Genomic DNA, 65,706 nt, shown 5'->3' with positions numbered 1-65,706 from the left:
ACAACTCTTCAGACTCTTCATCATCCTCTGACCTTCCGTGTATAGCATGGATAACCTTTACCTGACCGCCCTCTACCCGTCGAGGGTTAACCTCCCGAGGTTTTACGTGCTTCTTCGTGGTGAGATACTCCACCAATTCTCCTCTCGCTATCATGCTTTCTACCTGTCGCTGTAGGGACCTGCAGTCATTGGTGGTATGCCCATAATCTCTATGGTAGGCACAATGTTTGCTTTTGTCCCTCTGCTCCAATGGTTGTTTCATGGGCTGAGAAGTCGTGAACCTCGTCTTATTCTCTTGGAACAGGCGTGCCAAGGTAGTACGGAGAGGGGTAAGCCTGTCCTCTGTCCTTCGCCTTTTTCTCAGACGCTTGGGTGACTTGTGTGGCGGTATGAGGAACCTTCTGCATCCTTGTGCTCGCAGCTTTCTCTCGAGACTTGTTTTCCACTGTGACGAGGGTAGCGTGCTGTGCACGGTGAGCTACGTTTTCCTCCAACCGAATGTAGATTTGTGCCCTAGCGTTCAAAGTCTGCATATCCGGGGGGGAATATTTGACCAAGGATGTGTGAAACTTGGTTCCCTGGATCATTGCCAACTTAAATGTTTCGATTGCCGTGGCAGGATGGCAATCTGCTATCTCCGAGGCCTCCATGTTAAACCTGGATAAAAAATCTTGCAAAGTTTCTCCCTTCCTTTGCCTTATGGTGAAAAGGCTGGCGATACTTTTCTTCTGCTTCTTATTTCCGCAATACTGGGCTAAGAACATAGTGCACAAGGTCTCATAGTCAGGGATAGACTTGTGTGGCCTATTCCTGAACCATTCTAACGTTGCTCCGGTTAAACTGGTAGGAAAAACCTTACACATCCACGGATCGTTATGATCGTCCAGTGCCATCTTTTGTGTATAATGATCGAGATGCCGAGAGGGGTCTCCTGCCCCATCGAACTGGGTGAAGGATGGCATAGTGAACTTCTTCGGCCTCTCCACAAGGTACACCTCGTCAGTAAAGGGGGTCTTGACCAAGGAGTTCTTGTGCTCTCTAGCCATCTCGGCTGGTGTCTGGACTCTCAAGAGCTTCTTTTCGTCGAAGGCATCTTGCACACGTGCGCCATCTGGAACGCCATTGGACCATACCGTAAGCCTATGGCTGGACTCGGCCTGTTCGTCCTGTGTGCGATGCGGGAGATTATCCGAAGCAACCGCCTCGGACCTCGTCCCTTGCTTTTGCTGAACCTCACTAGGTCGAGCCCCGTTGGGTGGTGTCTCGTTGGCTGGAGGCTCGTGAACCGGAGGTAAATTCCGGGTGGGGGGTGGTGCCGCAGCATCGCCTAGTGGTGGTTGTGGCGTTAGCCTGGCCATGGCCGTGTGCAGCGTATGAGTCTGCTGCTGAAGCGCAGCTATCTGGGCGACACTCGTATCGTTTGCTTGCCGGAGTGTCTCAAATTGGTGCAAGAACTCTTCTCGCATCTTTTGCATCAATTCTATCTGTTGATTCATTGCTGACTCTCCGTTTGACATTCCAGACACGACTAAAGGATTTAATTTGAAGAACAAGTGGGAGTATATTTCTATACGCTTCCCACAGACGGCGCCAAAGTGTAGGTGCAAAATTTCGCCCAACCAATAATGATTGAGAAAAATAAAACAACTCACTCAAAAACAATAAAAATAAATAAGAACAGTGTGTAGAGAAGCGTAGAATTGCTTGATCCTTTATTGGAAGTCTTAGCCTCTATTTATATACAAAAGATTGCAAGATTATGGTAGGACTCACGTTGCTTGCCCTCCAATTCTTTCTATATAACCATTCTTTTCTAATAGAGTTTTTTCCATTGTCGAATTTTCCATATATAGAACTTGCCTTGTACAGAACTTCCGATCAGAATTTTCCTTCTACAGTAAATCCTTCAAATGGTAGGACTTGTGCATTCTTGGGCCGAATATATTTTGATCCGGCTGGGTTTGAGTAACAGGCCGGATGTTAAATACTCATAAGCTGGGCTGATGACTTCTTGATTTGGCCTTGATGGAAGTTGGAGGACAAATAACAATGGTCTTGGACTATAAATACCCTCAACTTGGGTTTGAGCATGATGGGCCTTATATGTTCTTGAAATGTAGATATAGATAGTGATAACGTGTGCGCTTTTTATTGGAGGTAGTTTTTTCCCTCCACACCCTTAATACCCATGAACCTTGCTAAACCCTATATTTCTCTGCCAAAATTAAAGCTCTGCCAAAATTAAAGCTGTACACCTTCATCAGTCAAGAAAAGGAGGGATATCACAGTGGAGTACTAGGGCTATATTGTGGTGGCCAGGCCAGCATAATAACTCCACCCAAACAAAAGTAAAGTTGTTACAGTTATTATACTGTTGAAGTTAGGTGGTTACTGATGTATCATCTTCTCATAATGAAATTCTAACCACAAAAACACCACAACACAACACAGCTTTCGCAACAATCTTGTTTAAAGTCAAACAGCCCCACCTGTCCACCTTTTGGGTTCAACAATAACTTCAAGTCAATCACCAGCGCAGACCAAATCCTCTTTTTAATATCACCAATCATTTCTCTCCCACCACCCAATCCATCTTTCACCGTTTTAAAGATGTATTGCACAGTGTCTAGATACTAATAGATGGTATTTAGTACAAATGCGGTGCAATTGGATTTAAGTGCATTAAAATCTCTTTTCAACATCATTATTTTTTAGTTTAAGCACGCTTAAATTATATTTCAACATTTCAAAAACTCGAACACATTGGACACAACACAAAATAATCTCCTATGAACACAGCAACAATAGAAAATTCAGCCTAAAAAAAAAAAAAATTTCCTGACAGATGGAGATGATAACATAATTAATATTTGTGAAAAATACCACTGGCAGTGAAAAATGATAAAGAAAAATGTCTTTCATTGACTGACCAGATTTGGGAGAAGCCCCAAAATAAATAAATAAATAAAGGTTTCAAATTCCAATCTATCTATTGGCAATTTAATCGAATCAGTCTTTGTAATCAGTACAGATTTTTAGCACATGCCCATAAATCGGGTTTTACCTGGAAATCACAAATTTTTTCAAAGAATTTGGAGCCAAATTGATTCCATTACAGGAGGAACTTCTATACAAAACAAAATGTAAAATATGTAGATAAAATTATACAATTAAGTAGATAAAATACAACCCTTTTCTTTTCTGGTAATCAAACAGTTAATGCATGCATGTGCACGCATTGCATATTTTTATAATGATCATCTATGATAAAAATGGATGGTCTTCCTCTGTGTAAGTAATCAACAATAAATAAAAAATAAAAAAAGGTAACACAGCTAGTAGCCATTTCAACTCCACTCCTGATAACTGTAAAGTGTGTTTTGAGTGTCCCCTTTTCATGGCCTGGTAGGTGCACAAATGACTCATAAATATGAAGCACTCATAGACAATTTTTCAGCCACCATAACAGAAACCTTTCACATGCACCAATAAGAGCTCACATGACTGGATCAAAGGAAAAGCGGCATCCCCCAACCTGACAAAATAACAAGCTGAACTTGACCAGCTTGTTGGGAGTTCAAATCCCCTTAAGGCAAGGAATTTACTAGGCATATTGCATGTGTCTAGTTATGGATTATAGGATTTCTTAGAGGTCCGACACCACTGTCATCTTGAAAAAATAATAATTTTAATAATAAATAAATAAATAAAGCTTGATGCATCAAAATGTGCTCTAACCACTCACTTGGAAAGGCATAGCAAAACCAAGGGGGTGTAAGTGGAACACCTACTTGGATCATGGCTCCCACCAGAAAATGATCTCTACTAACCCTACTTGATAATTGAATATGACAGTCCAATGTAACGCATTTGCGAATGGTCAAACAAATTCAAGAACCAAGTGGTAAGTAGTTGAAAGGTCTACCAATCCAATGTATGCAATTATTCAATCTGATGGGACACGTCTTAACATCATCATCACCATCTTCACAATGGACAATTCACTCCAATTTATTCGAAAACTTAATTGCAATCATCATATATTTGAAGCATGAGTGTACACATTGTTTATTTTTACTAACAGAACTGAAATGAAAACTGCCAAAGCATAAATATTTATAAACAAAACATAATAATCACAAACGAACCAAGATATTCAACATAACATCTTCTTGTCAATCTGGTCCTAACTAAATTTTTTAATTCGATCTTGACAGTTGAATTTTTAAAATGTAGAGACGTACGTAATAGTGAGATTTGATCATCATTTTCTTTTTGTGTTAGCTGAAATATCAAAACCAGTTTAAGCACTAACGTTTTTTCACAAAGGTAAACCCATGTTGAAATCCATTGATGGGGAACAGGATGAAAAGAGAGAAACTCTAAAGTCAAACTAAGATTATAGGCATACAACGCATTGATCTTCAATCAATATCCAAGTCCTAGAGGCATTAATAATGACACCTAAGAAGTGCCTCAGCAGAACATATATTTATTGCATTAATTATTCTCTATTGGTTTTTTTCCCTATTCTAGTCACCAATGTCCAACAACGACTCTCAATTAGTGATGAATGAATAAGGACACGTCCCTCTCCTTTCAAAATATTGAAATCCATAATGGACACATTAGTCGGTAATAATACCAATTTGGGGCTTTTAGGGCAACTTCACTTGTGCTTGGCAAATAGATATTTCATAGATGATTATCAATGCTCAGTATTATGACAAACGCAACAAACCCAAGTTGAATCAAGAATCACGACAGAAAATGAAACATGCCACACAAAAAACACAAAAATTTATACGTAATTTGGCAACAACCTATGTATACAGTTATGATCCGACTAAAGTTTTCACTATATGTAAAATAGGATATTACAAGTTTTCAGCCCCTCACTTTCTTTCTGTACGAATTCCAGAATCTCTCTCATATACCACTCCAAACCCTAAACGCCCTTATATATTGGTTACAACAGACTAACTAGGGTCCACAATCCATGAGCTAAAAAAGGGTCAAAAAAATTTCCTCCATCCAACTGATCATCGAGTTATAAGAGAGTCGCAACGCAACCCGACATCAAATTCGTGCCACAATATCACAATAAGAAAGTAGGTTTCTAACTTATGTAGGATGAATTATGGGAGAGGATTCTAAAGATTGGAATTTCCTTATTGAGCAATTGTTTCAGCTTAGACTTTCTTGTTTCTTAACGAGTCAATAAACGTTTTTTATCCCAATCAAATTGTCATCTGACCTACCATGGCTATGGCTAGGAAAGTAGGCTAAGACTAAGAAAATATCAATGAAGTTGCAGAAAATAATGAAAGTGTTTGGTGGTCGTGGACCCTTCAAATGGATGTCTCTCAGGTATGTTAGGTAGAGTGGGGGCGTCGAAGAGTGAGTTAGGTATAATTAGTTAAGTTGAAGGTCTTTGGTCTTTGGCGTGGCCACCGGATTCATGGCCTCTCAATATATGATAGTGTGTAAAGCTTGTGACACGGGTACTGTTGATTCATGGCCTGTCAATTTTATTTTCGGTATGGAGGAGGATGAAGAATGACATTTTCTGGACTCAGATTTGAGTTGACATGTTACATTTTCATTTGTTGATGGGGGCAGCCTAGGTAAAGCCGTGTTTTGGTGCCAACAGTAACTTAATTTGAATTTCTATGGTGATAGAGATTTGGCCAAAAAAAAAAAAATGCAACACACAGTTCTACACAGTGGTTAAACAGTTCCTCTACAAGTTTTTTTTTTTGGTTAAAGAGTTCCCCTTCAAGTGAATAATGTCAATGAATACGTGTTCCTACAACCAACACCCCCCCCCCCCCCCCCCCCCCCACCAGATATCAAACTGAAGACTAGTCTCATTTTCATCTAAAATGGATTTCAACCTGAATGCTAAGTTTGGTGTACAGAAATAGAATGGAATGGAATGTCCATTTCAATCATTCATTTATTTGATATGCAATTTAAAGTATGAATGACCATTCTATTAGAATGAAAATTCATTTCATAATTAAACCTATGAAATGACCATTCCATTCCCAAGTAAAATTTTTAAAAAAATCAACTTCTCAAAAAACCTTCATGTTTAAAGTCCAAAAACCACCTGTGCCTTCTACCACAACCACCTCCGATTTTCACCACTACCACCATTGACTTCCACCACTACCATCACTGACTTTTACCATCGTCCACCGCTTTCCACCACCTTCACCACCGACACCACATTCCTTTGCCACAACCGCCACTGCCTTTCACCACCGTCACCACCTTCCACCACCGCCTTTTACCACAACCACCACCGCCTTTCACCTCCGCCTTTCACCTTCGCCACCGCCATCGCCTTTCACCTCCTTTACCACCACCGCTTTTCACCAGCACCACCACCACCAGCGCCACCGCCTTCCACCACTGCCACCACCTTCTGCCACCACCTTCTACCACCACCAGCGCCACCGCCTTCCGCCACCACAAGCGTCACTACCTTCCGCCACCGTCACCGCCTTCCAACAACGCCACCGCCACTACCTTCCACCACCACAACCGCTACCGTCTTCCACCGCGTACCAACACCACCTCCATTGCCTTCCACCACCACCGTCACCACCTTTCACCACCACAACCGCTACTGCCTTCCACCACGCACCAACACCACCTCCACTGCCTTCTACCACCACCGTCACCACCTTCCACCACTACCACTACCACTACCACCTTCCAACAATACCGCCTCTGCCACCTTCCACCACTGCCGCCTTCCAACACCACTACCGCTTTTCACCTCCACCACCATCATCTACCACTGCCATTGCCACCATTTATTTTTAAAAAATTATAGAAGAATGTAATTTTGTTCATATAATTTATTTGATACCAAGAGTGATAGTTTGGAGAACTCAATTTGAAATTTATTACATTCTAAATTTTAAATTAGTCCAACCAAACACTAGAATGATTCCATTCCTACGCATTTTATATTTACAACTAAACAATAGAATGAGAATGGTCATTCCATTCCATTCTCATTCCATTCCCACTTGCGTTCCATTCCATTCATGCACACCAAACACAGCAGCAGAAGATTCAACCATCAAAATATATAGCATAAAAAAATTCTTCAGCCAATTATTATCAAGAGCACCCCATAATCCACCTATAATCCACCACCGGGAACAAGCAAACAGCCAACCCCGGAAGATTTCACTTGGTATTCGAAGTGCCAGTTTGGGCCAAGTTTACGGCCCATCACAATGGATCAATGTGCAATGAAAAGCCCATCATTTGGTTAGCAAATAGAGAACATTTATATGGGCATTTTGGACAATCTGTCTCATACAATTAGGGTTAGGATTTCTTTATGAGGGCTTGGCCTATTATATATACAAAAAGCAATTGCCTCGACAAGCTCTAACCTAATGGGAAATCACACACCAAGCTTTATGCTCTGTCTCTGTTACATCTCTTCCTCCCTCCCTCCCTCCCTCTAAAAGATCTAACCCTAGTTTTTGTAGTTTTCGTAGTTTTTGATTTGATTTGGTTAAATTGAAAAGCCAATTAGCAGAGCAAGGTCGTCTGATTAGTGACGAAACACTTGCATTGAAGGTTGGCGATATACATAGCGATTCTCCGTGCCTTTCAAACTCAAATTCTATTTTGATTACGGCCTCGAACAAATCGCTACATTTTATTTCTCTCTATTAAAACAACTTTGGGATTATTATCTAGGCCTCTGATAGATTGTTTGAATTCTGATTTCTTTCTTTGCTACTATAAACGTATAAAAGTTGGACATAATTATCAAAAATTAAATTAAAATCCGACAAAAACAAAAACCACAAAACAGAAATAAGTTAGACTGGGAATGGTGTAATTATTATCAGTTGCAGATAAGAGTGTAACGATCAAACTCTTTAATCACACCATTAGCATGCCATTAGACATAGGAGAATGTAAAATAGAGTGAATTAACTCGGGGAATTTAGTTTAATGGTCGTTCGGGAGTCCAGTTTAATGGTACTGTTTGGCCTTGCATTTGAGATTCAAGCACCCTTACGTCGGTAGTGGAAGAAAATTGAAGGGAAGGGAGAGAAGAAATGATTACTGAGACTAGAGTGGAGAAGAGAATGGAAAAAATTGGACAATTTAATTTAATTGATAGGATAAAAAGAAATTTAAGTTATTTTATTATTAAATTCATTATTTATTTTTTTTTGAAATTTATTAAATATTTATAAAGAGTGATGCAAAATTTTTATAATAGGTTTACTTATTTTTTTTATTTTTTTTTTCTATTTTTCACCTATATTTTTTCTTTTCTTATATCATTTCGGAAGAAAATTTATTCCTTCCATTCCATTTTTCTTCTACCCTCTTCTTTTCTTCCAACGAAACATACCATCACGCTCAAGTCACAAAAAAGAGCCTTTCAAAAGAGGTTAAATCCCCAGAGGCACATTTCAAAAGAAAAGGTTGATATTTTAAGCCTAAGTCCGTCGTATTGTTCAAGTCTAAGTCAACAAAAAAAAATAAGATGAATAATATTCAACACTTTAGGACAAGGCAGGTGACCTACTCTTTACCAATAACTTTAGATTGATTTGCATACAAAATATTAAAAATAATAATAATAATAATTAAGCTTTTGAGAGAGAAGCAAATTACAAAAGTTAAAATTAAAGTTCTGTTTATTTGAATGTAAAATATTTTTTTTAAATTGATTTGCATACAAAATATTAAAATAATAATAATAATAATTAAGCTTTTGAGAGAGAAACAAATTGCAAAAGCTAAAATTAAAGTTCTGTTTGTTTGGTTGTAAAATATTTTTTTATTTTATAATAATTTTTTAAAAAATATTTTTTATTCTATGGTGTTTGGTTGTCGTAAATTATTTACGAAAAAAAAATATTAAAATTTAACAAAAATAACTTATTCATCAATTTTCGACAAGTTATTTTACATGCCCCGCCCGATGGACTCCACTTCAATCTCGACATAGACCTTTGCCAAATACCGACAAATTAAAAATAAATATTTTATTTGAAAAAAAAAAATATTTTTCAAAAAGAATATTTTACACCAAAACAAACAGAACTTAAAAATAGAATTTTTGTTTGTTTTTCCTCCTTTTTTTATACCATTTGATAGTTTCTTGTGCGTTGCAGCTAATTGCATGGTGCCATTAAAACTGCCATTGGAACAATTTCTTTATCGATAACACTTCGTGTCAGACGCTGGAAGAAATTACAAATAGTAACAAAATTCTCTCGTCATTAACAACAAACAAAGCACATTAGACCTTACAATCCTTTCATTTTATGATGTTTTGATGACACAAAAATTGAATTCCAAGTTATTGATGACAATTCCATATAATATTCACACAACATTTGTATGTCAAGTGGCTCAGAACAACCATGCAAAGGTGCTCATAAGCCATTAACCTTTGGTATGAACAAAGTGTCGCCATACTACCATAAACAAATCACTCTATCAAAAGAATGCAGGTAACAAAACAACCACTGCAATAATTCATGCTAATAATAAAATATATGAACAGTTTACTGGTCAACCTTCAACCTTTGTCCTAGTGGATGCGTCTCAACTCCCAAACCTAGGTCAAGTTTCGAGACTAGTAGAGAGGGAAGAAAAAAACAAAGGTATGAATAGTTTTACTGACAAGAATCCAAAAAATAAATTCAGTTACCACAAGACAGCACAACTACCAAGTCATAATCACATAATATGGGACAATTGTTCGCGAGTTCTAAATTTTGTTCCTTCACTTGGGTATCATGTAGGAGCACTCTCAGTATGGCGGTGGCGGGTAGATGCCTGCATACTGTGGACCTGATTGTAAAGAGAATTACATTTAGTAATTACAATGTGATGGATCGAAAAATGAAGCATGGATAGAAAAAAAAGTTACCTGAAGGATAGTAGGGTGAGGCCTGTGGCGGTGGTGGATATTGCGCTGGAGGATATGCTGAAGGTGGTGGGTACGGTTGAGGAGGGTAAGCACTTGGCTGAGGTGGAGGGTATGCAGATGTTGGATATGCTGTTGGATTAGGTGGATACGAAGGATAAGGAGATGGTGCCGGGTAGGGTGTGGCTGATTGTGGGTAAGGAGATGCTGATACTGGCGGTGGTGCAGAGTACAGAGAGACTTGGGGTACAGAGTACGCTACATGATGAGAACCTGATGGAGCATGGCTTGAAGCTTTCTGTAACAACCCAACAATACCACCGTTATTTGGATTCAGTTATCAAATGAGAATGCATAAATTCAAGGCCATCTAACTAACCCACAACTGGGTGATGGCTGTTCTATATAATTCACAGATCAACAAAGTGAAAAAAAAAAAAAAAAACAAAAAAAAAAAAAAAAAAGAACAGATAGGGCTTACATTAGCATTTCCGTAATGCAATATGAGACGAACTTCTCCTGCATGCCTGTGAAGGAAGATTGCATAGGATTAAACCACATGCTATATTTTACAATAGTAGGAACTTAATAGGAATTTGTCTCAAGAGTTTCAAGTAATGACTGAAGCCCACTAATCTTCCTCTCAACGTAGCAAAAATGAGGTGTTTCGACACCCCCAACTCTTTCAAAATATATGTATTTGTGTTATCTAGTATGTCTGGTCCATGTGGAATTCTAAAGAGGAAGACTGGATACAGAGTTACAGCCTTAAACTTCAACAATATTTTGTTAAAGTGATTATTCTAAGACCGGGACCCAAGACCACACACTTGTCACTCCAAGCTTTACCACTGCATTAAACAAGATCCTTCTTTTCAAAATATATGTGAACGTATATAATATGAATATGAATCACGCGATCTTTAACCAAGCCATCAACCAACCCTTCCCTCAAGAAAGAAGCCTTAAACCCTTCTTCATTGGGTAAGAGGGGAAAGGCCATTCTTCTTTGTCTTACCAGCAATCTCTTCTAATTTTCTTTCATATTTAATTTTTATCTTATTATAAAAATAAGTTCTTATATGGGGTGGTTCGTCATGAAGAGCAGCAGCAAAAAGTGTTGTACGAATTCATATTGGTTAAGCTCACAAGCTCATGCTCACCCAACAACTCAAAATCTAGTGGTATGGATACAAACTGAAGAAAGTTAACAGTAAGAGTCATCCAATCTACGTTCTTGTGCATAAAATAGAATTCTTCACCCATTCCCCTAATTTTATGCTCAAAACATAACTCTTAGCTTGGAATTTGGAAAATATGATGTGAAATCCTGTAACTGGATGAAACAACCGTAGCAATTAACCAAAAAAACCTCAACCCACCAGGATTATAGTTCCTTACTAGCAATAATTCACCATCGCAGTTGACAACTTGACATTGCAGGCTATAACATAGCATCCCGTGCATTGGTGCAACTACCCATGATGATTTTGCAGGGATTGCTCACAACTCCAGCAAACTTTATGAATGAATTGATAGATTTGGAAGAAATGTCCAAACAACACTTAGACAATATTCTTTTCTTTTTCTTTTTTTCTTTTTTCTTCTTTTATAAGTTTTTATTTGGTTCTGCTGGCAGGACACAAATCCGCAGTATTCTTTTTCATTTTGCCAGCAAAACCTAAAAATTGTCACGAAGCACAATCTGATGTCATAAGCCATCAATCAATGTGTTTGTTACAAAGCATGCCTCTCCCCTTCTTCATGAACCGGAAGAATCATTCTCTCTCTATAGCATATGCAGATAACCCACTTCCTCCAGCCAAAAACTTAACCTATCAAACAGATGGTGTGAGGAGAGAAATTATTTTGCTTAAATTGAACAACGTAAAAGTTCTACCTACTCACATAAAGGAGAGAGGCCAGTGGCTCAATAATAATTTAAAAAGCCAATGGGAATATGGAAGTGTTCCATTTTGAGAACCCGGAGGACAAGGCGGAAACATACAGGGCAAGACCTGTGTGCTGTAGTAACAAATCCGAGTTTCTTTCTATCTTAAAAGATAAAGCTTTCTCAATATTCCATTTCTTGTTAAGAACATAAGATAAAACAAGGACAGACATATTAATGTTACCATCGATACGTATGAAGCAAGTGGAGGTTTGTTGGCATCCATCTTCTTGGATGGTCATCTTAATCTACTCTCCTCACCGCTCCTATTCTTTTAATCCATATGAGTTTGAAAAAGGTGGTTTCATACAGTTGACGACCAAGTAGTTAAAGACAAACTTTTGACCTAAATACTTTTCCAACCAAGGCTAAACCATGCCGGTTTAGCCTAAATTTTTCCCATTAAGAAACTCAAAAATTCAATTGAGTGCAAGTACCGATTTTGCACAATAAGAACTCCAAAAATTTTAATTTTATTGGAATTTGCAAACTCATCAAAGTATACATAATTTTATCCAGAATATCAAAAATTGAAGTGGTGTTTCGGAATATACCTGCCAGTTTTACTCTGCAGTGGCCAAGGGCTGTCGTCGTAGCCTTGAGAGAGAACTTTTTGTAATTGAACCCTAAAATTAGCAAAAACCCCCCAAAGAGATCGCCCAAATATTAGATAAAACCGAGTGAAGAGAATGAAAAAATCAAAAATCAAAAAATCAAAAAAAAAAAAAAAAGTTAAAGAGGTCAAAAAGGTGAAATAATTACTTTCCGCTGCCAATGAAATCGTCGTAAGAGACAGTATTGCTATTCCAAACCACAATATTCAACTCTCGTAGTCCTTCGATCAGCGAAAACACGAATTTCTCTTGAAACGTAGGATTTTTGCCTCCATCTATATTTAAAAATTGAATAGTTGTGTCTAAGAATTAACCAGTACAAAAATTCAACAAACAACACAACAGATCTAAGTATATAGATACACATAAATACATAGAGAGAGAGAGACAAATCGAGAGAGAGAGAGAAGGGGAACCTGTGCAGGTGCGGGTGCGGAACTTGGTGCTACCATATTCAAGACAAACGTAGGGATCTTGCCTTGAGATCCACTCTGTGTCTTTCAATTTGTTACAACCAACCACTGCATCCAAACTTCACCAATCACAAACTGATATATGTATATTCACACAGTGACACACACGAGTTGTGTATAGAGAGAGAAAGAGGAAAAGATGTACCAGTGATTTCGAGAAGTTGGCCCTGAATACCAGTAATCGACATGGAAGGGTAAGCAGACGATGGGATTGAAGATTGTTGATACATGGAATTGAAAGAGACCTTTTACTTGTCGCACTTTGGTTATGTAGTATGGTCATAAACCGCGTAACCCAATACGGTTGGTTTTGATGAACAAGTCGTCTTGAGTACAAAGTCTTCCTCGAAATAAATAAATTCTTATTACAGAGTGTCCCCATGGTTCTCGTGCACTCCATTTTGTCAAAGTTGCGCTCACTAACCATATACGGAGTACATTTCTTATTTTCTGTTTTGTTTTTCTTAAAAAAAAACAAAATAAAAGCAAATATATATAATAAAAGTCCTTTCCCTTTGTTTTCTCATTAAAGCGGCCAATACGTTTTCATCACTTTTTATTTGTTTAAGAACAAAGTTAGATGTATAAATGCTAAAATAATATGTACATGAATTTTGATATAAATTCAATAGAAATTTTTTCGAGAAGATAAAAATTCAACATGAATTTTGATATAAATTCAATAGAAATTTTTTCGAGAGGATAAAAATTCAATAGAATTTTTTTGTCTTCACTGAATTGAACTAATGAATAGTTGAAATTAAGAAAAAAAGAATCAAAGAATTCAAAAAATGATTAAAAATAATGTAATGTGCCAACCATATCAATTTATAGTAAATAAATTTTAATTCTCAAAAATGAAAAGCATGAAACAATATTTTAATTCTCATTGATAACAAAATTTTATCAAAAATTGAATGGGTCGTCAAAAGTTTCTCAAATCGAAATACTAATTTATACTATTTTTTTTTTTTATAATATCAATTTAGTATAGTTTAAATAAGGAGAAAAGTGGTTTAGGAAACTCTAAAGGGGTAGAATAATGATTTTGCTGGATTAGGAAGGAAGAAAGGTAGATTTGTAATATCACTTTTGGATTTAATCAAATGGCAGATGTGTAAAAAAAAAAAATTGTCTCACGGTGAGTAAGATATCACTATTCTATAGTTACTCAAAAAAATAAAAAATAATAATAATAATAATAATCGCAAATTAACTGCTAGGATTTGAAGGTAAGTTTTTAATTGATAAATCCAAAATATAATAGGAAACAAAAAATGTTTAACATATATGTTACTAAAAACTATTTTCTGTTTTGATTTCAAAATTGTGACAACAATATGATTTTAATAAATATCATTTTTACGTATAAAAAATAAAATTATATTTATATTTCTTGCAGAAGCAAAAAAAGAAATTGTTTCACATTAGTAAACGCAGTCATTGTCTAATTTATTTCCACAACTTAAAAATTAGGCTGCGTTTTGCATGTGCAAGAAATAGAAATATAATTTTATTTTTCTGAGAAAAATGGTGTTTATTAAAACCATTTTGTTGTCACAATTCTAAAAGCAAAAACAGAACACCGTTTATTATTGTGTCTTTTGCTTTCATGTTTTGAACTGGACAACAAAATTCTACTTTTCATTTTCCTTTTTTTTTTGTGCTTTTTAAAATTATTTATCATTATTATTATTGGACTAAACAAATTTCTACTTAATACTTTTCCTTCTCTCTTTTTTTCCTAGTACTCCGTGCTCTTTGTTTTTCCTTCTTTATGTACTTTTACACTGGAAAAAATATAAACGTTCACACTTGAACCAAAAAAAAAAACTTGCAAATTTGCAAATCAATCAGCGTCACCGGTGACAACCCAAGTCTTCTCCTTTGTTTTTTTAGACTACAAAATTCTATTTATACCTTCTATTTTTCTTGGTAATTGACCGGTGTACGTGTGACAATAAACCTATTTTTTCCTGGTAATTGCCCAATGCATGTGAAATGATAGACTTAATTTTTCTTGGTAATTGTTCAATGTATATAGAACAAGTATAGTACCCCTATTTTTATCTTGGTAATTTGTGGGACAATAAACCTATTTTTTTTCCTAGCAATTGCCAGTTGCATATGGGATGGTAATCCTATGTTTTTCCAAGTGGACGCGGAATGGGGGAGACTTGCCACTAAAAAAACCTATGATAATCTTATATCGTAAAAAATGCCTTGTTTCTCATTTTTGCTTCCCATAGTGCGTCTTTGACTTTCATATTTTTTCAGGTAAAAAATTGAAGCCAACTTGGCCAAACATGCCACAAATCCTCCTCGTCCATATTAGTAGTAGTTTTCACGGCACTCCTGCCAACCTCGGCAACATTATAGTTCACTTTTTAACGGTTGACGGAGGTACAATAATTTCATCAAACCAATAGATGTTGACCATATTTTTTCTTCAAAAGTTCCATCTCATGGTAAATTTGCCAAAACCCAGAGACTCTGAGGGTAATTTATTCAAAATAGAAGTAAATCCTTTGTTGGTCTGATTTTCACAGTGACAACAAAAAAAAAAAAAAAAAAAGAAAAAAAAAAAAAGGTAATAGCAAGAACCAGTGACCTAACAACAAATGTAAGTATTGATGAACGGAAAGATAAAACATAAACAGATTTAGTTGTATTGATACACAATAATTTTATGAAACGATAGTTCTCACCTCAAGCTGACTTTTGATTTACGGAACCAATAAGCCGAAACGGGACTTGAACGTGTAAAATAAAATTAATGGAACAAATTGTTGCCTGGAAATGGAAAATCTAACTTCTCACAAGCCATGTATGTACAGACATGTTCAATATCAAAGCCATCAATAAATATATCCCTTTGTTCACTCACTTTCATAGTCTTCGTCATCTCCAAATGAAAAAACAGATGCATCGGCGGCCATTGCCTTGAAATCACTGACCTCTCCAACCGGATTAGGGACCTCCCCAATGCCATCCCTTTTCGGCTCACTAGTAGAATGCATTTGCGTAGGGCCAGTGGTTCCCAAACTGATCTGTTCGGTCTTGCGTGTCAGACTTGCAATCTGGTCTGGATTAGATTTGGTTTCAGCAGCGGAGGCAGTTGCTTTGACAGATCCCCCAGCTACAGAAGCTGCTTTAGCTTGCCTGCCTTTTGGAGGCCCCATTTCGTCTGCTTCACTGTCTGAGAACACGTCATCTTTTTCATTGCTTGCTGATTCGTTATTTGAGTTTGCAGCAACTGCACCGCCATCAACCGAAGCAGGAGTGGCAGCTGAACTTTCAGCTGATCTATCTGCAGCAGTTTCAGTTGTAGGCTTTGTTGGAACATCGCTATCATAGTCCACAAGCACAACCTCAACACGAAATCCTGGGGACGGCAGTTTCCTCTGTACACAATTCAGACCAAGAAATAAGCAGAAATATAAACACCAGAACTTGGAAAGCGTATAAAAACATTGATATGGACCAGAGAAGAAAGGCAACTATTCTCTACAGATAAGTAGCTCCTTTTACAGAAACATTTAGAACAGATGTCCTGAGGTCAACAACCAATATTTAACATGCTCATTGCATTAAAGAGTGATGTTTACCTTGTCAAACCCATCAAGGTCATTTGTATTCAAAATTTTTCTGTTCTCGATCATTGTTGTGTTTAACCAACTGAAAAAAAACAAGTACAACAATAAATTACTAATTTTAGTTACAATCTAAAAATAAAAATAAAAAGCTTAAGAGATTTAAGTAGGTTTTTGTGCTGGTATCTGCATTGTCCTTTTTTTTTTTTTTCTCTTTTTCTCTTCGGAAGGGATGGTGGTGGGTTGTTAGTTGACATACCAGTAAAAATCCCCTTGGCGGTCATGAAAATGAATTTTGAAATCCCCAGTCAACTCTGTCAGACCAGGCTCCCCTGGCAGAGCAAAGACCATTATACCTTTCTTTGGTGCACTAAACCAAAAATCTTCAGACTGCACAAATAAATAAAAAGTATATGAAAACTTAACTTCGCAATAGAATACTCTGAAAGTCGAAAGTAATCAATCACTATAGAGGCATCAGTATCCTGGAAGTCAATGTTTAATAGCTACCAGATTATCAAAAGACCTACCGACAGATCTTTGGTTCTTGGATGTTTTTTTGTAGAGAATTGAACTCCTGGAGATTAGGAAAGCATCATCAGTAAATAAAATTCTTAGCATTGAATAAATAATAACAGAATGTAGAAGCAAATGGTGCATAATTATAAAGCTATACAGTGCTGCAAAGATGAAAAGTACCCAAAACTGCAACCTAGATTCAAAACTACCAACTATTGCAAGTAAATTATGGATCTTGTCGCATCATTCTTTGTGAATTAAGCTATTACATAACAGAAAAAAGGCAAAACAAACACGTCACTTTTGATCCAGAAGATCTAGCACAATAAATAATCATAAAAGTAGTTGGTATAAAAACATCAATTAGTTCAAACTTCAATTTGAACAAAAATAGTTAGGGCTGGAAATGGCAACATTTGATTGCCACAACATGGTAAAATTCATGGCAAAGAAGGCCATCAAGTATGAGCATCTATGTCATACACAGGCTGCAGTATCAGCATCACAGAGTGAGCCCATGAGAGAGAGAGAAAGGGACAAGACCGTGATGGAAATGATGTTTAGAGACCCCAAATGAAGTTATGTAGCAAAGGCTCTTTGAATTGTATACGGGAATTTTTAATTTAAAAACCATGTAAACCGTGTAGAAAAGCTACCTCACCCTCAACCTGCCCCTACCATGTTTGAGTCCTTCCCAAGCCCATCCCAATAAGAGCACTACGGGTTGGGGTAAAATGCACTGCATGATTTATTTGTTACATGGCAATCCCTAAAATAACTCTTAAGGTCAATAATTGCACCCAAATTTCAACTCCCAACTGAATGGACTCAGAAATCATTTCTTCAATGGCAATCTCACAAGATTGCTCAAGTAATCACGCCCAATAACACATTTACCTTCTTGAAATTTAAATCCACTGTTGCATCAAGCTTGCATAAATGAATCATATCTTATTGTTCCATTATTCATAACTACCAAAAATACAGGTCCTCCCCTGATTTTTATTGCAAAAATTATAAAATCTTGATCTGTACTCACTAAAAGAGAGAAAAAATATATCCAGGAAAACTCAGTTGGATCATCCTTGCCAGCCACTATGAAGATAGAATAATCCTACAACACTAATCGTGGAACTATGTAGGATCAGGAATTTTTTTTTTTTTTGGGGCAAAAATTATAAAATCTTGATCTATACTCATAAAGAGAGAGAGAAAAAAAAAAAAAAAAAATCAAGGAAAACACAGTTGGATTATCCTTGCCAGCCACTCTGAAAATAGAATAATCCTACAACACTACTCGTGGAACTATGTAGGATCGGGATAAACATATTATCATGAAGATCTATGCATGAAATTCAGAAATCAAATGCAATCTGTAGATGAAATTCAGAAATCAGATGTAAATAAAAACTATCTTAACAAGAAAGAATATTGCAGCTTACCATTATGATCAGAGACAGTAATGGATGGTCTAATCCAATAAGGGCATCTGTGAAGCCGAAATCCCCTCAGCATGCACCTATATAATGTAATTAAACAAGTCAACATAGCCTTAGAACCGAACTTCGGGTTGGCTATATATATGCAATTTGTCATCATTCAGCTTTTTCTAAGACAATATCTTCTGGGGACATTCATGAATAAGATCACAAATTTTTAACAGTTCATGTTCATGAGCTAAGACTAATAACAGGCAAATATGCATTTTTATGCATGTAAATTATTAAGTATACCTGCGTCCAGGTGGGTTTTCTCCATTAAAGTATGTTAAGATACGTTCAAAATATTTGACATATCTCTACAAAAGCAGAAAAAGGAAAAACAGATTATTATAGATAAGTAAGGAGATGAGCAGAAAGGCAACATGTAAAGAATAAATAACTTTAGAGAGATAATATAGGGGAAAAAAAAAACTGACAATCTGACTTGGCAGAACTAGCCCTTTTCCGTCGAAACATCTTTTCTGGTTGTAGTACTCAATGGACTCCTCAGCTGTGGGAAAGAACTGCAGAGAGGCAAATGTAGTAGTGTTGCAGTCACAAAACCGAGCAGCACAATCAAAATAGGTGATCAATTTTCCACTAAACTTGATGTACATCAAATGGCAAACGCAGTAGATTGCAGTCAAAAAAATGGGCAGCACAATAAAAACAGGTGATAATATTTTTTTACCAGACTCATTGCAAAGCTAATGACAAATATAATAAAAATCTTACCTTCAAATATAAAAGAAGACTAGATATCATTAGCCCTGTCCTAGCCATTCCAGCCTTACAATGCACAACCACAACATTCTCAATATCCTCCTTCAACCATGAGTACGCACTTTGACAAAATGAAATTATAAGTTGAGTAGGAGGGCAATTATGGTCATCAAATGGGAAACTAGCAACCTGCACAAAGAGTAATATGTCAACTGTAAGAAGCTGTCACACAACTTCTATACATCTGCCTGGAAGGCAGCCTCAGGATCATCAAGCTGTCTAAATATCCATATATTCAAACTTAATAAGCATAACCTATTACGTGGTGCTCCTTCAGAATGCCGTGAATAACTTCACCAGAGTTTAAGAACAGACTTTACCTCCACAAAAATATACACATCCCAACCAACTTTACAATTCAGGTGTAAAACAAAATATATACTCATCACTATTTTACAATGACTAAAGTTTCTTCTTCCTTCATTTATATATTAGTCAATAACTAACGCTTTCATGGTTGATAAATGATTCTTCAAAATATGTAATACAGAACATACACTTCTAACTTTCACGTAAAACAATACTATAGCTGTAGAGGTACATAAACAAGTTGCAGCTGCACAAACCTCAACGAATCTTAACTTAGATAAATCCAACAAAAGTGGTATATTCAAATGTTGAGAAAATCAGTATCATAGGCAACATATAACTCAAAGCTAGTGAAATTTTATCCATCAGCCATCAATCACAAACAAAAAGGGCATATAAGTTTCGATATTCTCCCCAATCATGACAATCTTTTAAATGCATAAACAAACCATCAGTTCATATCTTAAGTTTGAAATACAGAAAATCTGTAAAATAAAAACAATAACATACCTTTCCTTCAAATAGTGATGCATCATACAGCCTCTCAGAACAAAGGTTGTATACCTTGTATTTGTCCTGCATATAGAAAGTTGATCAAAAGTTAGAAAACAATTTTGATATACAAAAAGCCACAAACGGAAATTTTGACCACCAAATACAGTATATAATAACAATCACAATGTAAATTAGAAGTTAATAACAGACTGTTGTTTCCATTTCTACGGAAAATGGCATTAAAGAATAAGAGAGCAACACTTTTTCAGAGATCGGATTTAAATCCTAACCGGTCCACAAAATTATAATATAGTGAAAACTGATATAATCCGATCAACATCTCAACAAAGCTTATGCCAACTCTTTTTCCTTCCATTTTTTTTTTCCCTGACAATACACTTGTGCCAACTATTTGGGCCCACTTGTCTAAATACAAAAACTGAATCCCTTGTCCACAATCAGTCGAAATCAACATGGACAGGAAAAACCTGCAATGGCCAAATGAACTAAAACCGGCTGAAATAGACCGCAAATGGCCCAGAAGTAAAACAAGTGGTTCACCATTCCAATTCTTGTCCAAAACAAGACAAAATGAAACAAAACAAAATTGACAAATTTGATCACAAATCGAGGTAAAATTGACCATATTTCCATCAGGATTTGATCAATGACTGGGCAATAACAAAGGTGAAATAATATCTATCCCCTTAAGAATCGGCTAGACTGATCATATTCGTATCAAAACATTCTCCCACCGCCAAGATGCAACAACAGCTGCCCCAAAATCATCAGCAAACAAGAACGAGAACAATGTGCCAAGAAAGAAGGGCCAACATAGGGAGCTCCTTTCAATAACATGAACAAACAGCAGCCTTAACCAAAAATAAAAAATCACTTCCTCGTCTTAAAGAGCACAGAACACAGATTGAAATAGGGCAGCAACTCAGGCAGGTTGGGCAGGTTGGAGGTACAACTCAGGCTCAACCCGACATGTGAAATGTTCAACCTAACCCAACCCATCCCTTAATTTTTAAACTCAGTTGAATTTGGGTTCGTAACTCGAGTTGCCCATATGGCCAATCTCCACACTAAAAAACTAACGTGAGACAACCATGCTAGTATCATACTTCAACACAACAGTTGACAAAATATTGAACTCAATGCAAGAAATACAAATATTACAAACTACCTATCAAGAGTAAGCAATACAAATATTATATAAATACACACACACACACGCACATATCTATTACATATTATCAGGTTCCTCAGGTTAGCATATTAAGGACGGTTTTGGGTTGGGCTTCAGGTTACCCAACACATGAACCTCTGCCCAGTCCAAAATGAATTTGGCTTCCTCTTTCCAGCCCAAGCCCGAACCGAACCAAGCAGGAAAATTTTCGGGTTGGAGTCAGGTTAGTCCACCCAAGTTGCAGTCCAAAACTGAAATGCCTAAGAAAGCCCACAAAAATCTCAAGGGATCTAGATTCTAGACTAATAGTTACCGTGTAACAGATTTTAAGCAACCAAGCTTTGACACATTCTTTTTTCTCCTCACATTCATTCCTCTACCACCTCTTCTTTCTATACAGTTCGTTCTAAGACGGTAAGACCTATGTTACCTGGACTCGGGTGCGGGTGTCGGACACGGGTGCGTGTCCAGAGGTCGGATCCAGCCATCTATTAAATTATAGGACACGGGAACACGGAATAAAAGTGTCCAAAAGTTGGACACGGACACTTGGACACTTGTAGGAAAAGAAAAAAATGTACCCTTTTTTATGTTAGACCTCAGTTTTTTAATGAAAAATTGAATAAATATATAAATGTAAAGATAGCAGCGTGGAGCCTTCCAAGCTCTATTTTTTTGTGATGCAGGTTTTCTTTTTTTGCTCTGTTGTTGCACTTGTACCTGTTCTTACAGTTGTGGATGCAACTGCAATGTGCTCCTGTATGGGCCAGTTTTAGTTTTGTTTTTCTGGGCTGCCTTTGGGCTAGGCCTTTCCTTGTACAGTTTCTTTTTTTTAATGAATGGATTTACTGTAAAAAAAAAAAAGGTAATACAACTGTTATAATAATATTACCTTATTTATAAAGTCAAACTGTCAGGTCAAAAAATTTGCTCGAGATTGACCGATAGATATTACTTAAATAAAATAATACAGCTGTCCCAGTACAGTTGTAAATTGTTCATAGCTTAGATAGTGTTTTACAGCTGTAAAACATTATCCTTGTTAAAAGACCAAACTCTCCCATATTTTTACATCCAAATTGACAAGTGGCGTGATCGTGACCGTTGAAGGGTATTAAAAGCATTAGTAAGAATGTGAAAACACGCTCGGCCGTTACAAAATTTTGTGCAAACAAAGCGCGTACACTTCAGTCTTCTCTAACCTTCGAAAGACGCTACTTTTGAAGCAAACCGCCATTGTTGTACCAGTAAGTTTTCTGATCTCATTAATGGCAACCTATTTAACAAATAAAGCATGAAGAAAGTTCGCAATCCTTCACAAGTACCAACCCAAACATCTTTGTTTGAGTTTTCGTCATCTATCAGCCGTGTCCGGTAGACGCCATGAAGGATCCGACTCAGATCCAGTGTCCGTGTCCGTGTCGTGTCGTGTCGACACGGACACTTCGGCCTGAACAGGCGAGTCCAGGTAACACAAGGTAAGACTAGTTACTTTATCCACAAATACACTAGGTTCTCTGTGTTCTGACTGTTGCATAAGCCTTTGCATGCACAATGGAAAATGCAACCATGCCAGGCAATCATATCTACAGAAGGCAGTTTATAAATCTGGAAAAGGCACCAAAAGAGTAATATGTGACAATGTATAGAAAGATCCAGACTCCAGAGGACGGAAAGTACAAAAATTGTTGCTTGGTTTCAAGACCATCAAGAAGTAAAGCTTTAATATAAGTTTATAACAGATATAAGGAGTGAAGCTTTAACATTTGAGAATATAGACATGACCGGAACTCGAGAAAAATTACAGATGAGTTGTTCTGGCCATCCTTCTTCTTGCACCGAGCAGAACTTAAATTACCCGCGATAACATGCATTAAGTGGTCATAGAAATACACTTAAAACAAAACACAAGCAAAAGAAATTTACTTGCAGATAGATGATCTAGTTTATTTTCAGTCAACTATCACGGACGGTAATCCACAACCGTCACCTATAAATAGAAGCAGAAAATCTTTGGCATAGCCTCATCAAGCTCCTAAGAAATAAACTTAAAACAAAAGTAGAAAAATGTTTGACATATCCTCATTAAGCTCATAAGAAACAAAAATGAAAAGGGTAAATTAGACAGGTCTTACTTGTGGTTTGGCCAACTAACACACTCATGTAGATTTTGGCAAAATGGCCAAAGACCTCTCTTGAGGTTTGGCTCACGATTTCAGATTATCCCTCCTATTAATTCGCTGTTGGACTGTTAGGTGAAATTTTCTAAAATACAGGATTTGCCTTCGTTTGGCTGTAAAGACTTAAAAAGCCTAGAAACAATGTGAAGATTATGACATTGATATAGGATGTAGGTAGGTGGACTAATTAACCTTCATATCCATGTCATGTGGATATGAATAATGGTATGTTACGTGTTTAGCGCGCACAGTGTGATTGGATGGAACAAGCCCTAGTTACTGTGCAGCAAAAACTATATTAATCTTTAAACTTAAGTTGAATTTTTGTGTTTTTATTGAAAAAACTATTTAAAACAATTGAGGGTAACAAAGTCATTTCACACAAGCCATCTACGGTTGTTTAGCCAGTTAACTCTGACAGGTTCAATGTATTATTGCCGAACTCATTATGCGTCTGTAGTTAGGGAAAACTAATTGATATCAACGTAATTAACCCAAATGAAAAACACTCACTGCAACTAATTAGATAAAATATCTTTCTTTTTTTTCTTTTGTTTTTGGTGGGAAAATTGCACTCACACCCCCTGAGATTTACCCTAACTACACTCATAAGTGTAGTTTGGCAAAACCTACACTTACAACCCATATCAGACTTGTGTCAGTAATGGCAGTTGACTTTCTACATGAAATTACACTCTTGCCCTTCAAGAATACCATCTTTTTAATCATACAAGATTCAGTTGGAAATTACAAAGTTGCCCCCCTTTTATTCTCAGCCACAACCTCTCACCTACCCCCATCCCCTCTCAGCCGACCCACCATCTTTTTCACTCTCTCTCTCCCTCCCCAGTCCAATGCCCACCCCTCTCTCTCTCTCTCCACCCGACCACTATCACCGCTCCTCTCTCTCTCTCCACCACGGCCACTGTTTCTCTCTCTCACTCAACGGACCACCGCCCACCCTATCTCTCCACTCGAGAAACAATCCTTCCCCATTGACGTCACCGCCATAGCCTCGTTGCTACAAAGTGAAAATTGGATTCCTTGGGAGAATATATGGCGGTGTATGATTGTATGGCAATGCAATATATATGCTGTATGCATAAATATGTATGTATTAATATATAATAGTTTTGTAATATACTAAAATATATATTCAATGTTCATTTTAATCTAATAAATTCATATTTATTTTTTCATATATATGATCTTTAATTATATATTTTTTAATGTGCATGTGCAAATTATATAAGTTGCAAATTTTAGAGAATTAAATGTTTATAAGTAAATTTTATTTTAATATATAATTGAATATTTCATGAAAAACTATGGATTATATAAGTTATATTTGACATATATATTACATTTTTAATTACTAAAATTTACAGCATTTTTTTTTTTTTTTTGATAAGTAACTAATATGCTGTAAATTTTAAAAAACTAAAATTTACAGCATATGTAATTTACATTTTCAATTTTTTAAAATTTTTAGCAGTAATTTGCTAATTTGAAATTTGCATGAATTTGTACGTTTGGAGAGAGTATAGACAACTTATGTACAATGTAAAAAGGTTATATTTGTCCATATATGAAAGTTTTCAAGGGATAAATTAGTCATTTCAAGTGAGAAAGTAAGGTCATAGGTCCTTTCACCAAGTCAAGAGGTAAAATGGGAATTCGCATGGTGTCAGAGTACTTTTCTGACTGACGGAAGATAGTTGGGGGTTGAGTGTAATCAAAGGTCAAACCACAGGGAGTGTGAGTGTGGGTTTCTCCAAATTATACACGGTAGATAGGGCAAGCCTCAGAGGGTGTGAGTGTAATTTACTCACTCTTTTTTCTAAACAATAATCGTGATATATTTCAAAATAAACAAGTGGATAGCCATATCAACATATCCAACATCGAAAGTTCTGATATAAATAGTAAAACAGAAGTGGTAAGAATCATGATTCTAGAATTATAATGCTACTGCCATTCAGAGGAAATATTTATAGGCGTGTGTGTGTATACACACATGTATATGCATATATGAAGAAATGTCGTTACCTTGTGATGGGTTTCAAAAAACTTAATAACTTCTTCCATGTGGTTTCGGTAGAACCCCTGCATCACATATTCAAATTGGTTAAACATTGGTACCATAACTGAACTAGTATGAGTGAAGTTCGGCCGCAGACTGTTCTGAATTGCTTACCTCTACATATCCAAAAAACCCAGAACTCATATCACCAGCAGGAAACCCCATAGCAATTATATTCTCTGTGATGTATGTCATATCTAAATCAAATCCTCCTTCCTAAAAAACAGGGATAGAGTCACAGTTACACATTGATAAATAAATGATCTAAATATATTAATGAAAATATGAACACCCGGTAACACCTACAGTTTCTCTGGTATGCAAGATTGATAAGTTTAGTGATCACACGTGCAATAGGTCATGAGGGTTTTAACGAAATCAATAAAAAATGATATTCGGATCTCGGTTATTTAGTCTTGGAGTTGGATGCACCTGGGGTTTTGGGCAGTCCTCTCCCAGTACCTTTGGAATTTGGGGGTACACCACCACCTACATGATCAGAACGAATGTCTTCCTTTGCTTATCCTGTTAGGACTGATAATTGAGTGAAGGGACCAATGGGAGGATGGAGTCCAAGCGATTATCCTTATGCAAAACTGGGAAGACAATTACATGCATGCAAAGTTTGCGAAGCATATCTAGCAATGCTTAGGAACCAGGTATAGAGTTTGCAGGAATGTGCCAAGGGTTCTGGCGGCATATTTTAACCTAGCTTTTTGGATGTTTTAGGCCCTCAATAACTTATGGGAGTGTTTGCTGCACCCAAAAAGTGCTTCTTGGGACCCCTTGAAAAATTTTAATAAGCTAAAGAGACCCAGCTTTGAGTCATCCCATACCCGTATTTCAGGGAAATCAGAGTTGTGTACTCAGCAATCAAAAACCTCATCAAAAGATTCAATATGGTAGAAATCTATAGCAAAATTTGTATAATTCAAAGTTTATAAAAGTTATACCTTCATATTCAGTAGCATATTCATACTCATAATACAGTGGCATGTTGGCAGCAATTCGAATGTACAACTTGCCACATAATCTTAATTTTAGTTATTTCTAAGTGGTAGCATGATTGAGGAAGCTCATTTGGATTCACATAATGCTTTCTGGGTGGAAGGCCATATTTTGGATGGGCATTTGCTCTCCCTAGAGACCTAGATTGTTTGGGATTGCTATTGATAGGGAATTTCTCTTCCACTGAGAAATTTTAAATGAAGTTTCACAGAGGCCTAGATTGTTTGGGATTGCTATTGATAGGGAACTAGGAAGGCAATGGTGTCAGATCATCTCATGTACTCTAGAACAGGATTGATGTTTGTAGGCTGGTCCATGATAAGAAATTGAAATAGTGGTGAGAATGATCTATTCTTGGATGGCATGTTTATTGCAAAAGGAGAGGGAGAGGGAGAGGGAGAGGGACGGACTGCCACAAAGTCAAGATGGTTGGTTGTATTGTGAAGTCCTTTATGGGGTTTTGTAAATTCAGTTTTGATGGAAAACGTTATGGATATCTGAACAAACCTCCAGGTGGCTTTCTCTGTTTGGATTGCATCATTAGTAAGATTAATATAATATACAACGGTTAAAAGGGACATGTTCTATACTCTGAGAGTTGAAGACGTGTAAAAATAAAGACAAGAAAGAAGGAAGTACTCAGGAGTCAGGCCCAAGGATGCTTCTGGGGTTCAGAGCATACAATTAATTACGTTAGCCCATTAAAATCGACAATAGCACATACTTAAAGGGGACTTCGGAATATAAGGTTAGTGGGCTGTGTGGTCCAAATGCAAAGCATAAATCTATTAAATGTCATCCCTATGAGGACTGCATGGATAAGAGGAATTAAGTTCAAGCCTACGTGTGCATGCATCTACATCTGAGAACTGTTGGAATCTTAAAAAAGAACTGCAATCTGCTTGTTTCTCCTCAAGGGCGCTGATTGCAGTTCATAATCTTTAAGATAAAAGTAACAAATAAGTAAAATAAAATCACAGTAGTAGCACAATAAGTAAATTACCTGGTATCTTCTTTTGTTCTGGGATACAACATGTCGGGCCTTGACCTGCACAGCCTTCACTGCACTCTTAGATGAGTCGACTAATCCTTTTGTTAGTGTTCCAAGAAATCCAGGTTGTGTTGGTGTTGAAGGTCCATCAGCACTTTCATCTGGCCGAGGAGAGTTTGGAGACAAGCGCAATCCAATCCCACTAGTAAAACGAGCAAAGGTTGATTTTCCTGCATTTCCAGATGGTGACTCATCTTGCGTGCCCGCAAATGAGGGGGAAATTTTTAAATTTTTGGCCCATGAGGATATGCCAGAAGCTGATAGCTTAGATGGTGCATCTTTCGCAGAATTATTTTGCCCAAAATCTGTGACAGCAGAAGCTTCTGCATCGTGACTTTTTATAGGCGGTGGAGCTGGTGAATCAGCAGATCCTGAATCCATACTGCCACCCAAGAGGTATCAGCAACAGCCAAATAAGTATTTAACCCAATATATGAGATGTCACTATAGCTTACTTGCAATTACAACTACATCAAATATATATATATATATATATATATATGATTATATGAAATAAAAAACTAGAGAGAGAATGTAAAAAAGTACACACATAAATGTCTATTTTCAACATCAACAACCAAAAACAAAAAAGCCATTGAAAACCAAAATATCGATGCCTCTTGGTTTCTACCACTTGTAGTGAAAAATCATTGGTGAATTCCACAGCTTTCCTTCCACTAAGGAAAAAATTTAAAATAAAAAATTACAAAAACAAAATAGTGCAATGGTGGCAGTTATGCCCAAAATAAAGTATGACATTATGTGAGAAACACTGGAACGTTTCCAAATGCATGTGTTCCCTAGACAGTCCAATAAACAAATTTATCGACAGGGACATGTGTTAAAGAGAATTCCATAAGTTCCTTTAGATGCAAAAAGAATATAAAATGATGGGACAAATTTGAAATCAATATTATGTCACCATGTAGCCACCAACAGAAAGATGATAGTAAAGCTGGTGGAACCTGACCAGTTACCAGTAGAAGATAATTCAATATGAGAGCATTCTAAATAATTGAACCTCTACAAGAGGGTATGAATTACGCAATATCTTAATCTAATAAACTCAGGGTTACAAATAAAATTTCTTGTAAGCAGTTATAACAATTGCCCCTCTCCTCATACAGGGTGAAACACGAAATATGTATACCAGAGAAAGAGCTAACTCGAAAAGCCAACTGATACCAGAGAGAGAGAGACACACTATCCAGTTTTGGTCATGTCTTTGTACGGTCCTGGAAGGGATGGACTGAATACAAACCTAATCTTTTGTCATATTTTCTAGAGAGTAACTGCTCTTGCATTCAAACTGCATTCTTATACTTAGAAACCTGAGTTCTTACCATTGCAGCAATCCTTGATATAAGCAAGAATATGTACCACTTTAACAACCTTCTGTAAAAGTCAACAAAACATGGAGACGTGCAGAAAATATATCGTTTATGTATTATAATGATATAAGTTGGAAGGCAGAATGGAAGAGATATGCGGTTCTATTAGTTCCCCTATCATTTACGACAATGGTTAAATTTATTTTGTAAGTCAAGATCATAATTCATTTTAGCAATTCATGAGTGTATGATTTTTATTCCAACTATTTTCAAAAGTTCAATGTGAATTATACTGAATTTTTTAAATAGCTTTACTTCATTATTGAAGGAATCAATGAACATAATTTATTGAGTTCAAATGTATTTCTTGCCATTTAGTTTGTCTTGCATCTTTCATAACTCTTGTCCAAATTAATCAAAAGAAAGGAGATCCAAGTCAGATGAGGAAATGTTTCGACTCGCACAGTCGGGAAAGGCAAAACATTAATAATTGAGAAAAGGTGAGAACACATATCGCTCACGAAATGAGTAGCATGATGGTTGTACGAACTGAGAGGCACCAAGTAGGGGCCTAACAAGTGAAGCGATCTTTCTAAAGAAATTTCACCAAGATTTTATGTTCATGAATTGGATGGCAACGTAGAGATACCAACAAACTCAATAACATTAAAATTTCAGAAGTTAAAAAATATATATTAATATATTAAGAAAAAATAATAATATAATGGAAGCCATAAGAGAGGATGTAAATCCTTTCAACAAATGCAGCTGCAAGAAGGCTTTTTATAATAGCAACTTTAATGCCAAAAAAACCTAGAGGGCAAACTAACAAAATCTACATGAAAATTTAAGTCTTGAATAGATATAAGAAGTCCAGCTCTATTGTGTCTAGATATGAGTGCAAAGAACGAGATCAGATAAACCTTATCACTAAAACTATGTTTGGTGGGATGGAATTAGTAAGGAATTCCAATTCCAAGGCGCCGTTTACATGCTTCCAAGGAACTGAAATATATTTAATAATGATGCTATTATTCTTTTATACTATATTTGTGATGTTGCAATATTGAAATCATTAAAAATGACACTAACAACTGCACAAATCCGATAATTATAGAATTTCCATCTCAGGTTGGCTGTCAATCAAATCACTTCCAGTGATGATTTTCATAGGTGATTCGCACAAATTACATATTGCACATAAATTAATGTACTAAGCACAACATCGTCAATCCTCGCACGAAACGAATAAAGGGGGAAAAGCCCCAATCCAAAGACAGCGTTTTGGATGAGTGAATTCCATCAATTCATATTTCGATCTGCAGCCCTTACCAGTTCTGGAAGTCATGTGCGATAAAATATGCATATACAAGTGGATATATATATATATATATATATATATATATATATATATATTGTGTGTGTATATGCATTGACACAAATAGTCACAGATAAGGAGAAAAACAGAAGAGTCTGTATTTACCTTATGGAAGCAGAGCACGGAGTAGATGAGTTAGCGGCAGAAATGGCTACGGAGGTAACGGAGGCAGTGTATAGTCGTCGTTTCCTTCCCCTTCTTCTTCTTCTTCTCTCTCTGGGTCTCTGTGTGCGCTAAGCAATCAATAGATAGTAAAATCCCCTGAATTGAAATTAGTGTATTTGCTTAGAAGTCCGGATCTTCCTTTAATTGTTGAATATAACCTATGACATGTTTGTTAATTTCTGATTATGAGCCTGTTACTGTTTTGTAACTTTTTCTTTTTTCTGAAAAAAAAATTAAATTTAAATGATAATTACAAATTGTGAATTTTTAATATTTTAGGAATAATGTTATAATAATTACAAATGGAGAATTCTTTTTATTTTAGGAATAATGTTATATTTTGAGTAATAATGTTATATTTTAGAAATTATCATTTTAAAAAAATAAATTTAAATGATAATTACTTAAAATTAATTCACTCTTATCTTACTTATGTTATGTTTGGTTTGAGAGATGGGTTGAGGAAGGACAGAATAATGGAGGGATAAACCAAGTCATTGCTTGATTTGTAACTCTGAAAATACTAAATAGTTCTCAAAATTTTGAGAACAGAAAAAGATTTTAAGACAATTATAATAGACAGTTCTTTAAAAGACATTTTTATAACTCTTAAAATACTAAATAGTTCTCAGAATTTCGAGAACAGAATAATACTTTAAGACAATTATAATACACATTCCAAGAACAGAAAAATATTTTAAGACAATTATAATGGACAGTTCTCTAAAAGACATTTTTATAACTGAGTTTTCAAAAAACTAAACCAAGTAGAGTTTTTGTTACAAACCAAACAGACCCAAGTAACCAATGTTCTCGTGTTTGATTGGAAGGAAAGGAAAATGGAGGAAAATGGGAAAAGAGGGAGGAAGTGAGGAAAGATGAAGCATCCTCATTACTTTAAGTTTTCTTATCTGCCACAAAATTGGGCGGAGGAGAGGAAAGAAAGAGTGAATAATTACCTAAAAATGTAAAATACTAATTTTGACTTTTCCTTTTGTTGATGCAGAATTCTGCGTAACTCGGATCTGATCTGAGTTCCTGAACAAAAAGAAGAAAAGGTGATCCTACAAGCACTGGTGTGTTACCGGTGGAGTAGGCTCCGACGAACAAGTCAGTATACAAAGTAATCTCTCTGGAGAAATCAATAAATTGAGTTGGGATCTATTGCATACCTTAAAACGTCAATTAGTTGCTTTCTTTATAGGGTTAGGTCAAGATGTATCGTAGACTTACCGTCGTCTTAATCCTTATCATGATCTGTAAGCTTAATCATCATCTTAATCTGTAAGCACAATTCTTATCGTAATCTGTAGAGTCTATCTCAATCTTATGAGATAGTGCGTTAATTTTACAATCTTCCCCTATCCGCGGATATTTAAATTATACATCCATCCGTTGCCCCCCGTTTCGAAAGATTGCTTGTCAAACTACCGGAACGTTAATTCTCAAATATTACATAATAATAGATATTTAGAATTGTAGAGTCGTTTACCCGTATTTCTACAATAAGTTGGTTTGATTATTAAATAGTAGAGCCTTGCCCATTCATATTGCCACTTCACTAACACAGTCGAGGGTCGAGCCTGACTCAAATTTAGCCTGATACAGTCGGGGGTAGAGCCTGACTCAAATTTAGCCTGATACAGTCGGGGGTAGAGCCTGACTCAAATTTAGCCTGACACAGTCGGGGGTAGAGCCTGACTCAAATTTAGCCTGACACAGTCGGGGGTAGAGCCTGACTTAAATTTAGTCTGACACAGTCGGGGGTAGAGCCTGACTCAAATTTAGCTTGACACAGTCGGGGGTAGAGCCTGACTCAAATTTTTTTTTTTTTTTTTTTAATTTTCTTTTAGGACCGTAGATGTCTTTGACGTATTTTTTGAAGTGCCACATTGGCAGCTCGTATTTGTGACAAGCTGCCATGTTGGCAGCCTACCTTTCTGCACATAGGCAACTCATGTGGGCCTGCCAGTGTGGTTGTCTTATTCGAGGATTGACTCCTAATCCTATTCTCTTACTAACATGTCGTATGCGATTCCACCATGTAGAAGTAAATTCCTACGCAAAATAGCCCGTTGGGAGCTAATTGTCCCTCACAAAGCAGATTTCTGTTAGAACTCCACCATAAATCTCTTCCTTATCTGTTTACGTTCTTCCTCTATAAATAGAGATGGTTTGAGTAGAATTCATTCGAATTATTTCCACCTTCCAGAAAACCAAGTAGTACAAGTCGTAGTAATGTTATTTTATACTTGATTTTATTGACATCTTTAGTCGACTCGTCCATTTAATAAGGGAAGTAAATTAAAACGAGTTTCACTCGGCTCATCTTTTTTAATAAGGGAAGTAGATTAATACGAACTTCACCCAGCTCACCTTTTAACAAAGGAAGTAGATTAATACGAGCTTCACCTAGCTCACCCTTTAACAAAGGAAATAGATTACTATGAGTTTCACTCAGCTCACCCTTTAACAAGGAAAGTAGATTACTATGAGCTTCACCCAGCATACCATTTAACAAAGAAAGTAGATTACTATGGGCTTCACCCAACTTACCCTTTAACAAGGGAAGTAGATTAGTACGAGCTTCACCCAGCTCACTCTTTAACAAGGGAAGTAGATTAGTACGAGCTTCACCCAGCTCACCCTTTAACAAGGGAAGTAGATTAGTACGAGCTTCACTCAGCTCACCCTTTAACAAGGAAAGTAAATTAGTACGAGCTTCACTCAGCTCACCCTTTAACAAGGGAAGTAGATTAATACGAGCTTCACCCAGCTCACCCTTTAACAAGAGAAGTAGATTACTATGAGTTTCACCCAGCTCACCCTTTAATAAAGGAAGTAGATTACTATGAGTTTCACCCAGCTCACCCTTTAATAAAGGAAGTAGATTAGTACGAGTTTTATCCAGCTCACCCTTTAACAAGGGAAGTAGATTAGTATGAATGTCACTCAGCTCATCCATTTAACATGAATATCTTAATATATCAAAATGATGATGAATTATTTGAAACAACTGATCCAAGTAAGGAATACTTTATTAAAAGTAAAGTTGATAACAAGGCTATTGAAGACATTTATTTGTATAGAATGAAACAATTATTGAAACTAGAAGTATTAGCAAAAGCAAATAATAAACTCAGATTAAATTGAAATTGTTTACTGATAATATTTCTTCAGATGTTCAACATTCCATAGGTGAGGCAGTAGCTTTCCCTCTAAGTCCTCCAACCAGTATGTTCCTGGTCTCTGACATCGTGTAACTTTGTAAGGCCCTTCCCATTTGGGACCCAATTTCCCCATGGTTGAATACGTGGTTGCTAGAGTAACTTTGCGGAGTACTAAATCTCCTACTGAGAATCTCATAGGCTTAACCCGAGCATTGTAATACTTGGAGACCTTCTATTGATAGGCAGCCATCCTAATATGGGCTTGGTCTATCCTTTCTTCAATCAGGTCCAAGCTTGCTTCCAACTCTCTTTCGTTCTGTTTGGGCTCGCTGGACAGCGAGACGATCTGTTAGCCTGGCTGCTTATGAATTCTTGTACTTCGATTCATTTTCCTCCCTAGTGCTAGGTGCTGGCCTCTTTTTATCCGACCTCTTATCTTCACCATCTTTGTTTTTTCGTGCATTCATAACATCCTCAGCATTTATGTGCTTCCATGCTCTAACCATCAACTCTGCCATGCTCGTAAGGGTTTCTTTGGACAAGGAGAATAGGAACTTAGAGGTATATAGTCCTCCCATTAAAGCTGTGAGGGCAACCTTGTTGTCCACTTATTCTACTTGCAGCATTTCAGTGTTAAAATGAATTATGTAATCACGAAGAAGCTCTCCCTTTTGCTGCTCCACATTCAATAAGTGTATTGCTAGTCTCCTATGCCTCTGCCCAGTGATGAAATGTCCTATAAATTGTTTGTTTAACTCATTAAAGTTTTCAATGGAGCCTGGCTTTAATTTATTGAACCAGAGAAGAGCCCAACCCTTTAGTGTGGTAGGGAAAGCCCTGCACATAATTTCGTCCGGTACGGCTTGCAAATACATAAGAGCTTTGTAGGTCTCCAAATGATCGAGAGGGTCCCGCGTCCCATCGAAGCTCTCAAGAGTTGGCATCTTGAATTTGCTAGGTAGAGGACAACTCATAATAACTAGGCTAAATGCTAGGTTGGTCTTCTGTACTAGATCGTTCACTAAGGCCTGGCCCTTCCCTTTCATCGCTTGCATGACGTCTTCGACCCTAGCTCTCAGATCTTGCATCTATAGATCAAAATGAATGACGTCCTCAGTCTTGTCGCCAACACAACCAAAGGTATCTCCACGGAGCCTGGCCGTATTCCGTTCAGGAGACCGATGGTGATGGCTTCTCTGTTAACCCCCTATTTGACTAAGCTCAGCGTCGTTGTCAATCCTACGGGAGTCATTGTTGGGTACTTCACTGTTCTCCACCTCGTTGGGGGCGGCTAAGCGTTGCAGAATCATCGCATTTTGCTGGACTAATTAGTTCATTCTCTTATTTAAGATTTGAACCTGTTGTTCCAACCTGTGACGCGTTCCTGATCGTTTGGGACGACCGGGGGTTACCTCGTCGAGTCCCCTTGATCAGAAGTCTGCAACGCTTCGTCCTTGCCAGCAGCCAAACCAGATCGCAATCGAACCATGCTTTGTTTAGAGAACTAAAATCGTTTCCTACAGACGGCACCAACTGTTGATGCAGAATTCCGCTCAAACTCGGATCTGATCTGAGTTCCTGAACAAAGAGAAGAAAAGGTGATCCTACAGGCACCGATGTGTTATCGGTGGAGTAGGCTCCGACGAATAAGTCAGTGTACAAAATAATCTCTCTGGAGAAATTAAGAAATTGAGTTGGGATCTATTGCATACCTTAAAATGTTGATTAGCTCCTTTTTATAAAGCTTAGGTCAGGATGTATCGTAGACTTACCATCGTCTTAATCCTTATTGTGATCTGTAAGCTTAATCCTTATCGTAATCTGTAGAGTCTATCTCAATCTTATGAGATAGTGCATTAATCTAACAATTTTCCTCTATCCGCGGATATTTAAATTATACATCCATCACCTTTTATATAATGAGGGTGTACCGTTAAAAAAAACTACAAAAACTCACATTCACTTTCTTCGAACCAAAAAAAAATATTGTATCACCCCTTATTCATCATTTTTGCTATTTCTTTCATTCAACCAAACAAAACAAATGAGAGACTGTAATACCCCTACTTTTCAAAAGGATAGTCTCGGTATTTTGTTTAATTGTTTTCTGTTCATTAATTGTTTTTGGTTCATTAATCGTTTTGAATTATGTTTTAATTGACTTTTTACTTATTTGATTTACTTGACTTATTTGTGTTATTTGAATTAATTAGTTGGTTTATTTGTTTTCTTTGGGTTTAATTAATTTATTTGATTTATTTACATTAATTATGTGCTTAATGGTAATGGTGTTATATTTAATTCTTTATTGTAAATTTAAATTGGTAAGTGTCTTGATTTAATAAGTAGGGTTTTACTTTTAATCAGTTTGTAAGTCGTCGTAGGTTTCTCAGTATGTTGGATGGGCCGGTTAGGATTTCAGTTGGGGCTTGAATTAATTTAGGGTTTAGTAAATCCTATAAATATATGTTAGATGTTTGGTTAGGGTTTGAGAAACATAACAAAACCAAGTTTACGACTGTGGAGACAAAGGAAGAACAGAGAGGGTTCACGTTGGTTTTCGTCGGACCTTTAGAGACGGCGTAAAGATTTTTGGACAAAGATCTCAAAGGCAAGTTCTAACCTTACTCTCTCCCTTATACTCGTGTTCTTTGCATACTCAATAGTTCCAGGATGAATTACATGTTTAAAAATAAAAACGTTATCTGTTTCATGTTTAGAGTTTAACTGAAACTGAATTTGTTTTAAAATTGTAAACTGTTTAACTTTGAACTTTCTTGTTTAATTCTTGGTTTAATCCATATTAGTATCATAATAAGGACTGAATTAAGGGTTGGAATCTTCTGGGATTAAGTTAAACTCTCTGAAAACCTATACTGTGAAGTGTCGGAGGCGTAAACGGCGACTGGAGAGGAAAACACGAAGAAGAGGAGGGAGAGAGCCGGCTCCTATTGGATTGGAGCCGGCTCTCCTTGGACTGGAGGCGGCTCCAATGGTCTAGGAGCCGGCTCCAGGGCCATTGGAGGCGGCTCTAATATTCTGGAGCCGGCTCCAGGTTGTTTGTTCGTGGGTTTTTGGTTCTGTTGGTTGTTTTTTTCCACTTTTCAGTGATTAGGCTTCCTAGTGATTGTTTTAATATGTTTTAGTGGATAATGAATACTGTAATGGATGGTTTAGGAGTGGTCTAGAGTAAACATAAATATGCAAAGATCAGATTAACATAGAATTGGACACAAAGCATTAATCATTAGGATTACATGGAGTTAATTACGAATGTCTTGTAGACTTGCGTGGATTTGAAGTTTCTAACTTCCAGATTATAATGTAAAATTTCTTGTGAGAATTTGTGCACTGCTAATTTCAAATTCTTAGAGTATACATACATACAAGGAATCTGTATTTTTGCTAAAGATTAGTTGATGAGTAAACTTAACATTTAACTCGTCAATTTTGTTGAATAGGAGCTTAACAGTATGATAAATTGTCTATATTTATTATGCATGCCATGGAAATAAATATTATAACATTTGTTTAAGCTCTGTTAATTATGGATACCGGGAATAAACTTATATTTACAGACACAGTCCTGTGGGTGATCAGGTAACGGCTTATTGTTGGATTAATTAAGCATGTTTTTTCTAGTATACTTTAATGTGCTTAGTTTGGAACTGTGGGTTTTGACACTAATACTGTTAATACTTAATCAATGGTTGGATTTATTAAAGCATGATGGTTAATCTATTCTAACATGGTTAGGTTGGAATTGTTGGTTTTGGCATTTATAAATTATTTAAATGCGTGGAATAGAGTAATTAATATTGATATTTATGTTTCCAATGTTAATCAATTTGTTGGGACTATTCAAGAACGGTTGTTAATACGTTCTGATATGCTTGATATGGACTCGTTGATATTGTTATGTACTTGTATATGCTTTATCAACTATTGGACGGATTGGATTGTATGTACCGGTATGGGACGGTGACATACTAGGTTTGGATTAGCTCAAATTGCTAAGTCCTACCTATTTTGGAGTAAGGGCACGGGTTATAAAATACAATCCTCCTTATATATATAAGTCGGTACGGTTGAATACGCTGAGTGACTTACTGGACTTCTTGTGGATGGTTAGAAACGGAGTTTAGATATATTTTTATGTTACCGTGTCATGAGCTTGAGTCTCAGTGTCGACGGTTAGGGTGCGTATATGCAGTTGGATGTGTAGCTGACTGTGAAGGTTGAGGTATACCCTGTTTAGGTTTAAGTACTCATGCCCACTCAGGTGCGTATTGTGTGATGCCTTCTATCCAGGTTGAGACCCCCTTCATGGCCTAGCGAGAGTCCAGTAGTGTGGATATATTTATGTACGGATTATTAGTTATTGTTGAACTATTTAGTATGTACATGCGTATCGAGTCTCTGCTTGGATTGTAGTAGGATAGAACTTGTTTGTGGGCCTAACCCACTCCTATTTTTCAGGTGTACGTCAGTTCCAGGCTTGAGCTTGTTCGTGCTGAACAGAGACGATCTTCCATTCTACCGACGATGTAGGATTTCTTTCCAGATCTTGGATTTGGATTTTATCTTTCATTTTACTTTCATTCAGTGCGAGATTTTTATTAGGGGTCCACTAGAGATGGATTCCCGAGTTGTTCAAATTATGAATATTTGGTTTATCAAATTTAAGTATTTAATTATTTAAGGATTATCTTTTAGTTTCTTTTCAGATTTAAACTTTCATTTCTTAATTCATTTTGTATTCCGTGTTTATTATAAAATATTAATTGTTTGATATTCCCTCGGGTTTGGGCCTGAGCCTGATCAACCCGTATCTCGGATCTGAGGGGTATCACAGAGACTACATTTTTCCTTCTCCGTGATGGCTCGTAAATCCCTTTTCCTTTCTCTTTGGTCCATTTTTTTATCACTCCAACCAATAGTGTGAAAGAGTTTAATTGGGTGGGAATGGAAAAGAAATCGGATCTTGCATGCCTAAAAATTATTCAAAAAGATTCCTTGTCTACATCTCCCTACCTATGTATTAGATTCATGATAAAACTCTGTTTGATTTGAACTTCATTACCAAATAAATACGTGCTTGTATTTCTGTAATCCTAAATTTGTAAATGTCTTTTTCTTTTTCTTTTTTTAAAGAATTAGCTACTGAGTGTTATACATTGTCACCACTGTTCATCAAGTGGATGATAAAAATTCAATCTTGCATACCAAATTACCAATGATTCAAAAAGATTTCTTGTCTAGATGTCCTTGCTTATTATTAGATTCACAATAAAACCCGTTTGATTTGAACTTCATTACTAAATATTTGTTTGTATGTTTGTAATCATAAATCTGTAATTGTATTTTATTTATTTATTTTTTTTAGAATTGGCTATCAAGTGTTATACACTGTCACTATTCATCAAGTGCATGATAAAAAGTAAAAAATAAAAATAAAAGTTGAATTGCATTGGCACTTCTGAGGTTTTGGTTAACGTCATTAAGAGAATGGTTAATAATTTTTTTTTACATTGACACTCCCTAAGGTTTTAAAAAATGTGGATTGACATCCCTTTCAGACCTCTAAAATTATATAAAATTACATTTTAACCTTTTGTCTTGTCAATAACTTCATTTAAATCATGAAATTATAAATTTAACCTCCTAACTAAATTTAGTGGACCAAACTAACTTCTTCATCTCTTATATATATATAGATATAGTTTATCTATAACAATATTTTTACCACCATAACCACTACCACAACATAAAAAATAAAAAAATAAAAATTTATTATATATCACCATAACTATATATCACCATAACCACCAACACCACAGTAGAAACAAAAAAAAAAAAGAAAAAAAAAAAAAAAAAAAAGAAGAAGAAGAAGAAGAAAAAGTTGAAAACAATCATGGTCACTCCATACTTATACATCCTAAGTACCACCAGAACTACCGCCATGCCAAGACGACATCACCACCACCACCATTATAAAAAAAATAAAAATAATTTTTTTGTAACATGCTGATAACCTAAACACCATCATGACCACCGCAATCACACCACAACAACCACCACCAGAGTAAAAAAAAAAAATTAAAAACAGCCATCGCCAGATTCACCACCCCAGATCCACCACAACTAAAAAAAAAAAAAAAAAAAAAAAAACCCGAAGCAGCAATGTCCAACCCAACCACCATAATAGATGAACCAAAATTTTTTTTTTAGAGATTTGGGTAGAGATCGAGACTTAACGATGATGGTAGTTTCATTAATTATCATGTTGATATTTCGTAAATTAATTAAATAAAATAATCAGGTACAGGGATGTCATTATTAAAAAAGTCAATTGATCCACGTTCAAGTGACAGTGACCCAAACTTCATAGTGTATCAATGCTATTTTCCCTCTAAAAAAAAAAGGGGGGGGGCTAAAATAACAAAATTCAAGAGCATGGATGAAAAAAAGAATAAATTTCTTTCTACGACAAGATGGGATTGAGAAGGTTCATGTCTAATCTTTGACACAGAGAGTATACACAACTGTTTCGGATCAGTTATCATCTATATGTGTATATATTTATATTAACACATACATCCACGTCAGACTTTATCATTGATACTCTCTCATATACATCTTTATCAGAGCAAATTTATTAGTACTTATATTTTAAGTCTTTTAACATATATTATGTACAATTAAGTAGTAAGATATTCATAATTAGGTGACGTGGGGCAGCTTAATGGATAAACTGTTTGAGTAATCATAGTCGTACCATCAAATCACAATCATAATCACACTCATAATCCCCCACCATAATAAAAGACAATAAATTTATGGGTACTATTTACACACCCACTTTTTATTTTTTCCTGATCCTTCAATGAAAAAGATTTTTTCTCTTCAAAAAATAAGAGGTTACCAATAAATTTTTTATTTTTTTTTTCAATCCCTGAAGTTGAAAATCAATAGAGAAAAGTCCCTTAATTGATTATCTAATTTGGGTTTGTTGTAATAAAATTTGTGTTCCCATATAATAACTAAAAGTAATCAAATCAGGTAGTAATTTGGTTGATAATCTCTTTAATATGCCAAAATAAAAGTTAATTGGCATTTTAGTGCAGTAAGATATGATTGATGACCAATCTATATAAAACACACCATTAATAGAAACTACAGTAACACACAAATAAGATGATGCCAAAAAAAATATAGATAGAGAATGTTAAATAGTGAATATTTGTGATGGTGTTAACAAATATATACATGTGTGTGTGTGTGTGTGTGTGTGTGTGATGGACAATAAACAGATGTGACAATATATCTGGAAAAAAAAAATTAAAAATAAATGTTTCTGCATCAACTTGCCATGTGAACTCCTTTAAATCCTATCTGGCAAATAAATTGAAAGTAGATAAAATATTTGTTTATGATCGAACGAATGCGAGCTCCTTACAATTCGCATCTCGCCTTTAGTGGTTAAACAAGTTTATGTACACATACTTGAGCAATTCTCCTTCACAATTCTTAAAAGAAAGTGATATATAAAAACTTGAAGGTATTGTACATAAGAATACATTCTTAATTTAAGCTTTTGATCCAATTTGTCTCTGTTTCTGTTTAAGAGAATGTAAATAAATTATTTACAACGAACTACTAGCTTGAAAACAATAAAAGCAATCCATCCAGGGTCGACACAGTGCAGTAAAATCAAGCTTATAATTCACCAAATGGCAAGCGTAGCTTCCTTGCAACCTCCCATGATATTGCGCTGGTAAGCACGAACACTTTTCTTTGGCGCCCCATTGCTTGCTTCTACCAGTACCCCCAGACGAACCAAGCCTGGCTCAAGATTTGTTCACCTTATCGCCGGCACGTTCTTGAGCCCAGTTAGGTATAGCAGGAACTCGCCTCGAGGCTTTCACACTCAATGGGTTGTCCTTGCTCTGCAGGAAGGAAGTTACTATGTTATGTTTTATTCACAAGACAGACTCAAACAAACAATAGAAAAGAAATGGAAATGGGAAAGCAGTCGAGTTCTTTTGCTCATTCCAATGGTCTAACCATGGTATAAGATGACTAAATGAGTTAATAAATCATAAATCAAAATTCTGAAGGCAAAAAACGATCTCATTGTAAATTACCAGTCGGCAAGATCCTTCATCAAGGTCACAGACTGGATACTCATGGGGGCAGCAGCTATAGTGGTCATCACAGCAGGTAGCAGACTCAAGGGGACAGCATCCCCAGCCAAAGCAGTAGCCACCATATTCATAGACACAGCAGCATGTGCTTCCCTCTTGGCAATTGAAGTAATCGTCACAGACAGTGGGGGGCTTTACTGGTGGAGATGGAGGGGATGGACCAGGGTTGGGAGGGTTTTGACCAGTCTTGGTGGGGTATGAGGCTTCCATTGCAATGCCACACTTGCCAGTTTTGGTATTTATGTTGCGCTCCATCCTGATGTACCCACTCTCTCCCCAATTGGGACCCCACGAATTCCTCACAATCCAATAATCCTTACCATCTTCTGTACCATATCCAACAGCAACAACACCGTGGTCTAACTGTTGTGTACAGTGTCCAGTAAATACACCCTGAACAGATAAAGAGGAGTCAATTTCAATAATAAAGAGAAAATGTGTTTCTTAAGAAATTATCCTCTGATTCTCATCAAATAGAGCTAACTCCCCATCAAAAGAGGACATATAAAAAAATAAAATATAAATCAATTATCAGCAACCGGCTTATCTGGCCCTGTGAATAGTTCATGCTTCAACCATATATAGTTTGGGCAATGCCAAAGGTTGAAATCAAGAAGATCCGTTTGATCAATGGGATTCCTCACTATTGGATCAAGTATCATAATGCAAAATAAGAAAGATAATACCAAATAACACTTAAGAAAATACATCACGACTAAACACAAAACTATGAAAAAATAAATAAATAATGAGCCAAAATTTGAAGTAAAACTTTTTAAAAGCTCCCCTTAATAATTTTGGAGCACATTAATCATCACATAAATATATAATTATTAGCATAAAAAGATTAATTTACATAGCAGAAACTATGATAGAATTTTATAATATTAGACTAACTTATAAGATGAAAGAGTTCATGAACCTATCCTTTCTCAGTTTTCAATCAATCAGCATTTAAATATTCAACTTGCAAAAGAAATTTTTTTGGGGGGGATATGGGGGAACTTAGATGAGCATAAAGATTTGTGTAGATATTAGGTGATAGGTTTATACAACTTACTGAAGTTTAGAGAGAGTAGTCAATTGCTTTAAGCTGTTTTTTAAGAAGCAAATTTTTTTCCCCTTCTCAATTACATATAATAGCAAAACAACAAACCATAAGATATGTATATATGTTTATATAACCCCAACATTTCGAATAGCCTAAATTAATAGTATATTGATTTAAAGTAAACCAAAAAGTAATTATAATAAATAGTAGGGTTGCGTTCGGTTTGGACCGGTTTAAGAGTTTTTTTGGAACCAAACCAATTCTAAAGGATTCATAAAATAGTATATTGATTTAAAGTAAACCAAAAAGTAATTATTGAATCAATATGTTTTGAACAATTTTGACATGATTTTCTCTTATAAGACATATAAATGTATAGTGCATTAGTTTTATACCATTTTTGAAACTCAGTCTCTAAATTATGAAAAAGGTGTATAAAAATAACATAGAATTGGGAGTCGTCTCGGGAATCCATGATTTCTGTGATCTTATAAGAATCTCACCGAAGGTTCTCTATTGGGATTTTAACATTAATAGACAATGTCACTTGACCAGGATATGGTAGAAATGAATTGAGATATATATATGTTGTTTCCCAACCAAAAGAAAGAAAAAGACAAAAGGAGTGGGAAATATATGCATAAACTTTATTATTATTATTAAACCTTAGATAGAGCGGAATGGAAATACAAGATTCATATAACCGACTCAATGCAGTTGGGAAAAGACTTTGTTTGTTTGTAAATGTCGTGGCTATTAAAACCAAATTTCAAATCATATCCTATTAAAGAATGAATCAAGAGAAAATAATGTTGACTTACAGATGTGTAGAGTTGGAAATCCCTGCCGCCAGCTTCAATTGCAACAGAGACTGGTTGGCTTGCAACAGCCTTCTGCAAGGATTTCTCATCATTTTCTGGGACATCTTCATAACCATTAATTGTAACAACCCGAGCATTTTTCTGAAGAAAAGAACATGACCAGAAAACATAAGATGCAACATTCATAAATTTGACTAAAACACAAATATTAATTGCTATTTTTCTTTTCTCTTCACAGAGTTTGATATGGCACAAACCCGATTTTGATCACACATGCCATCGGTAGCCTTGTACGGGTAGTCCGCCTCGCTATCAATGCCACCATTGTTGATGATAAATTCAAAGGCATAATCCATAAGGCCTCCATTGCATCCATTGTTATAAGATTTGTCACAATCCACCAGCTCTTGCTCTGACAGAGTGATCATATCTCCAGTTACGATTTTATTTATCCCTTCCACAGAACCAACAGTTGAGAATGCCCAGCAACTCCCTACATTTGAATACTATGCATATAAGAAAGAGGATACGGCAGTATACATAAATTTTAGAATTGAATAGCGACATCAATCAATAGGTGAACATGATTAACTGTATATACGAAATGAATCTACACAAATTCCTAAAAAGGCAAAAATAGATTCCACAAAGTTGCAACCAATGTTTGAAAACCATTCTTCACAATTTTTACGGAATGTTTATGGAAAGTCTCATATGATACAAACCAGGAGTCTAAGAGGCATATATTTCCTGCTAAAAATATATATATATATTTCCACATAAATTCTCACATATCAAAAATGATAAATGATATCCTAACCTTTTTTCCCGAGAAAAAAAAAAAAAAAAATTCATTTTAAACAAATGATCCGTCCAAAAAGGCCCAAATTGGGTCCCGATATGCAGAAAATGTGAAACACACGCCCATATTCCCGGACCCACGTTCACATACAAGTCTCCTCCTCTCATACCCATTAAAGAAAATAATAGTAAAATAAAGTTCAAAAACGTGTGTGTGTGTGTATATCATATTACTCACCGCACTGTCCTTGATCCTTGACCGGAGCGACGGCCCCTTTGGACCTCCAATCAACCGACTCCGGCAAATCATCGCCGGCGCGAAATGCGTAACGATCGCTCCTGGGAGTCGACAACATCTTCTTCCTATCAAATTTCGAACCCACAAACTTAGATCGGTACTCGTCGTTCGTCAGATCAGCAAACTTGTTCAACCCAACTTTGTACGGCCTGTTCTCAGCATTACGTTCGTCGATGAACCTCAGGTTATCCTTGAAGATCTCGAACCGCTTCTCCTTCTCACCGATCGCGTTGTAGTTCTTGCCGTGCCTCACGAGCCAGGACTCGTAGATCGACCTGAGCTCGCGGTCCGTTCGCGGAGGGATGGCCTGGCCGTGCTGTTTGTCGTACTCGATTATATTCATGTCCAGAGCGGAAGAGAGAGCGAAACAGAGGAAGAGGAAAGAAAGGAAAGTGGCCATGGAAGGAGATCTGAAGATCGCCATTGTGTTTGAAACTTCTCAGATTGAAATGGGTCTAGTTTGATTTGATTTGGGAGAGAAGAGAGAGATACGCATGGATATATATAGAGAGAGAAAGAAAAGTAGAGAGAGAAAGAGGAGTCGTCCGAGAAGGATGTGGGTTTGAGATTTGATATAGGATTGTGGGGGTGAGTATAGATTGGTCAACTCCGTTGAAATAGGAGTAGAGTCCCTCTGTCACAAGCAAACTTGTGAGTTGTGGGCCATTTGAAACATTGGATGGACCAACGGCCCAACCTAAATATGGCAAATCGAACCCAACCTTTTTGGTTAACCTACCTATATCCGACTTCTATTTTTTCGATTCTATAAAAATCAACTTCTTCTACCAAGTTTGGTACCCAAAACCTTTTTTTAAAAAAATATTATTTTCCATGCTTATAATTTTCTTATTAAATTTTTTTTTTTTGTTAATTTATAAATTTTATTAAATTAGTATATTTTCAAAGTATAAGAGAATTATTCAAATGTCTTTGCAAATTAAAATAAATGAATATATATATATATATATATGCAAAATTTTGAAAGGTATAATATTGTAAACAAGATTTTTTATATAGGATTGAAACTAAATTAACTAAAATTTTAAAGCCATATGTTTTTATTCATGAATTCAGTGAAATTAAGAAATGAATATAAAATAAAAATAATTAATTTTTTAAAACAGTACATATGAACTAAAGTTCAAAGATATAAATCTCACTAACTACACAAGATGAAGTTGGAAATTTGATAGATTTCCAACTGTGGTGAAAATATTTATAAAAAATAAAAAGTAAAACATTGTTATTGAAATTTGGTAAAACTTGTTAGTATTTAAATAAAGGATTAGGACTTTCTCAATATGGATGATATTATTAATACATTTGCAGGTCCGGAGTTTGAATATATGACATAGTATTAAATGGATTACTTGGTGGAGAAGAAAATCTGAGCTCAAGGACTTATTAGTCAATACATCTTTAAGACTTAAGAGTTAAGAGTTACTTTATTTTATTTATTTTGAATGGGTCACTGCTCACTAGTCTTTTTCCATGTGACGTACATCTTTTTGTAAAGTTTTAAGCAAAGTCATGGATATTGAATATTGATTCTAAAGTTTTAGAAAAGTCATGAATATTGAAATTTGGTTTATTGTTTAAATTTGTACAAATTAATATGCAATAGTCAAGAAATATTTTTCTCCCTCTCTCACACAAACAATACCTAGGAGTGTTAGGTTGGTAACTTTGGCAACGAGGCACAGACAAAAAAATATAAGGTAAGAGAATACTAATATGTTATAAGTATATAATTGAAATAACCAAAAAAAAAAAAAAAAACAAAAGAAAAATCTTGGACACCAATGAGCAGGGGGGCACATGCCCCTCCTGAAATTTTTGTTTTTTCTATTATTATATGCATATTTGTTTTGAAAGTTTAAAAATGTCCCCCTCAAAAATAATAAAATTAATGAAAAAAAAAAAGTTAGAGTGAAAACATGCTATAATTTGCAAGCCCTTAGGGCAACTCCAATGAACTGTCAATTTCAAAATATAGCAAGTGGGTTTAACATGGGTTGTTAAATGGATTGCCGAAATATAGCTTTGCCAAATCTTGTACCAAATATAGCACAAATTATAGCTATTGCTATTGCTTTTGCCAAACTGAAATATATGGGTTTTGAACTTTGATTCTTGTAGATTTTGTAATTTGGTGTTGTGCTTGAGTGTATATATACATATATGCGTCAATGTTGGTAAATATGTGTGTGTGTATGTCTGTGTTTATATATATATATGTCTGTTAATCCAAAAGTTGCCTAAATTTCAAACTCAATTAGATTTGATGATTATTATTTTTTATTTATTTTTAATAAGGCAAATAAACTAAATAAAATACAAACACTCAAAAAAAAAAAAAAAAATGGTTGTTAAAAAATAATGGTAGTTGTGTCAAAAAATAGCATTTTGGATGAAATGTATCATTAGAGTAGAATTGCTAAAATATAGCATTTTGACACTATAGCTCCTCCCAAAATATAAATTTGGTATGCAAAAATGACATTTTGCATTGGAGATGGTCTAAAGGAAAAGACAATGTTTAGTAGTGTGTTACGGGGTATGGCCTAAAGCCTAAAAGTGGATGAAAAACCAATGATTAGTAGTGTGTTTGAGTGGTGATAACTTTGTAGTTGGTACGTGTGCCGGTCAAATTCTGAACAAAAATAGTGAGGCCGTTGTACAGAATCTTCATGCTCTCTCTGCTCGTCCTTGCTCCATTTTTCAATTTCATTTTCTTCAATTGCTCTTTACAGGGTTCAACATCAGAATTAGAATAGGAAGGAGAGAATTAAACGATAGAGATATAAATCAAAATCAATCTTCTATTTTACTGTCAATCTATCATCGACTCACCCCTTAATTTGCATGTTTTTTTTTTTCTTTTCTTTTCTGAATTTATAGGTAAAACACACTCATTTTTGTATAGAATATGAAAACCCTAGTTTTGTTTTGTTCACATGAATCTATCATTTGTTTTAGTAACTGCAATTTAGTATGCGCTGTTCATAACGTTACATGAATCTATCACATGAAGTAGATCAAAAATATTATACTGTTGCTTGATAATTTTGTGATTTTGCTATGATTTTTTGTTTTTATTGTTTGTCTTTTGATGTGAATTTTTTTTTTTTCCTTCTTCTGTGGTGACCCTTCGAGATACAATTCCGGCTCCGCCCCTGCCAACAAGAACGCTGGTGTCGGATTGTAGTCTAACCCGATTTTCAAACGTGTTTATTGTCCACCATATAATTATCACCAAGGCAAATGTGCCACGTTACAAACTTCCAATTGTTTATATATTTTTATATTTGGATATGCAGAAAAGAGATTAGGTATTGCAACATATTGCTGGCTTGGTTGAATTTCGAGAGAGAACTATATATATATATATCTCACAAACATGCACAAAACCATCCTAAAAAAGTCCACTGGTGCGTCCAACAATTCCACCACAGAGAGAGAAACAGAGCAGAAGAAAGAAGGTACAATAATGGCAAGAAGACAAAGTTAGTCTCGTGACTCATGAGCCCATACAAGACACACACATATATATATATATATATATAGTTTTTGGAAAATTAAGCAACGAATATAAATGATAAAATAATTACATAAGGTGAGCCATTTGGCCAAGACAGCCCGAAAGGGAAACAACCCAAAGAGAGAAATAAAGCCCTAGAGTGGCCCAAAGAAGGGAAGCCCAGCCATGAAGCCAAACTAACTACCGTAATTAACGGCTAATTAGCTGTTAAGTGTGGTTGTTAGTGCACGATCAGGTGAGAAACCCTAACAAAGGATGATGGCTAATCATTATCCGAGCATATCAATCCGGTGGTCTTGAAGGAGGGCGACAGTGAACAGGTGACAAATTCCAATCCCTGAGAATTTGCCTTGAAGATTGATTATCTTTCAAAGAACCCCAACTTGAGAAACTGCTCACTAGTCTTTTTCCATGTGACGTACATCTTTTTGTAAAGTTTTAAGCAAAGTCATGGATATTGAATATTGATTCTAAAGTTTTAGAAAAGTCATGAATATTGAAATTTGGTTTATTGTTTAAATTTGTACAAATTAATATGCAATAGTCAAGAAATATTTTTCTCCCTCTCTCACACAAACAATACCTAGGAGTGTTAGGTTGGTAACTTTGGCAACGAGGCACAGACAAAAAAATATAAGGTAAGAATATACTAATATGTTATAAGTATATAATTGAAATAACCAAAAAAAAAAAAAAAGAAAAAAAGAAAAATCTTGGACACCAATGAGCAGGGGGCACATGCCCCTCCTGAAATTTTTGTTTTTTCTATTATTATATGCATATTTGTTTTGAAAGTTTAAAAATGTCTCCCTCAAAAATAATAAAATTAATGAAAAAAAAAAAGTTAGAGTGAAAACATGCTATAATTTGCAAGCCCTTAGAGCAACTCCAATGAACTGTCAATTTCAAAATATAGCAAGTGGGTTTAAATGAGTTGTTAAATGGATTGCCGAAATATAGTTTTGCCAAATCTTGTGCCAAATATAGCACAAGTTATAGCTATTGCTATTGCTTTTGCCAAACTGAAATATATGGGTTTTGAACTTCTGATTCTTGTAGATTTTGTAATTTGGTGTTGTGCTTGAGTATATATATACATATATGTGTCAATGTTGGTAAATATGTGTGTGTATATGTCTGTGTTTATATATATATATGTCTGTTAATTCAAAAGTTGCCTAAATTTCAAAACTCAATTAGATTTGATGATTATTATTTTTTATTTATTTTTAATAAGGCAAATAAACTAAATAAAATACAAACACTCAAAAAAAAAAAAAAAAAATGGTTGTTAAAAAATAATGATAGTTGTGTCAAAAAATAGCATTTTGGATGAAATGTATCATTAGAGTAGAATTGCTAAAATATAGCATTTTGACAGTATAACTCCTCCCAAAATATAAATTTGGTATGCAAAAATGACATTTTGCATCGGAGATGGTCTAAAGTAAAAGACAATGTTTAGTAGTGTGTTACGGGGTATGGCCTAAAGCCTAAAAGTGGATGAAAAACCAATGATTAGTAGTGTGTTTGAGTGGTGATAACTTTGTAGTTGGTATGTGTGCCGGTCAAATTCTGAACAAAAATAGTGAGGCCGTTGTACAGAATCTTCATGCTCTCTCTGCTCGTCCTTGCTCCATTTTTCAATTTCATTTTCTTTAATTGCTCTTTACATAGTTTAACATCAGAATTAGAATAGGAAGGAGAGAATTAAACGATAGAGATATAAATCAAAATCAATCTTCTATTTTACTGTCAATCTATCATCGACTCACCCCTTAATTTGCATGTTTTTCCTTTTTTTTTCTTTTCTGAATTTATAGGTAAAACACACTCATTTTTGTACAGAATATGAAAACCCTAGTTTTGGTTTGTTCACATAAATCTATCATTTGTTTTAGTAACTGCAATTTAGTATGCGCTGTTCATAACGTTACATGAATTTATCACATGAAGTAGATTAAAAATATTATACTGTTGCTTGATAATTTTGTGATTTTGCTATGATTTTTTGTTTTTATTGTTTGTCTTTTGATGTGAATTTTTTTTTTTTCCTTCTTCTATGGTGACCCTTCGAGATACAATTCCGGCTCCGCCCCTGCCAACAAGAACGCTGGTGTCGGATTGTAGTCTAACCCGATTTTCAAACGTGTTTATTGTCCACCATATAATTATCACCAAGGCAAATGTGCCACGTTACAAACTTCCAATTGTTTATATATTTTTATATTTGGATATGCAGAAAAGAGATTAGGTATTGCAACATATTGCTGGCTTGGTTGAATTTCGAGAGAGAACTATATATATATATATATATATATATCTCACAAACATGCACAAAACCATCCTAAAAAAGTCCACTGGTGCGTCCAGCAATTCCACCACACAGAGAGAAACAGAGCAGAAGAAAGAAGGTACAATAATGGCAAGAAGACAAAGTTAGTCTCGTGACTCATGAGCCCATACAAAACACATATATATATATATATATAGTTTTTGGAAAATTAAGCAACGAATATAAATGATAAAATAATTACATAAGGTGAGCCATTTGGCCAAGACAGCCCGAAAGGGAAACAACCCAAAGAGAGAAATAAAGCCCTAGAGTGGCCCAAAGAAGGGAAGCCCAGCCATGAAGCCAAACTAACTACCGTAATTAACGGCTAATTAGCTGTTAAGTGTGGTTGTTAGTGCACGATCAGGTGAGAAACCCTAACAAAGGATGATGGCTAATCATTATCCGAGCATATCAATCCGGTGGTCTTGAAGGAGGGCGACAGTGAATAGGTGACAAATTCCAATCCCTGAGAATTTGCCTTGAAGATTGATTGTCTTTCAAAGAACCCCAACTTGAGCAGAGTTGTGACTGTGGAGTTGATTCTTACAAGTACCACTCTCTGAGTTGACTTTTTCTTTTTGAAGATCGTCTCATTTCTTTCTTCCTAAGTATGGTACACCATGGATGAGAGGCAAACTTTCCGCAATAGGTTCATGGGAGTATTTCATTTTTATACTTGGGTTGTCATCATCTAATAAATTAAATAGAAGGTGCTTGATTAAAAAGAAAAAAGCAAAATCAAAGATAGAAAGTGAATGTATACAAGAGCTGCAACAAATCAATTCGAAATGTTTGAATGTTCACGATTAACTAGAAATTTATCAAGAAAAATAAGTCCTAAATCATTTTTGTTTCAAGTGACAAATAAGTCCTATCAATTTTTAAAATTTTAATAAGATCATTAAGTTATTCTTTTTGATAACATTAGAATACTAAAACTTTACAACCAATATTATTATTTGTCACTTGAAAAAAAAAACTAGAATAATTTTATTTTATTTTGCTAAAATATACTAACTATTTGCCTTTTTAAAAAAATTATAAATTAGAAAAAGAATCCAATTTTAAAAAATTCAAACATGTTTGAAAAGGTAAACAAAAATAAATGTTTTTAAAAATCAATTCTTGGATATAAATTGTCGTTGAAAGAATTCGGTTTTTATTTACAAAGGTATCAACGAAAATTTGAGAGATTTATCATCTACTTGGAACAAATAACAAAACTTTGTGGGAGTTATTGGTCCCTGGAAGAAAAAGGTAGGACTTATTGATAACTTTGTAAGAATTATTAATACCAGAATTCAAGTCTATTTCAAGTTTACCAAAGCTTTAGTTTAGTGGTATTTTTTTCGACTTTTATAGTTGACCGTAAATGATTTAGGTCTTTATGGAAATAAAGTGGGTGTGTGAGTAAAATAAATAAATCTACCTCAAGTTTGGATAATTTTAAGTGGAGCGAATTTAATAAAAAAAAGAGTGCATGATATTTAATTTATATGAAAATTTATAATAATTTAATAGAACATTGCACAACATATAAAAAATATATATCATTATATGGTTCAAAAGAAGGGTCAGATGAAGGAAAAGAAGAAAGAGTTAAGTATAGAAAACTTTCATCTACTAATGCAAAATAATCCCTAAATAGTTTAAAACCTCTATATACTATTGATTTAGTGCAAATAGTCCCTTAGTAGTTTAAAACCTCCATATATTATTGAGTAGAATAAATAACAGTAGTATCGTCATTTCGAATAAATTAATAAGTATAAATACAAGCTAGGTAAAATTATCATTTTATCAAATTTGTGTAGGAATTTGATTGTTTGAACAAGAATAAAGTAAACCTCGTTTGGTCTAATAATGTATGGGATAAACTAAATCAAACAACCCCAAAACCCGATATAATAAAATCCAAACCAAACTATATGCTTATTCATTACTGCTATGGATTGCTCAATATAATGAACGAGCAAACTTGGAAACACAAGTTTAGATTTAAACTCTCAATGTAGGAATTGCGCAACAATTAATGCTAAAACTGGACCTTTTACTTCTATCATTTTCAAAGGAAACAGGAACAGCAATCATCATGGGCTGACCTATATATGTGTTCAATTTTCGTTGCTACATATGCTCTTAATATCTGATCTATTGAAGACTCCTTTTATATTATTAAAGAGACACACCCTAGCTGAAAAATTAATGAGTGAGGGGAGGCTTAAGCTCACGCTCAACAGTGATGGGGAAATTTGAGGGAGAGACTCGTGCAGAGAGGCATGCTCGAATTATGGCTCCTGCACAGCTTGGTATATTTGCAATTGAGATCCTCATTGACATGAGTGTGTAAAGCAAAGTCGATAGTCTAAATTGGTGATTATTTTCTGTTAATTATACCCAAAATACAGTAATTTCAAAGAAGTTGAAGAACATATATATACACCTTAGTTATTGCATTGTGTACATTTGGTTACAGGATCATGTAATGTTCAAAATTCTTAATGTGACCAACAGAAAATGAGAGAAGATCCGGAGACAGGGAAAACAGGACAATTAACAAAGAACCCAGCCAAGAGAAGGCGTAAAAGTGGAAAATTGAAGAATGTGACAGCTTGCTTGCTTCTGTGCGAGCTCGGACAAGAAAGTGTGAAATGAAACAGAGAAATAACATTTAAATTTCTGTGGAGTTGTGGAATTTTATGTTTGCTTGCAAGTCTGCAAGGTTTTTTTTGGCTTGATGGCGAATGATTTGCAAAAAAGAAAAAAGAAAAGAAAAGAAAAGAAAAGCAGTAGTTATGGAGAGAAAGAGGGGGTTATACACATTCTGTTAGGGGCAAAATAGGAACAAAAATGGTAAAATTGGGTTTTTATATTTACTTTTTGTTAAAAATTGGTCGGAGTGACTTATTTACATTTTTTTTTTAATAGAGTAAAGTGCAAAAATCCCCCTCAACTATGTTGGAATTTACAAATAACCTCCTTGAAGTATATTTTGTGCATAAATCTCCATGAACTATCATATTTAGTTGCAAAATATTTCATTAAATGATAACAATACCATTTCTTATTGAATTACACTTAATCCATTTTTCTTATTGAAATAAATTATGAAAAAAAAAATTATACTAATTTGATGACGCATTTTCCATTAGGTAATTTATTAATTTTTCATGAATATATTGTATGAAAAAAAAAGAAGATATTTTTTATAGTATAAAAGTTTTATTATAAATAGTAAAGTTTTAATAATAAATTAATCATTTTAGAAAATGGTAGTTACAAATATATTTATTTTTTTTTTTCATTTTTTTTTTTTGATAAACTGATACTAATAATAAAAATAAGATAAATGGTATAATTTAATATTTAGATAAGAGAAAAGATAATAAAAATAGTTTTGTAAGAAATGATAAATGTAATGAAAAAAAAGACAAATAATCTTTTGTGATGAGTTTGTCCTCAATTGCAATAAATCAATAATTAGACGAGTAATTTGTAATTTAAGGAGTTATTTATAAAAATGTAATAATTTAGGGGTTCCAAAAACAAAACACTAGCTATCAACAATTCAAGCCTTTATAGTATATATACATAGATCTACTCTGTTTGGTAAAACTTTGAAATCAACTTTTAAAATATTGGGACTCGTTAAAAGCCCGTTCAACGGAAGCAACTCGGTGTTGATTTTAAAACCCACTTCTCCAATGTGAATCATTGCGATCATATAATACCATTTTATCCTAATCCCTTTACAAGTTCCGCTTCTCCAATGTGAAGCAACTCTGGTTTGTATAATACAAAACAAGCTGGCCACCAACAACCCCAGCACCACCGGCAGAGGAGTACATATTTGAGAGGCAGAGGAGTACATATTTGAGATTGAATTGTAATCGATGGAGACCATATGATAAAAAAAATATGATTACATGAGATAGTGTGTTGCTGGATGGAGTTGGAATATGTAAAGTGGTTCTTGGAAAAGTCATCCACATTCCGAGAAACATGTAATTGGGATTATTGATTTGACGCATTTGGACAAAGTAACATGCCTACTTTTTCTTTCACCCAAAATTAAATTGGTTTTATCAAATAAAGTTGGAGCTTCAACCTCAAGTGGACCCGAAATTGCTTCAAATCCCAAAGGGTCGGACCACCATAAAAAGAAAGGGCACATGGTTGTCGACCAATTGAAAAAAAAAAGTAGGAACCAGCCAATGGTTGTCATTTTTGTTTGGTTTTGTAAATGCAACGTCATTATTTAAATCTGTTTTTCAGTGGCAGATTTTAAAAATGAAAAATAATAGAATTGACCCATTTTTTAATTAAATTTATCATTTCTTATTAAATTATTTTTATTATCTTTTCTTTTATCTAAGCATTAATTACACCATTTATCTTAATTTTATTATTAATATCAATTTATCATAAAAATTAAAAATAAATAAATAGAGTTGTAACAACTATTTTGGAAAAAAAAAATATAATTAACTTATTATTAAAATTTTAGTATTTATGATAAAATTTATTATACTCAATTTAAATTTTTTTGCGGTACAAAAACTTCTTCTTTTTTCATAGAATATATTCATTAAAATTAATAAATTACTTAAATGTATGAACTTTTTTTAATAAGAAAATGGATTGAGTGTGATTTAATAAGAAATAACATTGTGGTTATTTAATGAAAAATATCTCAAACATATGGGACATTTTGTCACAAAATGTGATAGTTATTATGCATAAAATATATTTCAAAGAAACTATTTGTAAATTTATACATAGTTGAGAAGTTTTTGCACTTTATCTTGTTTTATTTGATGATGAACTATGAGCTTTTTAATATACTTTGTAAACAAAGTTATCTTATTTTGAAATTTTAAATCCTTTTTCTTTTTGTGGTTAATTACCAAACTAAAAGTAAAAATCGCCTATTAGGTAACTACACAATAAGTATAAGTGTATATATATGTTTACTTTGGAAAATTTGTATTACCAGCCTATGCGTTTGATATATATATATATATATAGAGAGAGAGAGAGAGAGAGAGAGGAGGGGGGCAATTGTTCCTGCACTGATTGATTCACTAATTTAACTTTACCCTAATCACACACACACGGTAACACATAAAAGTCACATGCACATGGCAATGCACCTGAACTGTAATTATGGGGTGGATCATTTTTCTACTCAGCATTCAAAAGGTAACCCATATATATATATATATATATATATATAAAAATAAAGGGTATATTTAATTAGTAATTCTGAAAATATAATTTTTTATTTTCAAAAAATTAAAAATTAAAGTTTTCTGATAATTATTATTTTTACAATTATTTAAAAACAGTTGAATTCAGTAGATTGAAAGAGAAATCACGACATGGATTCAGTGGATGGAAAGAAAAATTCATAGATAACAATCACAATCCTACCGAGACTCATCCAATTTTGAAGAGTGGAGCATCAATAAATTTCAATCCTAACCATTTAATTTCATAATTCAAAATTTAAGTAAATAAATGAAAATTATGTGAGACCTCTTAATCGGGTTATATCAATCAACTTCGTCTAATCATTTCAGAAAATTAAAACTCGACCTTGAATCATACATATACTAGGAAACACAAATGCCTTTTCTTTTCTTTATTTTTTCAACAGATTTTTGTAGCCAGAGGAATGCACATATAACTATCTATATATGTGTGTGTGTGTGTATATATATATATCGATTGAATAGTCAAAACTTCGTAAGTGACTAAAAGTGAAGCATAACTAATAATGCAAGGAATCGAGTGACAAACGAGAATTGAATTAAAAAAAATGGCTCCATCCGAAAGGGAAAGTGCAACGTCCCACTAAACCCTGGCGACTAACTATTCAAGCATTATCTTCCAGCTGGTTGCACGTGATTTGTATTGGATACATTCACTCTACCCTATATAGTCTACCCAAAGTCTTCGCATGAGATAAGATATTGAGTGCGACATTTATTGACACTATACCATATTTATATTAGAGTATTTTTATAAGTAAGTGACTGATTGAATTATATATTTTTATTGGAGAAGTATAGAATTTTATTTATTTATTTTTCACACTCTCACTCACACACCCACAATTATATAGTTTACTCAATATTTATTAGTCTAAGTAGTTCCGGTGGTGATTTAGTGAATCAGTGGTAGTGGGTGTTTGAGTGAGAGTGTGAAAAAAAAACAAAAAAAACATTGATATTTTCTGGTCTAAGCACACCCTCAATAATTTCCACTAAATTGTATTGTATATATCATGGGTCCTCTCTCTCTCTCTATATATATATATGATTATATGTCATGTATATGTAGAGAGAGAATTAAAGAGATGGGTTTTCTCTCTAGCTCTGTTGCCTTTTTGCTCTCCATTCTTGTCCTCCACACATGCTTATACTACAATGTAGCTACTGGAGATCCAGGAATTGATCATTCCACTAGGGAGGCACTTGAAATAATCATCGGTGGGGGTGGCATTTATCCTCCTGCTCCTGCTCCTCCTCCTGAATACCAAGACTGCCCCCCTCCTCCTCCACCTCCTGAACCCCTCTGCCCTCCACCTCCACCACCACCACCACCACCACCACCTCCTCCTCCTCCTCCTCCTCCTCCTCCACCACCACCACCACCACCACCACCACCTCCTCCTCCTCCACCACCACCACCACCGCCACCGCCACCTCCGCCGCCGCGGCGGCGGCCACGACCACCGTCAGGTTTCGAGAGCCCGCGACTGGCTTTAGTATACCCAGTAATCCAAAAATTCAAATTGAAAATCAAACACGACCCCAAAGGCATTACAAAAACATGGACAGGCAAAAACATATGCCGCGATTACAAGGGCTTCTTATGCGACACCAGGCCGGACTTCAACCTGAAGGCCCTCTCCGGAGTGAAGTTCAACGGGTTCAATTTCAGCGGCCCTGACCTCACCATAGACGAATTCATTCGCGGGTTACCGGACATAGCTTTCTTCCATGCAAACTCCAACCACTTCACTGGCACAATCCCGAAAGGCATAGCCAAGACTAAATACTTGTTCGAGCTTGACCTGAGCAGCAACAAATTCCTCGGAAAATTTCCGACCGAAGTACTCGGCGCAACCAATCTAACCTTCTTGGACCTCAGGTTCAACTCATTCTCAGGATTGGTTCCACCTGAGGTCTTCATGTTAGACCTGGATGTCCTCTTCATCAACAACAACAACTTCATTCAGAGACTACCCGATGACCTCGGCGCCACGCCGGTGCTTTATCTGACTCTGGCCAACAACAATTTCACCGGACCGATACCGGCAAGCATCGGAAAAGCTTCAAAGACCCTAGTTGAAGTGCTCTTCCTCAACAACCAGCTCTCAGGTTGTTTGCCGTACGAGATTGGGCTTTTGAAAGAGGCCACTGTGTTTGATGTGGGCTCCAATCAGTTGACAGGCCCAATACCGCACTCGTTTCAGTGTTTGTTCAAGATGGAGCAGCTGAACTTGGCCCAAAACAAGTTTTATGGGCCGGTCCCGGAAATGGTGTGCAAGCTGCCCCAACTAGTCAACTTTTCTTTGTCGTACAATTATTTTACACAGGTGGGCCCAGAGTGTAGAGAGTTGATCAAAATGAAGAAGCTTGACGTGAGGATGAACTGCATTCTGGACCTTCCGATGCAAAGATCAAAGGCTGAGTGTGGAGCATTCTTCTCCAAGCCCAAGTCCTGTCCTAATGAGAAGTCACTAAATTTGGTCCCTTGTAGTAAAAATGTAATTAGTCTCGAGTCACTGGAGTCGTTTGATCTTGAATCAACGGCTTCAGCACCTTCACCGCTATCTTATGGCTCTCTTACACCCGATAAGTTCTAATTTTATGAGATCAAAATGTACAACTATGTTACGCTCCCTTTTAATTAAAAATTTAATTATTTCTGAGTCATTGGAGTCGTTTGATCGTCAATCAACGGCTCTGATTAGTTGTAATTTTGTGAGATCCCAAATGTACCCATCAAATGATGGTCACTATGGGGTCCTGTGTTATGTGTACTTCTCTATATATATATGTATATCCGCTCGTGAATATGTGACTTTTTATTTTGCTTCCTTTTGTTGTTTGATTGGCTAGAAAGTAGAAACTGCAGAATGGGAAAAATGAGAAGGAAAATGAAAGCTAGAGAGACTCTTTCTGGTTTTGACAAAGCTTGTATGCGGACTAAATAGACACATCACATGGCCTGTTGCAATTTTCTTGGCATTACCCTTACGCCCAAAACCAACACACAAGGTGGTGGGTCCTGGGCTTTGTGCCGACAATGTTAGGGTTTGGATTAATCCTTAAATAGGTTAACTTATGCATTGATGTGAACTGATTTAAATTGATGAGATTTCTAGAATAATGAATATCTTTATATGCATTTTACAAAAAAAAATAATAATAATAATGGGATAAATTTATTTAGATATATAAAAATAAAAAAAAGATACAAATGGTAGTAGAAGACAGTGGTTGAGAATATGTATGACCCATTCACCTGTTACCAATTATAAATAAATGTAACTTTTTTTGTGTAATTTTATCTCACTTTTTGTTTATGTATTATCACAATCCTCCGTACCAATGTTTCTATTGTGTGCTGTGACAGGCGTGGGGTACAAAATAGACAAATGAAAGGACCCAGCTAGGACATAGGTGCCCGACGGCTAGGGCACGACATACACCAACAGGCCGTGAGAACTTGTAATATTCACATGGCTTGGATTACCCGATTGGCAAGGCAATGTTGATGTTGGCAATATAGCCAGATATGGCTATGGACGTACTTGTTCCATCACATGTCAGTGGAATATGACCATTTGATTTGTGGAAGAAAGGTAATGGCGCGATGGTAAGAGGAAAGCTCTCTGTTCCTGATTGTTCTGTAGCTGAATTCTTTGGAACCTTATCAAGCTCGTCGACCCAATCCACCAATTCTTGAACCTCTTGGTTCGGTTGTTCTCTCTCATTTCTCTAAGCTTCTAAATTAACCGGCTCTTCATGAGATTTATTGGATCTCTCTAACACTCTTCTCCTTTTTGAATCTTGGCCACAACTTTACCAATGGCTATATCAATCTCTCGTGTATTAGACTAATCCTTTGTTAAAAGATTTATTGAACTTGAGGTAGGATAATTTAATCTTATTTAGTTATTTTTATTAATTAGGTTTTTTTTTTTTTTTTAGTTTAATTTTATTTTAGTTTCCTTTTTACTTAAGCAATTACTTTCCTTTTCAGTAATAGGGTTTTTCTTTATTATAAATATACGTGTAATGCATGACAAAAATTCATTACATAAAAAATATATTGTTTAGGTACTGTTTGTCCAAAAATAAATTTTAAAACTTTTTTTTCTTCTTAAAAATTAATTTTTTAAAACTCTGCACTTATGGCCGTTAAGGAACTGTTTGGCTAACACAAACAGTGCTTTCATGGCTATAATTTTAAAATAAAAAAAAAATTAAAATTTTAAAACTTATTCAAAAATAATAATAATAAAAAATTCATTTATCATCTATTACAACCATTCACCTCACATCTAACCCATCTATATTCTCTACCATTTAAACTATTTCATATTCTATTTTTTCAATCTTAGCTATTATTTTCAAACTCAATCCAATATAGGAGTATGCTTACTGGAGTATCCATGTGCATGCCATGCCGCTCCATTGGGCAATTCTTTCACTCCCTGTGCATATAGTCAATAGAATTAAGCATACCCGGGAATCATCTCTAGTACTCCCCTTCTTGAAGCAGTCGTATTATGTCAGCTACTCGGCTTTGTTGGGCAGGCACATGTACTCCTTTCCATACACAACAATAATACATTACAAAATGCCTTCAAACATTTAATGATAGTGCTCTCGCCAATTTTAATATACTCATCATAGTGATAGGTTGCACGCACAACCATATGCAAGTATACGAAATATAGCAGTTAGAAAAAAGTTATTTTATTTATTTATTTTTTTTTTAAAGTGAACATTCGGAAAACATGATGGAATGTATGTTTTTGGAGAGTTAAAATTGCTGACGTGACTCTTAAAAAAGACTTAAATGATATTTTTTGAGAGCAAAATTGAAAGAGACAGTTTCGAATGTTCTTAAAAGCCAAATTCTTATTTTAAGTATGGAGCGACTTGGACTATCCAAGTCAATCCAACTTCATTTACAGAGAAGATACAAATGAATGACCAACAGGTTAGTCTTAGCGGTACCAAGTCCCTACTTCTGAAAGAGAGGCCAGGGGTTCGAATCTCTGTGGAGGCATGTGTGTGTGAGTACCCAACTAGAAAAAAAATAAAAAAAAATAAAAGATACAAATGAATGAAAGAATTATGAGCGGGCCTATGTGAAATTTGGATTTGAAAGAGTGTTGCTACATTGACCAATTTGCAAAACAATCCATACTTACCTACTCAAGACGTGGACTGACAGAGCTAGAATGAGTGTGTGAGTGTGTGTGTGTGTGTGTGTGTGTGTTTTGTATCATAATATGGGCTTGGAAAAGTGGCCACAATTTACTGATTGACAGCCGACAGGCCCCAAAAAAAACTGGGTCTGATGATAATAATTAAATATGAAATTTGTCTTTCTCTAAAGAGGGTTTGGGAGAGTACTTTTACATTACGCAATTCTGACCCATTTGATATTGGGCTTTTAACAGCATTAGCATCTTTTTTAAGAAGTTGTTACATTGACCGAAAAGAAATTGTTAATTTGTATGAAGTCTTTGTAAGGCTCGTTTGTTAATGTATTTTGTTTTTGAATTGTTACAATGTTAATTTTGACAATAAAAGTATATTTGGTACTGTCTTGTTTTATTTTACACAATTTTAAAACACTTCGTAAACAGTGATCCAAAATCAAAACACCAAAAAATTATTCTTTCTTATTTTGACAACTGTTCATGACCAAAAACAATAACAATAGCGCAACATGGACCAAAAACAAAACGTCCAAAACATTATTCCCAAACGTGCTTCCGACTTTTTTCTAAAACACTCTTACAACAAAAATATTGTTTCTATTTTAGCGAAAAACAAAACGCTTAAAACAAAACGTATGCCAAATGGACCCTTAGCCATTTGTTAAAAAAAAAAAAACATTAATATAGTGTTTTTCAGTGAATTCTCTCTATACAAATTATTATTATTTTAATATAGCAACTATTCTCTAGATAATTGTAAATTCTCATGAACTATCTTCTCTACTTTATTTTTTCAGATCAATTTTTACAGTCCGGCTTAACCGTTTTTTCAATAATGTTCTTGTAGACACTAAAATTTTAATGGATTTTTGTTTTGACAAATTGACCCATTAAATATGGGTCTAATGTTTAATTAAGTTATTTAATTGGCCCAAGTTTGATCCTCTTAAATTATTTGATTAGCCTAGCCCAGATGATTAAATGAAAAAATAATTATTTCTAATAAAATATATTTGAAATAATTATTTTTAAAGATAATTATTATAATATAACCAGTCCGGCCCAGTTATGATTTTATCCTTATCAGGACACGTGCCATCATCATATGGATCCAAGAAGCCTATAAATAGAGGCATGGAGAAAGGAGGAAGAAGTACACAAATTGAGAATTCTAGAAATCTAGAATTTCAGAGAAAAATACAAAAACTTTGCCCACATTCATCCCCAACACCCAAACCTGAAGACGAAGAGTAACAAGTACATCAAATCGTGCCGTTCTTCATCAAAATTGTACAGTGATCAATAACAAGCACATCAAATCGTGCTTTCTTTTTTAATCAAAATTTCCCTGTAATTCACATCAAATGGAATTCGAATTAGAGGACTTTATTGGATTGTATTCCTTTTATTTTTTATAAATCAATAAAATTATATTCCTTATAGTCTGCAAATAAAGAACAAAAAAGTGAGCAAAATAAATGTATTATGCAAATAAAGAACAAAATAGGGAGCAAAAAAAGACACGATTTGATGTGTTTGTTGTTGATTACTGTAAAATTTTGATGAATAACGGCATGATTTGATGTGCTTGTTACTCTTCCCCGGTTTGGGTGTTGGGGATGAATGTAGACAAGAGTTTCTGTAATTCGGAATTTTTAGAATTCTCAATTTGTGTACCTTTCTTCTTCTTCCATGCTTCTATTTATAGGCTTCTTGGATCCATATAATGATGACACGTGTTATCTCCTGATAAGCATAAAATCATAACTGGGCCGGTCCGGACTGATTATATTATTATACTTATCCTTAAAATAATTATTCTAAATATATTTTATGAAGAATAATTATTTTTTTTATTTAGTCATCTAGGTTGGGTTAATTAAATAATTTAAGTGGATTAAATTTGAACAAATTAAATAACTTAATTAAACATTAAACTCATATTTAATAAATCAATTTATCAAAACAAAAGTCCATTAAAATTTTAGTGTCTACGGTTAACGTGACCACTTATCTCGGGATGCACTATTGCACTTGGTTCAAATCTAAATTGTGTTTGTCTCTACAGTTCAATCACTCAAGTGATGTACAGCAATGTTCCTGTGTCCCCAAAAACTGACTTTAAAACATTGGATATCATAGAAGCAGTACCTAACCAATTCTAAATTTAGTTATCAACTTGACAATCGAAAAAGAAAATGACAGCCCGATACTAGTCATTGTCTCGCTCTCTAATTATCATGATTTTGTTAGTTTTAGAACAAATATTTTCTATTAATGTATAACATCAACTGTTCTTTACCAACAATTTAACAATGATAATTATCAGTAATTAATGCCACCTAAGACTCGCATGTCTACATTAAATTATAATATTTTGTGAACGATCTTGTCTCTCCCTATTCACTGTATAATTCACATCATCAACAATTTGAGGTCAACCTGTGTTCAAGGTGGACCAACACTATCCCAACAAATCTCTTACTATGAGATTTCAAGCCCTACACATGAGCTTACAATGAGATTTCAAGCCCTACACATGAGCAATGCTGGCCATAGTTAGCTCAAGTACCATCGCTTAACTATGGCCAGCATTAACAATTGTTACTCTCATTTCACAGGGAGACTATCTTATTCAAAACAGTAGGGCAAAATAAACCTATTTTTCACCTTTCACTGTAGTAATACGACGATATCAACTATTATATGGTGTGTGTTTGTAATTGTACACATTTTTTGATTATCAATAAAATTGAATATTTGTCTGTGCGTTCGTTCTGAACTTCGGTCTCAAAATTGAATGCAAATTTATGTCGTACTTTACCAAAAATGAGAGCTAAATTTAAATGATGTAAGTACTTTACAGACAATTACGTCCTTTCGTATTTACAAATCATTCAAAAATTTAAATGGACTAACAAAATATATTGGTTTTTCGTTACCCAACAAAATATCAATTGAAAAAATTGGGTACAATTATATTAACTTTGTATCATCTAAATTAGTAAATTTGAGATTCGTTGACTAGAACCGCTGACATCGATACAGGGTAAATCGTGAATTTTCAAGTCTTTTAACTGATTCTACAATAGAGGTCAATGATAGACAATCTCAATCCCAAACGCAACTTACAATTTTCATAATGTTTTTCAAGATGCAACTCTTCTCAAAATCTAACTAAAAATGTGCTGAGTTGAAATAACTAAGAATTCATGTGATTCCGGGAAGAATTAGGGTGAAAAGCTTTCTCCCCATTTTGGCTCGACTCTACCGTTGTAAGAACTCTTATTTTAAATTAATTAGTGAGTGCCTTACCCAACAAAACATCATGTGAACCTTATTGAACAAATCTAAAGAATGAGTTTCACCCAAATTGTATGCAAATTTATTTCATACTTCACCAAAAGCGAGAGCTAAATTTAAATGATGCAAATACTTTACCGTCAATTACTTGCATCCATATTCACAAATCATTCAAAAATTTAGATAAACTAATAAGTATATTAGTTTTTCGTTACCCAACAAAATATCAATCAAAAAATTTGAGTGTTTATATCATCTAATTTCACGAATGAATTTGAGATAAGAGGATTAAAACCACTAACATTTGTAGCAAGGTAAACCACCATAAAGGTCAACGGATGGACAATCTCTCCCCAAACAATGTTTTTCAAAATGCAACTCTTTTCAAAATCTAACTCAAAACGTGCTCAGTTATGGTGAGTGCCTTACCTAACAAAACATCATGTGAACCTCATTGAACAAATCTAAAGAACGAGTTTCACCCAAATTCCATGAATTATAGGGTTTTCAATACCCAACTTATTCAAGGACCGTCAATTTCTGGAATGTCTACGAACCAAATGCTTGAAGGGTGCAAGCTGCAAATGCTAAAGACCACTTATCTTTAGTACCGCTGTCCCACCACCGACACACAGTACACACAACAACATCTCTGCCGTAACGTACGCTTTAAGTCACGTGATTGTCTACGAGTGACTGCAAAGCTATTCCCTAACATGAAAATCCTTTCTAAACCAATCCCACGCAACCTAAGCTTTCTTACTTCACACGCGCCCCTCAAAACCAATCTTCAAACTCGTGCTCATTTTAATATGCAGGCGTTAGTGCTGCCTTGTAGCGGTGTATATGTATATGTACACACAGTATTCTAAAAAGTTACAGTCTATTATCCGCCTCGCTTTCCAGCATTAATCAATCCTTCACTACCGACACCCAATTCCCGGATTTTCCCACTTTTCTACTGTTTGGCATCTGAGAAAGCTGTGGAAGAATGAGAAGAGACAGAGAGAGAGAATTTTTACATGGTCCTTGCTTCAACTCACTCCAAATGCATTAAGTATTAGGCTTCCTTGGTTTAAAACTTCAAAAAAATCTAAATCTCCCACATTTTATCGGGAAGAGAACACAGCTAAAATTTGACCACCCAAACTTCATATCT

The 65,706-nt window shown here is 35.1% G+C and overlaps 4 protein-coding genes and 1 non-coding gene across 5 annotated transcripts; 2 read left to right on the top strand and 3 right to left on the bottom strand.

Annotated features, from left to right (window-relative positions):
* The first annotated feature begins 7,569 nt into the window (after nucleotides 1-7,569).
* Nucleotides 7,570-7,693, top strand: LOC132298104 (small nucleolar RNA snoR86). Its single transcript, XR_009479529.1, has one exon. It is a non-coding gene; the product is annotated as a small nucleolar RNA snoR86 (small nucleolar RNA).
* Nucleotides 7,694-9,516: 1,823 nt separating this feature from the next.
* LOC132294109 (elicitor-responsive protein 1) lies at nucleotides 9,517-13,339 on the bottom strand. The gene is made up of 7 exons (XM_059791840.1): nucleotides 13,118-13,339; nucleotides 12,916-13,020; nucleotides 12,648-12,774; nucleotides 12,440-12,511; nucleotides 10,416-10,461; nucleotides 9,938-10,232; nucleotides 9,517-9,858 (listed from the first exon to the last, which is right to left on the bottom strand). Exons 1-7 carry the CDS (start codon nucleotides 13,200-13,202, stop codon nucleotides 9,818-9,820), a joined length of 771 nt encoding a protein of 256 aa, XP_059647823.1. The 5' UTR covers nucleotides 13,203-13,339; the 3' UTR covers nucleotides 9,517-9,817.
* A 2,279-nt stretch (nucleotides 13,340-15,618) lies between these two features.
* On the bottom strand, nucleotides 15,619-30,640 carry LOC132294106 (phosphatidylinositol 3,4,5-trisphosphate 3-phosphatase and protein-tyrosine-phosphatase PTEN2A). The gene is made up of 13 exons (XM_059791838.1): nucleotides 30,481-30,640; nucleotides 27,619-28,048; nucleotides 25,722-25,823; nucleotides 25,574-25,630; nucleotides 20,168-20,233; nucleotides 19,301-19,477; nucleotides 19,003-19,089; nucleotides 18,818-18,882; nucleotides 18,527-18,603; nucleotides 17,096-17,142; nucleotides 16,825-16,955; nucleotides 16,581-16,650; nucleotides 15,619-16,376 (listed from the first exon to the last, which is right to left on the bottom strand). Exons 2-13 carry the CDS (start codon nucleotides 28,045-28,047, stop codon nucleotides 15,852-15,854), a joined length of 1,833 nt encoding a protein of 610 aa, XP_059647821.1. The 5' UTR covers nucleotide 28,048; nucleotides 30,481-30,640; the 3' UTR covers nucleotides 15,619-15,851.
* Nucleotides 30,641-41,237: 10,597 nt separating this feature from the next.
* LOC132294105 (cysteine proteinase mucunain-like) lies at nucleotides 41,238-45,492 on the bottom strand. The gene is made up of 5 exons (XM_059791837.1): nucleotides 44,829-45,492; nucleotides 44,047-44,282; nucleotides 43,790-43,930; nucleotides 41,858-42,310; nucleotides 41,238-41,659 (listed from the first exon to the last, which is right to left on the bottom strand). The coding sequence occupies exons 1-5, from the start codon at nucleotides 45,310-45,312 to the stop codon at nucleotides 41,561-41,563; spliced, it is 1,413 nt and encodes a 470-aa protein (XP_059647820.1). The 5' UTR covers nucleotides 45,313-45,492; the 3' UTR covers nucleotides 41,238-41,560.
* Nucleotides 45,493-57,097: 11,605 nt separating this feature from the next.
* Nucleotides 57,098-58,880, top strand: LOC132294104 (uncharacterized protein At4g06744-like). Its single transcript, XM_059791836.1, has one exon. The coding sequence runs from the start codon at nucleotides 57,099-57,101 to the stop codon at nucleotides 58,644-58,646; it is 1,548 nt and encodes a 515-aa protein (XP_059647819.1). The 5' UTR covers nucleotide 57,098; the 3' UTR covers nucleotides 58,647-58,880.
* The last annotated feature ends 6,826 nt before the right edge of the window (nucleotides 58,881-65,706 follow it).

Source organism: Cornus florida, unplaced genomic scaffold, assembly GCF_030987335.1.
Source record: "Cornus florida cultivar Cherokee Brave unplaced genomic scaffold, ASM3098733v1 CherokeeBrave_3.0.0_Hap2_Chr02, whole genome shotgun sequence".
In the NCBI taxonomy this organism is placed as follows: Eukaryota; Viridiplantae; Streptophyta; class Magnoliopsida; order Cornales; family Cornaceae; genus Cornus; species Cornus florida.
The sequence above is the reverse complement of the archived record's forward strand: the minus strand, read 5'-3'. Positions and strand labels throughout refer to the sequence as shown.

What these genes read in the sequence shown, in the direction of transcription:
- LOC132294109 (XM_059791840.1), bottom strand. Translation starts at nt 13,202, where the DNA reads ATGTATCAACAATCTTCAATCCCATCGTCTGCTTACCCTTCCATGTCG. An exon ending in TGCATTACGGAAATGCTAAT is followed by an intron (nt 10,233 to 10,415) that starts GTAAGCCCTATC and finishes GGGTTGTTACAG; the next exon opens with AAAGCTTCAAGCCATGCTCC. An exon ending in CTCACCCTACTATCCTTCAG is followed by an intron (nt 9,859 to 9,937) that starts GTAACTTTTTTT and finishes CTTTACAATCAG; the next exon opens with GTCCACAGTATGCAGGCATC.
- LOC132294106 (XM_059791838.1), bottom strand. Translation starts at nt 28,047, where the DNA reads ATGGATTCAGGATCTGCTGATTCACCAGCTCCACCGCCTATAAAAAGT. An exon ending in TTTTTGAAACCCATCACAAG is followed by an intron (nt 20,234 to 25,573) that starts GTAACGACATTT and finishes TTCTATATGCAG; the next exon opens with GACAAATACAAGGTATACAA. An exon ending in GAAAACCCACCTGGACGCAG is followed by an intron (nt 18,604 to 18,817) that starts GTATACTTAATA and finishes TACATTATATAG; the next exon opens with GTGCATGCTGAGGGGATTTC.
- LOC132294105 (XM_059791837.1), bottom strand. Translation starts at nt 45,312, where the DNA reads ATGGCGATCTTCAGATCTCCTTCCATGGCCACTTTCCTTTCTTTCCTC. An exon ending in ATTTCCAACTCTACACATCT is followed by an intron (nt 42,311 to 43,789) that starts GTAAGTCAACAT and finishes TTATCTGTTCAG; the next exon opens with GGTGTATTTACTGGACACTG. An exon ending in ATGAAGGATCTTGCCGACTG is followed by an intron (nt 41,660 to 41,857) that starts GTAATTTACAAT and finishes TCCTTCCTGCAG; the next exon opens with AGCAAGGACAACCCATTGAG.
- LOC132294104 (XM_059791836.1), top strand. Translation starts at nt 57,099, where the DNA reads ATGTCATGTATATGTAGAGAGAGAATTAAAGAGATGGGTTTTCTCTCT.